At 32.0% G+C, this 72,089-nt stretch overlaps 5 protein-coding genes across 10 annotated transcripts; 2 read left to right on the top strand and 3 right to left on the bottom strand.

Annotated features, from left to right (window-relative positions):
• Nucleotides 1-19,501: 19,501 nt before the first annotated feature.
• On the top strand, nt 19,502-20,593 carry LOC107938351 (zinc finger protein 4). The gene has a single exon (XM_016871477.2). It carries the CDS (start codon nt 19,761-19,763, stop codon nt 20,367-20,369), a length of 609 nt encoding a protein of 202 aa, XP_016726966.2. The 5' UTR covers nt 19,502-19,760; the 3' UTR covers nt 20,370-20,593.
• A 559-nt stretch (nt 20,594-21,152) lies between these two features.
• Nucleotides 21,153-23,762, bottom strand: LOC107938344 (TIP41-like protein). Its single transcript, XM_016871468.2, has 7 exons — nt 23,249-23,762; nt 23,019-23,115; nt 22,667-22,780; nt 22,493-22,552; nt 22,366-22,407; nt 22,026-22,154; nt 21,153-21,445 (listed from the first exon to the last, which is right to left on the bottom strand). Exons 1-7 carry the CDS (start codon nt 23,572-23,574, stop codon nt 21,311-21,313), a joined length of 903 nt encoding a protein of 300 aa, XP_016726957.1. The 5' UTR covers nt 23,575-23,762; the 3' UTR covers nt 21,153-21,310.
• A 506-nt stretch (nt 23,763-24,268) lies between these two features.
• Nucleotides 24,269-26,824, bottom strand: LOC107938357 (cyclin-A3-1). Its single transcript, XM_016871487.2, has 8 exons — nt 26,382-26,824; nt 25,892-26,124; nt 25,726-25,801; nt 25,552-25,628; nt 25,438-25,471; nt 25,209-25,358; nt 24,823-24,957; nt 24,269-24,614 (listed from the first exon to the last, which is right to left on the bottom strand). The coding sequence occupies exons 1-8, from the start codon at nt 26,757-26,759 to the stop codon at nt 24,540-24,542; spliced, it is 1,158 nt and encodes a 385-aa protein (XP_016726976.2). The 5' UTR covers nt 26,760-26,824; the 3' UTR covers nt 24,269-24,539.
• A 3,716-nt stretch (nt 26,825-30,540) lies between these two features.
• On the bottom strand, nt 30,541-35,694 carry LOC107922637 (homeobox protein HAT3.1). 6 transcript variants are annotated; one of them, XM_041082484.1, is made up of 11 exons: nt 35,508-35,694; nt 34,449-34,530; nt 33,108-34,285; nt 32,730-32,895; nt 32,491-32,614; nt 32,262-32,385; nt 31,874-32,193; nt 31,636-31,784; nt 31,233-31,493; nt 31,009-31,098; nt 30,541-30,937 (listed from the first exon to the last, which is right to left on the bottom strand). In XM_041082484.1, the coding sequence occupies exons 3-11, from the start codon at nt 34,229-34,231 to the stop codon at nt 30,818-30,820; spliced, it is 2,478 nt and encodes an 825-aa protein (XP_040938418.1). In that variant the 5' UTR covers nt 34,232-34,285; nt 34,449-34,530; nt 35,508-35,694; the 3' UTR covers nt 30,541-30,817. The 6 variants fall into 6 exon arrangements, with proteins under 6 accessions (XP_040938418.1, XP_040938417.1, XP_040938415.1 ...); XM_041082483.1 differs by having other exon boundaries at nt 31,636-32,193; nt 32,273-32,385; nt 33,108-34,065; nt 34,144-34,285; XM_041082481.1 differs by having other exon boundaries at nt 31,636-32,193; nt 32,273-32,385.
• A 19,545-nt stretch (nt 35,695-55,239) lies between these two features.
• Nucleotides 55,240-57,639, top strand: LOC107938368 (probable indole-3-acetic acid-amido synthetase GH3.1). The gene is made up of 3 exons (XM_016871494.2): nt 55,240-55,731; nt 55,817-55,918; nt 56,018-57,639. Exons 1-3 carry the CDS (start codon nt 55,412-55,414, stop codon nt 57,387-57,389), a joined length of 1,794 nt encoding a protein of 597 aa, XP_016726983.2. The 5' UTR covers nt 55,240-55,411; the 3' UTR covers nt 57,390-57,639.
• The last annotated feature ends 14,450 nt before the right edge of the window (nt 57,640-72,089 follow it).

The following is a 72,089-nucleotide window of genomic DNA, read 5'->3' as shown; positions in this document are numbered from 1 at the left end:
GATAAAAAACTATGGGCAAAGATAGTTTTACTATAATGGCAAAAGAACGAAGAGTACAAAAAATAGAGATAAAGACTAAACCCCGAAAACCCGAAAATAAAGAACCCTCAAAATGTAAACACAAAATTCTCTAAATGTGTTATGAGTTCTAATCTCTAATGGGTGTATATTTCTAAGGTTGTAAAAGAGCTTATTTATAGGCTAAATTCATAGGTCAAATAATAATAAAATAATCTAAACTAATTAGTGTTTGATTGAAACAAGTAAACAGATTTTAACTGAAAGATTATTTCTCAAATTTGACTAAAAATAGGAGTCATATTTAACAGGTTGGATTAAATTATAAAGTCGTTAAAAGTTTAATAAACACATATAATTGGACCCAATATAGGAGAGACCCAAATTCCCCTCATATTACATATAAGGGGCGACAATTCTAGTGTATTTAACTAGAGTGAGCCTCTCCCCTTTTCTAATTAGACTAGAAGACTGATTTTTTTATTAAATAAATATTATTTATGTTTTACTAATTCAACCAAGATTCTTCTATCTCTCTCTCTAAATATATGAATTTAATAAAGTTATTTAAATAATAGTTTTCATAAATTTCACATGACTTTGGGATATTTTTCTTCTGCCAGAAAGTAAAAAGAATTTTTTTATGAGAATAACAATTCTGTTAGTTTCTATTGAAAAGGAATTATTTTCCTACTGAAAGTAATAAATCGTTTATGATTCTATGTTTGATTTGTGTTCTTCGAGCCCACACTCAAAGTAATTCGTAGTACGAGAATAGCAGAGAAAACCATTCAATTAAAAGTCGAGAACATCTAGGATCTGTCTTTCTCATAGCATATTCACTTTTTCAAGAAAAGATTATTACTATAAATATCACAAACTAGTTCAATTTTCAAGTTTTTAATTTTCTGTTATGACAGAAAATCATTTTATTAACCCAAAATTTTCCAACATTTTGGTATATAAAGATTAGTATTTTTTTTTGCTTTATGTTTCTTCAAGATACTTTTGGAACTTTTCTTCCATGCTTTTCGCCTCTTTGTCTAGTCATTAAGTCAAATCTCTTAAGATAGTATTAGCTAGCACAGTATGGGTGCTCATGGTTGCTTCACTTGTTTCACTAACTACATTGATGCTTCAACAGTTGTTTTATTTGGTTACATGTTTAGCTCAAAGTTTCTTGTTGAGCTACAAAGGTAGAAGTAAGAAGTTATAGTTGGGCAATGTACTGATGATGCTAATTAGGTTGATGTTATAATGAGGTTGAAGGGAATGTATTGTAGGTGTAGGATGATTGATGAAGGCCATATAGTGTCTTGAAAATAGAAAAGTTGTGATTAGTAGAGATGTTGTTTTTGATGAAACTGTTATGCTACCTAACTTATCTCTTAAAGACTTTTCCAATAAAGAAAATCAAAAGTAGGTGGAGCATCAGATTAATTTAGAATCTACAACAGAGTCGACTCCTCAAACTAGTACAAAAATTCAGAATAGAGTTGCTTATTCACCACAATTCTCTATCACCAAAACTAGAACTAGAAGGAAAATTAAACCTCCAAAGAAGTATGTCGAGGCTGATCTAGTTGTTTATGCCTTAAATGTGGCTGAAGATATAGATGCAAACTAAGAGCCATCTAATTATTCTAAAGCGGTTAGCTGTGAAGACTCAGAAAAGTGGATGTTTTCTATACAAGAGGAGATCAAATCACTCTACAAAAATAGAACATGAGATCTTGTGAAACTTCCTAAAGGAAAAAAGGTTGTTCATTGTAAATGGGTGTTTAAAAAGAAAAAATGAACTCCAAGAATTGAAGAACCCATATATAAAGTGATAAACCATAAAAGTAACACATTTTAATCCCATACTTAGTATATTTTTGGATGGTTTATCATATAATTTAGTGAATTAGATGCTCCTAATCCCTTAATTTCATGTTTTATACTTAGGAGAGCATAAGGGAACAAAAGGAGCATAAAACGTGCCAAAAACGAACAAAACTGGCTGATTGAAAGATCCAAATGGCCAAGACGAATTCCACACGAGTTGAACACACGCCCGTGTGAGCCACACGGGCTGGCCACACGCCTATGTTACAGCCCGTGTCGATATCGCTCCTTGTTTCCCAAATACGCTGAAAAAGCCAATTTTTAGGGGTTCTAAGCATTCTAAAGTTTATATAAACACACTAGAAGCAGACCTAAAGGGACATACAGAGCAAATAGCAGAAAATACTCGAAGAGACGCCGTCGAAGTCATCTCGGAAATAGGATCTCCTCCAAAATTGAAGATCTCCCTTCAATTTCTTCCAAAGTTTTTGGGTTTTCTTTATGTTTTGTGGTTTTTCTATTTTTGATATGTTTTCCCCCATTAGTATGAACTAAACTCCCTAAATACCTAGGAAGGATGAAACCTACGATGGATCTTTTATTTAATTATCTGAATTACACAATAAATACTTGTTCTTGTTCTTAATTATGTGTTCTTAATCATTACTTTAATATTTTCAGGATATTAATCCAAGTTTGATGTTTTTATTCAGTGGAGCAAAAATCTCTATTTAAGATAAGATCTAGCATAATTAAGCGAAGTTGCATGCAATCTTAGAAATAGAACAACATAAATCTACCCGATTAGAGTCAAATCTAATAGGGGAGACCATAAATCGAGTAATGCAACAATAGGGGTTTTAATTAGAAAGAGATTTTAATTAATCAACCTAGAGTCAATTGTTCTTAGTCTCGAAAGAGATATTAACATGATTTAGGGATTCCTACGGATCAAGACAAGTGAATAAATCGTTTAATTCAGAGTCGGAATAATAAGAGAAGACTAGGTAGATTCTTCCTTGGGTATTGTCGTCATTATTGGCTTATTCGTTTATTTCCTTCACTCTCTGTCGCGTTCATTAGTTAATTAGTTTAGTTAATTTTAGATTAAAATAAATCCCTTTTATTTTAGGCTAAATAATAGAAAGATAATTAATACTAGTACTTTTAGTCCTTATGGATACGATATTTTGGACTACCATAACTATACTACCCTTCGATCAGCATAAAGCAAGGCTTGTTGTAAAGGCTTGTTACAAAGGGTTACAGTCAAATTCCAGGAGTGGACTTCACAGATATCTTCTCCACAGTTGTGAAGCATAGTTCGATTTGAGCTTTGCTTGGTATTGTGGCCATACATGATTTAGACCTTGAGCAGTTGGATGTAAAAACTGCATTTTTGCATGGAAAACTTGATAAAGATATTTATGTGCAACAACCAGAGGGTTTCATAGTCTTAAAAAAAGAGGACTGTGTTTGCTTGTTGAAAAAGTCCCTTTATGGTTTGAAACAGTCACCAAGACAGTGGTACAAGAGGTTTGATTCCTTTATGACTTCTCATGATTTCAAAAGAAGTAGTTTTCACAGTTGTCTTTGCTTTAAGAAAAATAGTGATGGTTTCTTTGTTTATCTACTCCTTTATGTTGATGACATGCTGATAGAAGCAAAAGAAAAAAGAGAGATAAGAAAGGTCAAAGCCCAACTAAGTGAATAATTTGAGATGAAATATTTGAGACCAACAAAGAAGATACTTGGTATGGAGATTCTCAAAGATAGAAATGCAAGTAAATTATATCCAAGTCAGAAGGGGTACATTGAGAAAGTTATTTACAGGTTCAATATACAAAGAGCTAAGCATGTTAGTACTCCTTTAGTAGCCCATTGTAGACTTTCATCAGCTTTGTCTCCACAATCAGATGATAAGATTGAGTACATGTCACATGTTCCATACTATAGAGAAATGGGATCTCTCCTGTATGATATGGTTTGTTCATGTCCAGATTTATCATATGCAGTCAGTGCAGTTAGCAGATACATGGTGAATCCTGGTAAAGAACATTGGAAAGCAGTTTAGTGGATTTTAAAATACTTATGAGGTATTACTGATGTTTGCTTACAGTTTGGAAGAACTAGAGATGGAGTCATTGGGTATCTTCATGTTGATTTTGCTGGAGACCTTGATAGAAGAAAATTTCTCACAGGCTATGTCTTTACAATCGGAGGTTGTGCAATCAGTTGGAAAGCCACTTTGCAAACTACAGTCGCTTTGTCTACCACTGAAACTGAGTACATGGCGATTACTAAGGCTTGTAAAAAAACTATTTAGTTGAAGGGACTCTTTAGTGAACTCAATGAAGACCTTCAAATCAGTACAGTATTTTGTAACAGTCAGAGTGTCATATTCCTTATAAAAGATCAAATGTTTCATGAGAGAACAAAACACATTGATGTTCGGTATCATTTTGTTTGTGATATTATTGCTGGTGGTGATACTATTGTGAGCAACATTAGTACTCATGAAAATCCTCCAAATATGATGACTAAGTCACTTCCTATAACCAAGTTTGAGCATTGCTTAGACTTGGTTGATGTTCATTGTTGAAGTTAAACCCTTAAGGAATTTTATGGAAGGGGTGGAGAACTTATTCGTTAAGAGTTCAGGATGAAAACTTGTTCATTGAGAACTCGTGTCAAGGTGGAGATTATTAGAATTGAGTGACCCGAATCCTTATTTAAATAAAATAAGTGGTAAAATAAAATAAAAGTATAATCCATATAGAACTACACTTCTTATATTTTATTTTAGAATAAGGTTTTTTAAACCTTATTAAACTTCATCAATTTGATATTGATTTAAAATAAGGTGTTTCAATCTTATGACACTCCTATTAGAATATGATTTTACAAGTCTATAAATAGACATAGTCTACTCCACTTGTAATCATTCAAATTTGATATAGTCTTCTCTTCTGCCCGTGATTTTTTTCCCGAAAAGGCTTCCATGTAAAAATCTATGTTTTTTATTTTTATTTATCTTTTCTTTGTGATATATGGTCATTATCGACATTCTATTTTTACACTACTGAAGTAAGTTGTTTTTCTCGCAATATAAACGTTCTTATAGTGTCACTTATCTTCAGTCTAAACTTAGACAATCATCGAGATAATATTTTCTTGTCACAATTTTGCGATGCATGTAAAACACGAAAGAAAGAAACACAAAAGATGTAATAGTGAAATGTAAAATTAAATTTATTTATTTATTCATCGTTTAAATACATAGAAAACTGATAAGTGCTAAAAGTAACATATTTTAACTTCATTCTTAATACATTTTTGGGTGATTATCTGATGTTAATTGTGAATTTTATGCTCTTAATCTTTTAAATTCATGTTTTAATGCTTAATAGAGCATTTGGGAGCAAAAGGAGCGAAAATCAGAGCGTTAGAGCAAGCTGCAAGAGCAACATGGGCTAAACCAATCCACACGACCAAACCACGTGGTTGTGTGACCCACACAGGCATGTGGTAAGACGTATTGATTTTGCAGAATTGTGCATCAAACAGTGGAAAATCACGATTTTTAGGTATTCCGAGCATTCTAAGACATATATATGACTAAAGTAAAAAGATAGGAAGGAGCCGGTAGAGAATACTCAAGAAAATAACTAGAAAAACATTATTGAAGCAGATTTTCGTCAAAATTGAAGATTCCCATTTGATTTCTTATGAAGTTATCATGAGTTTCTTTATTTCTTTCGATTATATTGTGTCTTTGATGTTTTTATTTTCAAGCACAAACCAATTTTCTAAATACCTAGGGGAGATGAACCCTGTGATAGATTTTACCGTTTGATTTTTATTTTATGCAATAAATACTTAGTCTTTTGTTCTCAGTTACATGTGTTTAATTCTTGGTTTGATATTTCTAGATTATTAATTCATATTTGATGTGCTTAAATCAGTGGTTGAATAAACCCTGTTTAAGAGTAGATCTTGTGTAGTTGAATGGAGTTGCATACAATCTTAGAAATAGGGCGACATAAATCTACCAGATTAGAGTCAAATCTAATAGGGGAATTCATAGCACGAGTTAATGCAATAATAAGGGTTTTAATTAGAAAGAAATTTTAATTAATCAACCTAGAGTCAGTTGCTCTTATGCTCAAAAAAGATATTAGTATAATTTAGGGATTTTTACAAATCAAGGTGTTGAGTAAAGAAATTGCGCAATTTAGATTGAAAGTGACAGATGAAATCTAGGTGAATTCTTTCCTGGGTATTGTTTCGCTTATTGGTTGTTACTTGGTTATTTTTGTGATTTATTCTTTGTTGTGTTCGTTAGTTAGTTAATTTTAATTTTAACCAATCACTTGAATTATTCAATTAAATAATAGAAAGACGGTAATTACTAGTACTTTTAGTATTCGTGGGAACGGTATATTTGCTTACTATAGCTATACTATTAATTGATAGGTGCATTTACCTTAGTTAAATTTTTAGTTAGTTTCACAACGTATCAAAAACAATTACATGTTTACTACAATATAGGCACATTTCCCAACAAATATCTATAAAGTTTAAAATATAATAGAGTTTAGGGATTGTAATAATAAGCAAGTATGAACTTAAAATCCTATGGAGGTAGATGTCATTGCCAAACAGCTAAATGAGCTAAGTTTAATGGAGGCTAGTAAATTGGGTTAGTGGAGGTGTTAGGATTTGTGCGCTTAGTGTACTAGTTTCGCCATAATTTATTGCAATTTGAAGTTGTCAATAAAAGTAATTCGCATGATTATTCCTTATTCTATGTATGCTTATCTTCAATGGTTTTGCATCTGTAAGCAAATGGTATAAGTAAATATTGACTCATTGATTACCTAAGTTAAAATAATTAGAAGTTGCATCACAAAACTTGTTTTGGATACAAAATACAACTTTTGTTGATTGTCAATCTAAAAGTATAGTCCATAGCTTATGGAATCATAATAAACAAGTGAATCATGTAATGACTATTATATTATCTAAAGTCCCATAAAGAGATATACTTTCTTGGATATCAAAGTAGGATTAACCCCCAAGTAGAGACAAAGATGTCAGTTTAGACTGACAACATGTTCGACTAGACCTAAGATGAATTAATAATTTTATTTAAAGCTTAATTCACTTGTGACATTCATCTTTTTTTTAACTTAATTCTAAGTAAATGACTACATATATTTAACTTATACATGATGTAGCTTTATTGATACATAATGGAATCATAGCTTGTATAAAGAGTTAAAATTATCTTCTTAAAGGCATTATATGGTTTATGAAATTAGAACATAGTCATAGGTGATTTGAGTAGGAAACGATTTAATCATTCATTTATATAAGTGAACATCATTTATATTATTAAAGATATAATGCAACCTTAAGATAAAAGCGATCAAACTAGGTGAATGGATATAACCTTAAGGGATCACGAAAATCCTATAAGGGTTATACATATGATAATATTATTGGACTAAAGTTTTCAAATATAGCTTCCATAATGGTATATAATTGGGAGTTCAATTGTGGTACTTTTAGTGGTTTGACTCTAATACTAATAATGATATAATTAATTGACGAAAAGTTGAAGGTTAATTATATGTTATTATAACTTATGTTATATATGTCAAATCAACCTCTCCACTAGCTCACTATAACTTTGAATAGAATGCTTGTTAAATTTTGAACAAATGGATACATTTAGATTCAAATAAATAGATTGTTTTGGATTATTATTTAATTGTATTAATAAATGATGTAGTTCAAATTGAAATTAAATTATAATATTATTATTGTTAATTAAGTTCAAAAATATAATTAGATATATACATATTTTTTTCTAATACGATAAAATTATTATGACTTTAACAATATTATAATTAGATTGTGTAAATTATTTAATTAAATAAGTTAATATTAATTTAATTATTAAAATTACTTTGTGATCCTAATACATGTTTGAGTTTGACAGTTGATCCAGATCAAGAGTAGATGTCATAAGACACAAAAGGCCCAAGCATAAGGGATATAAATAGGTGTAGCACACTAGGGTATTTTTAACCTAAGCTATTGCCCTTTGAGTTATGTGGTAAAAAGAAATTTTTATTTATTTATTTGGAAAATCCTAAGTTAACTAATGCTCTTTGAATTACTCTATTTATGAAGGAACATATTGGTTGGCTAGACATTTTAACAATAAAGAAATATTATTTCTATAAATAAATATATTGGTTGGTGAGCCATTTTACCAATAGAGAAATACTTTTAAAGAAAAAATCTTGTTAAAATTTTCTAACAAAATTTAGTTAGCCAAAGGGAAAATTGAAAAAGAGTTTGTTTGTGGTATACTCAGTAATTCTATTTTCATGATTTTAGATTTGGAGCTCACTCTTTAAGCATTCAAGATTTCAAGAATAGAAAAGAAGATTGTTTGGTTGAAATTTTGGATCGTACATAGATCAAATCTTATAGATTAAAATGTCCAAAGACTTTCCTAGTGAAATTTGACACCAACTCTAAATTACTTATGGTATTGATCAAAAAGGGACCTAGGTAATTAGAATATCAAACATCACGATTTGATGCTACTATGTGTGTTTTCTTTAATTCCACTACTACCACTTTCCCTATTTTCCGTAGTCATAAATCCAATGGGAGGTTGGTAAGTTAAGAGCATTCAAGTTAGAGCTTGAAGTGTGTTAAGGGTTTGTTGGTGTAAGGTTTGTATGATCAAACTCGGTGACATTGGCACTGCCAACACCAGTAGTAAGGTTAGCCTTAGTGTTAAGAGTTATCTTTGGCGCTTGTTAGTACAAATCTCCGGTGAGGAAAATCTTGAACACATGAATAGAACTCTAACAAAAAATGAAGAAATAGGACAAGGCTCTCAGGCGTGTATCAAGCCACTATCTTTAATGTTATATTCACCCCCACCTATATTCCATGTGCAAAAGAGTTTCAAGCAAATTAACCTCAAGGATACAATAAAGTCAATGACTATTTGCATTTTGCACTGACGAGAATAGTCCACTAAGCACCAAGAAATTCATAACAAGAAACTCAATTTCTACAAAGAATTTCTTCAATAATTCTTTATAGAACAATCTAATAACATTAGAAAACAAGGAAGGATAAAAAGAACTTCAAAACTTCTTGGTGTGATTTCCAAATGAAATCTCATTCCTATTTATAGAAATTTTTATGTCTCTTCATAGAGACATCTTTCAATAGATGTCTTTTCTAAATAATAAAATCTTTAAAAAGACATACGATTATTCATCTAATATTATAACTATTCAAGTAATATAGTTTGAATAGTTATAATTCTTTTTCAAAAATCAAATGATATAACTCTTGACCAATGACCAAAAGATTTAACTTTTTATTAATTACACTCATTCATTTATAGGTATTGGAACACTATAAATATTTGAAAATGTTCCAACAATCTCCTTCCATTTTCAAAATATTTTAGATTTTGATATTTTTGGAAATCAATTTGCATAAATGAAGGTGCCTTGCGATTGAACCTTCACTTAGTGAAAACATGTTAAAGTTAATCGGAATTGCATGATAGACTAAGCTTTGAACCAGCTATTCCATTTGATTAACTAAACACATCTCACACAATGATTTCAACATCGAGCAATGCATAGTATCTAGGGACATTATTATGGCCATGTGTATGTAACACCCCTCACCCGTATTCAACGCGGAATAGGGTTACAGAGCATTACTGGACTATAAAAACATTTAAACATTCATTTCATATATATTTTTTAATTATGAAGCAATCATCATTCAAATTCAATCACATTGTCCCTAATACAAGCCTATGTGGCCCAAAGCAACCATATGGGGTGGTTCGGGACTAAACCGATAACATTAGAAACTTTTCAAACACTTAGAAAATTTTTGCACAAAATAGGGGACACAGGCTCGTATGGCCCGACACACGGCCAAAGACAAGGCCGTGTCACAGGCCATGTGGACATTCAAAATAGGAGCACATGGCCGTGTCACAGGCCATGTGGACATTCAAAATAGGAGCACATGGCCGTGTCCCAGCCCATGTCTAACCCCGTGTAACTCTCTGACTTAGGTTACACGGCCGAACACGCCCGTGCGGCTAACCCATGTGTCCTAAAAATAGCCATAAACGCCCGTGTACCAAGTTGTGTGCTAGGCCGGGCCAAACCTGTAGGGTATACAAACTTAGGCCACACAGCCAATCACACACCCATGTGCTAGGCAGTGTGGAGCATGCTGACTTGATTTTTAATTTCAATACCAGGGGACACACGGCCATGCACATGACCATGTATCACACATAGTTGACACACACACTCGTGTCTCTACCGGTATGGACAAAAATAGACTATTTACCAAGCCATTTCGCCACCCTGTCTTATTCACACTTACAACAACCCAATTGGCACCAAAACATAGCATATATAGACATTCAATCAACTTATCTTAAACATATTTCATACCATTTCCAACACCAACCATTACAAAACATATCAATACCATAATAAACCATCAAATTCATACCAAACTTCACTTATACCATTCAACTAGATAAACATTTCTAAACATGTATCATTATGCTCAATTTCACAAGCATATTTCTTCTATAATTTCCTATCATTTGACAACCATAACATTTACTATCAATAAACATCATAAAATCAACCTCAAATTCATAACATAAGTCATATACATACATTGATACACATAACCAATCCAACCAAATTAACCCAACTCTCATGGCTATATATACAAACTAAAACATAAGCATTTCCAAGTCATTTCAAATGGCACAACATATTACCAAATATACCAAAATAACTAAAGTCCCTATACATGTCATATACTCAAAACATAAACCCAAAAGGTACCAAAGTGATAGTGGGATAGTGTGACGATTTCTCCGACAATCCCCGAATCTGAGCTAGCTTTCAAATCACTAAAATCATAGTAAAATAAATAAAGTAAGCTTTATAGCTTAGTAATCTCGTATGACAATAATAAGCAAATATCACCATTCATTTATCAATTCAATTTAAATGGCATAATATGCAACAATACAATAATCTCAAGCTAACATGAACTTGATCACATACTTGATCATAAACTTACAACTTCCATTGATTCATTGTTCATATATATTTTCGAACATACCTGTACCGAAACGTATCTATTTCTCACTATTCCACATCTTCAATTTACCCGCTGAACCATTCAGAATAAAAGTTGGATACTCGAAAGTCTCGCACCCTAGGTGCCAATATCATGGCCCGAAGCCAAATCAATGAAGCTCACACCCGAAGTGCTAATATCATGGCTCGAAGCCAAATCAATGAAGCTCGCACCCAAAGTGCTAGTATCATGGCCCGAAGCCAAATCAATGAAGCTCTTAATGACACGTCTTTCTTATCCTCATTTATTCCTAAGGTACAACCGAGATTTCTAATGTCGAATCGTCTTCGAATCATTGTCGAATATGTCCGTAATATCATATTCACATTTTATGCAAAAATTAAAGTATTTAAAATATATTCACGATGAAACTTATTACATACGAACTTACCTCGGATGCTAAAACGACGAAACAAGCCAACTATTCCATAACTTTGTTCTTTCCCCGATCTAAGCCCGTATTTCGCCTTTCTTGATCTAAATATAATCAAAATTAACTTATTTAATCATCTCCCTATTCAATTTAGTCCAAAATTCACTTTAAGGCATTTTTACTCAATTGCCCCTAATGTTTTACATCTTTTACAATTTAGTTCTTATTACATTAAAACACAAATTCATGCAATTTAACCACAACCCATGCTATAAAATTTTCAATTAAGTCCCTATCAACCCATATTTTTTATTTATTTCATATTTTAACCACAAATTTTTTACGTTTCACAATTTAATCCCTAATTTACATTTTCACTAAAAATCACTTAACAGAACTTGTTTATCTATCAACAACCATTCATAATCTATCATTAAACATCAAAATACTCATATATTCATCAATTTCTACATCTAAAATCTTTAAAAAAATTTCAAAATAGTCTCTAGGCTAGCTAGACCTAGCTGCAACGATCTCAAAACGTAGAAATCATTAAAAACGGGACAAAAACCATACCTAATTGAGCATAAATGCCTTGGCCAAATGAAAAAGAGAAGAAATAGCTTCCTTGTTACCGTAAATTCGGTGGAGAAGATGATAATAGGTAATGTATTTGTTTTGTTTTATTTATTTTAAGTTAAAATACTAATTTACTAATATAACCTTAATTAATCACACTAATTTGAAAAATACCAATCTCATAAATTTCCACTACCATATAAATGGACCAATTACCACTTAAGAACCTTAACTTTAAGGTTCTATAGCTTTTTAACACATTTAGATCGAACTCAAGTTTTACACTTTATGCGATTTAATCTTTTTTATCAAATTGACTAATCAAAGCGATAAAATTTCTTAACGAAACTTTCACAAAAACATATTATCATGCTGTAGACATTAAAATAATAATAAAATAATTATTTTGACTTCAGATTTGTGGTCCCAAAACTACTATTCTGATTTGACTAAAAAGGGGGTTGTTATAGTGTATGTGTGCTCTTTTCATAAATGTTGTCAGAGCCAAGCCTTTGAGCTCCTAGAAGCAACCACATTTCCACTCATATAGGTATATACCATCAAGAGTGTTCTCATAATTATAACACTCTAACATATTTATGTTATGGGTCTATTAAGAGTACATTACTCATCCTTCCCCTATCATTATAGGTACCTAGCACTTTAATCTTAGCATGGATTTATTTATAGTGCAAACAATCACATACTAGTGATATACTTTGTCTCACTGAACTCAAGACTTGATGTTATACCAAGCGTTGAGTCGATTTTCCATCCTGGGTGACTCTAACTAATGGGCTTAAGTCTCATCCCTTTTGAGGTCTTGTTAACTATATCTCTAGCAAGACTTTTTGTCCAAGGATTAGCCAAATTTTCGCTTGACCTCACATGATTAATAGTGATCACTCCATTAGAGATTAATTGTCAGACATAGTTATGTCTTAATCTAATGTGTCTAGACTTTCCAATATATACTTGGCTATATGCCTTTTCTAAAGTAGCCTCACTATCACAACGGATAGAAATAGGTGAAATTGGCTTAGGTTATAGAGGTACATCATAAAGTAAATTTCTTAACCATTCTGCTTCTTTAGATACAGTAACTAATGCAATAAATTCTACTGCCATGGTGGAATTAGTAACACATGTTTGTTTCTTGGAACCCCAAGAAATGGCTCATCTACCAAGAATAAATATCCATTCACTAGTAGATGCATGGTCTTCCAAACTTGTAATTCAACTAGCACCCGAATACCCTTCTAAAATTGAAGGATATCCATTGTAACACAATCCATAATTAATAGTTCTTGAAGTATCTAAGTACTCTATTCAAAACTTGCCAATGCAAACTACTTGGTTTACTTGAGTACCTACTCAATTTCCCAACAACATATGTAATATTTGGTATTGTACAAGTCATTATGTATATAAGACAACCAATTAGACTTGCATATTTCAATTAATCAATTTTCCTACCAGCATTAAATTCTAATTTTATTTGAGGATCCATGGGTGTAGATGCTGGTATACAATTGAAAAGATCAAACTCTTTAAGGATCTTTTCAATTTAATGTGATTGTGATAAAGCTATAGTACTTTCCTCTCAGTTTATTTTAATCCCAAGAATAACATCTGCTACACTCATATCCTTCGTAGCAAATTTGTTTGATAAGAATTTCTTTATGTTTTCTATTTGTTCCAAATTCATGCCAAAAATGAGCATGTCATCTACATATAAGCAAATTATGACATATTTTCCATTTTCAAAATTGTTATATATGCACTTATCGGATTCATTTATTTTATGGCCATTAGTTAAAACAACATTGTCAAACTTTTGGTGTCATTGATTTAGTGCTTGTTTAAATCCATATAGAGATTTAACAAGCTTACATACCTTATACTCTTTTCCTAGAATAGCAAATCCTTCTGGTTGTTCCATGTACACTTCCTCTTCCAATTCACCATTTAAAAATGTAGTTTTAATATCCACCTGATGAACAACCAAATTATACATTAAGGTAAGTGATATTAAGAGTCTAATCGTAGCAATTCTTGCTACTAGAGCATAGGTACCAAAGTAATCTCTAAAAGTCATTCTTTGAGGTCAGTTGCTTCCCCTGCTTTTTGTTCCTTGCTTCTGGAAAGCAGATAATTAAGAAGTGAATTAGCTCATCTCAACTTAGGTTCAAGGGAATGAGGGGCAAGTAAATTTATTAAAGTATGAAATTGACGCCTTTTAACTGGTATTCCTCGACTCAATCCAAACCAAAAGGGGAAGTCGGTTAACTCAGAGAAACCGGCTAATACATTGTTTTTGTGTACAACTTTTTGCTACCAGCCTTACTTTAAATTTATCAATGGTTCTATCGACCTTCATTTTCCTTTTAAAAATTCATTTACAACCTATTGGTTTGGAACCTAATGGAAGATCAACTAAGATCCAAGTTTGATTTCCCATTATTGAATCCATCTCATCATTTATTGCTTCTTTCCAAAAAGTAGAGTCTTGAGATTTCATTACCTCTTCAAATGTAATAGGACCAGATTTTGTATTATAACAATAAGGTATCTTATTGCATATACTTTCACATTTTCCTTCTACAAGGAACATAATGAAATCTGGTCCAAAATCTTTAACCTTTTTAATCATTTTACTTCTTCTTAATTCTTGACAAGATTTATCATTATTATCAATTTGTTCCAATGAAATCTCATTCTCATTTGAAGAATGAATCAATTGTTGTGGTTGTAATTGTCTTGAAATAGAATTAAATCTATTTTCATCAAAAATAGCATCTCTTAATTCAATAATAGCATTAATTGAAATTGAATCATTTGGTTCAATTACCATAAACCTATATGCCTTACTATTATGTGCATATCCTATAAATATGTATTCAATTCCTCTTTCACCTAACTTTTTACGTTTTAGTGTTGTAACTTTAACAATAGTTCTACAGCCCCAAACCTTCAAATAATTACAGTTTGGTTACATTTTCTTCCATTCTTCATAGGGGGTTATTTTAGTTTCCTTATTAGGAACTTTATTCAATATATGACAAACCATTAGAACAACTTCTCCCCAAAACCTTGTCCAAGACTTGAATATGATAACAATTTACCATTTCAATCAAGAATCTATTTTTTCTTTCAACTATACCATTTTGTTCTGGTGTGTAGGGGCTAAAACTTAATGGACAACCCTAGTGGATTCAAAATAACTTGAATTATAGTATTCCCCACCTCTGTCCGATCTTAAGCACTTGATGAATGATTCACACTGAATTTCAACTTCAAATTTATAAGTTTTAAATTTATCAAGCGCTTTATCTTTTGAATGCAATAAATATATGCAGCAATATCTAGAACAATCATCAATCAAAGTAACAAAATATTTTTCCACCTAATGTAGGAGTATTATGCATGTCACATAAACCACTATGTATCAAATAAAACAACTTTGTTTTCCTTTTAACCTTAGGAAAAGGGTTTCTTGTAATTTTAGTCAACATACATGTATTACATTTTTCAATATTATTAATAATAAAAAAGAATTAAATCTAACTTATGCATGTCATTCAATTTTCTATAATTCAAATGACCTAATCTATAATGCCATAAAGAAGATTCAACCATATAAACAGAGAGAGTATTTTTATTCTTATTAATAATATTGAGTTCTATAATGTCATAAAGAAGATTCAACCATATAAGCAAAAAGAGTATTTTTATTCTTATTAATAATATTAAGTTTGAACTTGATTTCATACATATATCATTTCCCTACAAAAATCTCTCCCTTAGATAGAATAAACTTATCTACCTCAAAAATAAGTTTGAAGCCAAACTTATTTAACAGACTTCCAAATACTAAATTCTTCTAACTTTTGGTACACAATATACATCATTCAAGATTAAAACCTTTCTAGAAGTGAATTGTAGTTCAACAAGTCCTTTGCCTTTGATTGTCGCGGTGGAAGAATTTCCCATATACAAGACATTGCCATTTACACATTGTGTGGAATTTGTGAATAGGCTTTTTCCTTTGCACGCATGTTTGGTTGCTCCAACATCAATCCACCATGCATTATCATCTTATGTCATATTAATTTCAGATATCATTACAATGAACTTTTCGTTATTATTAGCCTTAGAAGATGATTTCTTTTTTAAAAATCGACATTCATTCTTGAAATGTCCTGCCTTACCACAATGATAACATGAGCCCTTTTGTTTCTTTTTGAACTTAGTTACTCTATTAGTCTGTTTGAACTTTCTCTTGAATGGCTAAGTAGTCTGTACTTCCTCCGTAACATGCACTTTGGCATTTTCAGAATCTAAGTTCTGATCTTTCTTTTGATATTCTTCTTCAATATGAAGATGATTTACCAAAGCCTCAAAAGATATTTCCTCTTTCTTATGTTATAGACTTCTTTTAAAATCTTTCTAAGATGGAAGAAGTTTGTCTATATGGAGGAAACAACAATCATTTCATATATTTTCATATCATATTGCTTAAATTGATTCAACATTTTTTCAATATCATGAAATTGTTCCATAACAGAACGGCCATTAATCATTTGATAATTATTGAAACAACTAACAAGGAATTTCTTACTTGTAGCATCTTCGGTCATGTATCTTATTTCCAATTTGTCCCATAATTCCTTAGCGGTGACCTCGTTCTAGTAGGTGTCGAACAAACCATCAGATAAGCCATTCAATATGTAACCTATGCACATGTAATCAACATTTTCCCATTTCTACCTTTTTTGGGTTGCAGCAACAAATTCGTTTTCATTCTCTTCTGGTCTTGAAGTATCCAAAACATAGGTAATCTTCAAAGTTGATAATAAGAAGTGCATTTTTTCCTGCCATCATCAGAAATTGTCACCATCAAACCGATCAAGTTTGACAAAGTTGGAAGCCAACTCCTTTAGTGTTCCACCTTCATGTGTTGTAGTAGTCATCATGAAATATAACCTTAAAATTATTAGTACAAGTTTTCGGTGAGGAAAATCTCAAACACACGAATGAAACTCAAATAGAAAATGAAAAAATAGGACAAGGCCCTAAGGCGTGTATCAAGTCATTATATTTAAGGTTAAATTTGCCCTCACCTATATTCGGTGTGAAAAAAAGTTTCAAGCAAATTAACCTCAAGGATATAATGAAGCCAATGACTATTGGCCTTTTGCACTGACGAGAATAGTCCACTAAGCACTAAGAAATTCATAACAAGAAGCTCAATTTTTACAAAGAATTTCTACAGTAATTGTTTATAAAACAATCTAATAATATTAAAAAATGATGAAGGATAGAAAGAACTTTAGAACTTCTTAATCTGATTTCCAAATGAAATCTCATTCCTACTTACAGAAATCTTCATGTCTCTTCATAAAGACCTCTTTCAATAGGTGTCTTTTCTAAATAATAACATTTTAAAAAAGACATATAGTTTGAATAGTTATAATTCTTTTTCAAAAATCAAGTGATATAACTATTGACCAATAACCAAAAGATTCAATTTTTGATTAATTACACCTATTCATTTATAGTTATTGGAACACTATAAATACTTGAAAATGTTCCAATAATGCTAAGAGGGTTAATTTCAACGCGAGATCCATAGCTCTTTAATTATTTTCCATAGATGACATCAAATGTTAATGTCTTCTTTAAAGATGGTTAGGTTGGAGGTTGCAATTGAGCTAAAAATGTTTAGACTACAGAACAAAGAATAAGCTATGAGGGTGTTGAAGCTTGTTCTTCAAGACGGTCTTTGATGCTTATGTCAGAGTAGTGAATATAATGAAAGCTAAGAGAAAGTTTTTGCAAAATAATGATAAGGTTAAAGAGAGGATCTCTCTAAAGATAAACATACTTCAGTATTTGTTCTAAAGCCTTCAATTGCCCTAAGGTTGCCGATTGTGTAGAAGTGTGTAAGGGCCAAGTTATCCCTCACATGTGATTGAGTAGAACAGATATCCTTCATTCGACAAGATTGTGCATCCAACCCTTTTATTAATTCTGTCTCTTATGATAGATACTTCTGTTGGGGATTACTACCCACTTGTTGCTCAAGGATTGCGAGCCAAGTAGATGTTCATAGGGCTTGGTTTACTTGGACTGTTAATTTTTTTAAAACTTAAAAACAATTTTCTTAAGTCGGTTTATTATATATGGGTAATATGCATACATACACTCTTTAACAAATCAAATGATATATCAAATCTAAAAAGTGATATCATTTACTTATATAAATAATAATAATAATTAGAAGTGGGTGTCAAGTGTGAATACACTTAGTCCAAAGAAACATAGGTGACTACTCCATAGGTGTAAATTGGAAAGGAAAAAGACAAGGAAGTGAAATCTCCAACATGAAGACACCCGCATAGATATTGTTGTCCAACAAAAACAACATATTAAAATTGGGTTAAGATATATAGCTACCAATACCATCCTATCCTATCTCCTGTTGCTTATAATAATTAGCTTTACCACCATTATAATTATTGCCCATTCTCTGGGTCCCTTCCCCCCCATCAACCAAACGGGGTTATTACAATCCAAACTAAACCTACCAATCCCATCACTCCATCTACATTTCTTATTCTAATATTATATTCAACAAAGCTTCTCAATCACTCGTCACTTTGCCCATCACCACTACAGAGGAACTACTACTCCATCTTTTCTTAGTGCTTTCCTCCCATCTTTTTCTCATGTTAATTATATTATGGGTGGATGGAAGGTCTTTTTTTATTACAGTACTATTGCCAACAGTTATAATAACAAATATCATACGTTTCTTTAAATACCATCCACATTATATTTAACTAACATACTATTTCCCTATTTTATTTATTATAAAAATATATATTTATTCACGTATTTTAAATATAACCATAATTAGATTTATCAAAAACAAAACTTAACTGATATCATATAAATACTCAATTTAAAATTTAAATATCATTAATTTAATTAATTGTTTACAATATTGATTAAGCGAAAAAAAGGTAATTATTGGAATAGTAATTGAAACAGCTAAAGGAAAAGGTTAGTGAAATGAGAGCTGAGAATCACCTGCTTGAGCAGTTTCATTTTAGTATGTAAATTCATGCTTAATTGCTTCAATCTCTGATAATTAATCACTAAAGCAAAGCTATGATTAAATGGGAAATTTCTTTGTTATGCTTCCTGAGTGGTCCATATACATAAAAGCTGGGGTTGTGGGAACTCTTTTAAGATTATGATAAGTTTTGACCATAAATGCAACTCTTGTTTGGATTTCAATTTTCTTACTCCAAAAGGAATCATATAACTAAAGTTGTTCCCATTTCGACAAAGAAAGAAGCAATAAAGGAGCTGAAAGATGAAAGTGGGGAATCCTAAGCCTTGACAAGGGGCAACAGTAAGTATGACATAAGCAGTACCCCTATGAAATAAACCTAATCATGTTCATATATATTTTTATATCTTGCTTGTGTCGTGTCTTAAAATTACTAAATTCGGGTGGAATTCATGTAATAACATGTGATGAATAAAAAAACAGGGGCAGACATCAAACCCTCTTACTGTCCCACCATTTATTTCTTCTCAAAGTTTGATCCAACGCTTCCACTTATACCAAAAACTAAAAAAAAAAAGAAAACCTTTGTAAATCCTTTCAACACTTGCTTTAACGTCCCTTTTTTTTCTGAATTACACAGAAAATATGATTTTCCAAAGAGAAGAGGAAGCAGCTGAACCTGAAACTATATGTATCAAACAACAAAGCGAGCTAAGATTTGATGGAGATAGCAATGAAGCAGTTGAAGAAGGGAAAGCAGGAGAGTGGTTGAACCTGAGCTTGGGTGGGAATTCAGTATCAACAGCAGGAGATTCTGACACTCAATCAACACCAGTTTCAACCAGGGTTTTCTCATGTAACTTCTGCATGAGGAAGTTTTACAGTTCACAAGCCTTGGGTGGCCACCAAAACGCCCACAAGAGGGAGAGGGGTGCGGCCAGGAGATACCACTCCCAGAGGATGACGTCGTCGTCTATGATGGCTTTGCCAATGATTAGTAATAGTAGTAGTAATCATATGGTTCGGTCACTTGGTGTTCGACCTCATTCCCTAGTGCATAAACCCAGCAGAGATGGAGCTGCAAGTGTAGCAAGGTTTACCGAAACTTACACAGGTTTTGGAGTGTCAGGGATGCAGTTTACAGTGGATGATGCAATGGATTTTATGTGGCCAGGAAGCTTCCGATTGGATCCTCAGTCACCAAAACCACCATCCTCCGACCCAACAAAGCTTGACTTGAATCTTCGACTCTAATCAATGATTGGAGATTTGTTCATACATCAAAGCACAGATACTAACTCGCCTGACGACTTTAGAGACTCAGTGCTACGTTTCTGTTTCTGCCTTAAAAATAACTAGAAGAAACGCCAAGAATGTCCTTTCACTGTGCATTGGTATTTTAGTTATTAGTCTCTTTATTCCTTTTTTTTTCTTCAAAATGAAAGAATCAAGACCATCCCTAGATATTGCTTTTGGGTTTCTTCGTTTTGGTTCTTAATTTCTAGTTTCTCCATGAATCCTTTCTAACTCTTTGAAATCTAGTTGTAGTTTCGAAGAAGTCCATCAATTCCTAAACTAAAAATAGTGGCATTTGTTTGTCACAAATGATCATTTATTCCGAGATATACACACTATTCCACACATTGAACGTATCGTGTTGGGCTGGTTTAAAGTTATCATTTCATATTTAATACACTGTTTACATGTTTACTAAACAGATTGTACTTATTTAATATTTTTCTAAATTTACCCGTTCAAAACTCGTACCCATCTTTCACATGTTTATGCAAACGAGATCATTGAGTAATCTTTGTGGGACTGCAAGGAAATTTGCCCTATAACAAAGGGTACAATTTGGTTAAATATTTTTACAGATTGCTATAGTTTTAGGGTGACTGCAACCACTAGAGATTGCATGGATCAAAGACATTACATATTCACCTAAACCACACCTTCTAGTTTATCAACTTTGCTTGATTTCTTTCCACTCTTGGCAATTGTCACGGTTAATCCTGGAAAAGATGAAACTATAACACCTTAAAACAAATAGTAGATAGAGATTCTTATTCTTGCTTACACTCAAAATCACATCATAAATTTTTGCTTGTTAATGGTACATCAAGTGCATGAACATGATTTTTTTTTGCTTATGAATCCACCTAAATGGATCAAATTCGCAATGTCTACATATCCAACTAACGAATCTGTCGCGCGAGGCAATTTCCATTGCCAGGGACTACAAGCTTTTGGGTCTGATGCATGATGACAGGTAGCCTTTGGCTGATGCTGCTTGGATCACTATATGAAGCAGAATCAGTAGGATATCCTTTCTGCGCCACAGTTAGAAAAGCATCAAGAAGCAAAACATCAATGTCATAAGATTAAGCAGAAAAAGATTCTTTTGTTCATAATATATGTATATAAGATTCAATGTGCTAATTTTATTGCATCCCTTGATAGACATACATCAAAGCTGACACTAATGTTACCTAATAATCTATCAAGTCAGTGTTGTGGCTGTCAAGGCTATATTGCCAAACATTAATATTGTGCTTAGGAACAACGTTCAACTTGAGTTAGATTTAAGGAGATACTTGCCCACCCCCAACAACACCAAAAGAAGGAAAAATAGCCACTTCAAATAGCACATTTTTAAAGTTAACATACCATGACAGAAATTCATCAAATGAATTCTCATCTGGCACTGGTTTGGAGAAACAATGAAAAACTACACAAAGTTTGCAGCAACACAAATTTAGCTTGTGGCTTGCCACTTGAACTTAAAAGGCAGAAAACAAGTTTCCCAGGTAACATTCCCAAGTACATATATGCAAATGAATACATGTTAGTGTAGGCAAGGACACACAAATAACGGAGAGAAAGTAAGTGCCTGAATGGTTATATACTTACAGCAGACAAAGCTTGAAACGTTCCTTCCCTCCAACATCTTTCTCTAAGAATGACAGGATTTGCACTCTCGTCAAAAACACAATGCATGCGAGTGTCCCTTAATCTCATTAGCACTCCGTCAACTCGCAGCTGTTAGAGAAACAGAGTAAATGGCTGAAAGTGGAAACATATTGAAGCAGCTTATATATTAAGGGGTTTTCAGGCAACCACATGAACCAAGCTCAGCATTTCTTAGAGGAGAAAGAGGAAAAAAGGGGGGCAGCAGGTGATTGAAAAAAACATGATTGCTAGGAAAATGTCAATAGCATAGATTAAGAGCAGTGCTAGTCTCCCAACTTACCCAAAATCGCAAGAGTAGAAACCAAGAACTTGGCATGACTCTCTGGGAAAAGAAAACCGATAATGTAATTAGTTGTCTTCCATTCTAACATTTTATGGATTACAATCCTTTCAAAAATCAAAATTACCACTTTCACAGTTAGAAGTGACACTCCACTATCAGCCAATTCATCTTCATATAAAACTACCTGCAAAAAAAAAACATGGTTATTTCTGTAATTTCAAACATGGGAGTATCAAGAAGAGCACATAAAATTCATTGCGTCATCTTTCATACTATGTTTATAATCTAAGAAGCTGACCTCATCATAGAACAAAATAGGTTCCCTTAATGTGAGTGCTGCCATATCAAGCTGCTCTTTGCAATCTTCCCAATGGAGGCCCGAGTCCCCCTCAGAAATTCCCCCACTTCCATGCTGATCACAACGTACAATACCAACAAAAATAGCATCATCATCATTTAAAAAAACAATTCAAATTAGCTATAGGAAACAAAGATACACCATTTCTGAAAATTCCTAATTGCTAAATTCCCAAACAACAAAACTGTCAAAAGTATGTCACAGTCATTTTACAATTCCATAAAAAAAATGAAAGAAACCCTAATTCAAGAAACGGTTTAAAAGTAAGTCGCATTTGAAAAAGAGCTCAGACCTTGTCTGAATCCAGCTCCAGCTCAACCGTTTCACTTCCACAATAAGGCGTTGTAAACGTATAGTCGTAGTCCAATATCACCTGCTGGAAGGGTTTACTGCAAAATCCAAGTAATCAATTTTGCTTCACTTTTAGTTTTTCACTTAAAAGAAATAAAAAGTAAAAAATCGAAAAACACGATTACAAATTAAATTAAAGAAGAGGAAAATGAAAGAACATGAGATTTAGACCTTCTGAATTTCCATTTAGCAGCGGCAGGAACTTCAACGGGAGGCAAACCTTCCTGTTTCCAAGCGGCCAAAGCATCGAATGTATTGAAATGAATTTTGGTGCCGCTGCCGAGGTGTTTAAGGACCAAACAACTTTCACCGAAAATCATTTCCGGAAAGTGAGAGGTATGGAGCTTTTGCTCCCATTGTTGGAGAGCGGAGGAATTGAGAATAGAGCGCTTACGGGACTCGATCTCCCATCCATGGATACGTAAACCGCGCCTTCCATCTTTCAAAAGCTCGGCTCCCGCCGATTTTAGGTCTTTCTCGTCTACTTCCACTTCCATCTTCGCCGATTATACCAAACTTCAGGCCTTGTTTTTCCCTCTTTTGTCTTGCAACCGAAGCTGTTCTCGTCCTGATCTTCGTCGTTTCCTCAACGTTGGTTATTCTCCCATGTCGGATCCGTTTTAGGCTCTAGGTCCAATAAGATTTTCAGAACCCTAATCGGTCCCTCCCGGCATTTCAAACTTAAAGCCCAACTCATAAGCCATTTAAGGATAAAAATTAACATGTATTTTTTTTGTAAAAAAAATTTATACAATATTAGGAATAGGAAGTGTTAAAGAAATGTTTGACGAATGTGTTAATCACGTCAAGCCTTTAATAAAATATTGGCATGATTTTTTTATTAGTATAACAACTATTAATATTTAAATTTTTTGTCCACTTAATTTTAATTCTAAATATTTAAAAAATAAAAAATATATAATTATTATAAAAAATCATTTTTTATTAAAAAATCTAAAATTTTATAAAAATACATAAAATTCAAAAAAATTATTTAAAAAAAATTAAAAAATAATCTGAACGCATAAAAAGAATATTAATATGACAAAAACCAACATGAACGTATAAAAAGAAAAGTAATATGATACTAAAATCTAAGTTTATCACCACATGTTTATAGTTTCTCATTTCTCATTATATAGAAAATGGTACTTCTTACTACCATTTTTAAGAACAAAAAAATGCAACAAATTGGCAACCTCTTGAGTAATCATATATAGACATGTACATTGAATTTTCACGCAGATATACATTAAACCCAAAAAGAAAAACAATCCGGGTCTATGGTAATCATATATGTATTGGCTATGTAATTAACATCATTATTTACAAAATTAATAGTAGTTGCTTTGTAGAAACTATGAACACTGAACAAGTAAAAGGACCACCCCCTTTCAACCAGCAGTTGAACAACGATTTCATCCTCCAGGTGGTCAAGACAACATTCAGGGACCCCCTAACATCATTCATCAACAGCCTCCTTAAAATACCTTCCAGGGACTTCTGATGGCGAACACAACATGGCCACGCCCTTGAACTGTTTCAAATTTCTCATCAGAATATATTTGCACAACTAGTAGTGTCATGTCTTAGAAGATACGGCGTCATGATCTGAATCCTTGATGTAATATAAAAACTTGCAGCATCATTCAGCCGATTAAAGAAACTAACAACTATGGCTAGTTGGATGCTGATCCTATTATGATCTGAAGATGCAACATTGAACTTAAAAACTAGATAATCACCTTATGTTGCATATACTTCTCTGTCACAGCTCTCAAACAGTTCCCTCTTCGATTCAGATGCAAAGCATGGATGGAAAGCACGCATTCCTTTAATTCAATTGGTCTATAACACGAGTAACGTTGCAGTGACTTGCTCTGAGAAACAAGTAAAAGAATATGTTCATGGAAACACTTGGGGTTAAACATTAAACTTCTTCACACAATGAACCTCAATCTAACTGAAACCAGTCACCGTAAAACACAAAATTACCACAAGCTTTGTGGCATTTTTTTTATGATACCACCTAAGCAGTGCCAATTAATTGCCAAAATATGAAATAAGACACTAACTCTCATATATGCTGTCTGAAGACACTCAAATGTCACAAAATATAAAGATTGATTACCCAAGGATGCGTGTTTGGTTGGATAATGAATCTAGAAAGAAAAATAGCTGCTGAAGCAACTATTGACGGTAAGAACTGTAAACATCCATAGTCCAGCAAGCTTAGCTCTGCAAGATAACAACTCAAAAATTCCAACTGCAATTCTTGATACTGTGGAGCATAGAAAGAAGGCAGAGTCAGTAAGAATATAATATAACAGCAAGGACAAATATAATTGTTGGGTTCTTACTTTGCATTTTTCCTCCGCAGCTCTCATAAAAATTCTACAAGCACAACAAGCACATACCATTTACTTCACTAGATATATTAAGATAATCGAAAGGATTTTGAGCAACATCCTTGCCTGAGGAAATTCCTAGTAGTGGGAGTACCAATTTCGAAATCCAACAATTTAAGTATTTCTTTCTCCATCTCAACCACCTGCAAAGTTATTGAGATTTCATAGGTGTAAAAGAAGTCGAGAAACAACGGGAAAAAGAGAGGAAAGACCAAAAATAAAGATAAGATTTAAATATACCTCTTCCTTAGTGTAAGAATTATCTGTGATGTAGCAAAAATCATCTATATGGGGAGGAGTGATCTCTTCATACTTACTGTGTCATCAACGGATCATCAATTCAATAAGAAAATGAAATGAATTATCTAAAAAAAAAAGAAAAAAAGAGCTGGGGTAACGTGTTTACGAGGCAATAAGCATGCATGAAACACCAAGAAGTTGCAACTTGTTCCTACTGACAGGATGAGAAGACAGGAATCTGTCAATGTATGACACTGTAAGATGAAGGGTGTCGGAAACAAGTTTGTATTCTTCAGTTACTTCCACCAACCATGCCATCAGCATTTCTCGCATATTCACTGTAATACCATTCTGCACCTTCTCCATGTAATCGGGCAATGGCCTCCTTTTCTCCTCAATCTGCATCAATTTCATCATTAACCATTATTACTTATCAATTATCATGCGTATGAAACAGAGTCCCTGCTTCGTTTTTTTTTTTCTTTTGAGCCAAAATCAAAACTCCAAACCCCAGATTTCCTTAATTAGATTTAAATGCGAAAAAAGAAAAATAAAAGTGACTATTTCTCAAACCAACTTTAATACCTAATTAACGTTGAAGCAAAGTGAATATATAGAAATTAGAATATAGGGGAAATTTTATTATTTATAAATACCTCCAAAGAGTGGAGATGTCCATATATAGAAGACGAGAAGGAGCATTTCTTCAGATCGCCAAAGCTTTCATCAATCACATCACTAGGTTCTTGTTTCTTCTTCTTCTCTTTCGGTTCACGCGTCAGTCTCTTCTCGCTACTTGGGCATTTCTCGATCTTGGATCCGCAGTTCGGGTTCTGACCCGATCCAATATTGGGCGAGCTGGCGAGTTCACCGAGTACGACCCGTTTCTTGGCCAAGGAAGGTTGCAGAGGAAGAGAGTTAGTGAGGGAAGTTCGCTTCCTAGATGGAGATGAAGAGCGCGTTGATGGCACGCGGTTCTCTTGATCAACTTCCATTTTTGGTGATGACTCTGAAAGGATTGTTGCAGAATTCATAAAAATTCTTGTTTCCCTTTTATTATTTATATCTTTATCATTATTTTATAAATAAGAAGATGGGTATTGTACGGACAGCGCTGTTGTTTATTTTGAAATGATTTTCCCGCCCTTTCATGACGGTTTCTTGATTTGAGTCACAACCATTCAAAACGACGCCGATTTACTCAACAATCCAATTGACAAACTGATAGTATAATACTCACAAATTTAATACACGCTTCCAACTTAAGGGTAATTTACTCGTTAAGTCACTCTAAATATAGGTGGTTTTCATTTTAATCATTCAAAAAAATTATTAATTTAATTAATTAAATTCAATCAATCCTCCATTTTCTTCCTATAGAGAGCTAAGTGGGAAAAGCATAATGGATAAGAGACAGCTTCATTTGAAGAGGCAATTGTCAGTGATATAAGATAATGGTTGTGTTTATGATTATTTATGTGTGTGTGTTTTGTTATTCTGCTATATTAGGGTTAACTATTTGGGTTTATATACAAAACTAGTACATATTTTGTTATTTTATGTAATAATTATTAAATAAGTTTAAGAGATTATTTTGTTATAATATACAAAATAATCAAACATATCATGGTTATTAGTTAATTTCATAAATATTATTATTTAAATTTAGTATATGATTGAATTTCATTAATTCAGTTTATTAAGAAATATTATTTTGTTATAAATAACATTCATAAAATATTATTACTATTTTAATATAAACTTATATATAGGTGAGCAAATTTATCATCTAATTTGTTAATCTATAATGTTTAAGAGGTTTATTTTTTTTTTTTTTTTTTTTTTTTTTTTTTTTTTTTTTTTTATTTTATTGTCGAAGATTCGATAGATATTGTTGTATTAGGAAATGATTAATCAATTCATTATTAAAAAGTTAGATAATATAAAAACAATATGATAAAATTAATGTGATTATCTTTTTTTTTTTTATTGTAATTAATCTTTCTTTGTATTTTTTATTGTAATTCCAAGTAACAGATTATTATCGTGACAAATAATAACTTATAAGGGGTAACACATAAAAATTATTTCTTTAATTATAACTCTAAATTACTATGGTATATATATATACACACATATATATTAGATTTCTTACATGCTACCAAGATAGATAATATTTAAGACATTTTTATTTTTATTCAACATCATAGTGTTGATTGAATTTCAAGTAACAATGTTAATATTGTAAATTGATTTTAAATATGGTTGTATTTTATATATTATATATTAAAGAATTTATATATTTTTTATTTTTAAGAAAAAAATATTAATTTGATTGTATATCAATTTGAAAAACTTTTTAAACAAAAATATTTGTATTTCCTATTTTTTTATTAAATGTTTAAGTTTCATTCAAAATTTAATTTATTAACTTGACTAAGTTTATAAAATAATTGGTATTAATTAATATAAATATATATTAACGTGATTTTAAGTTTATAATTTTAAGATATAAAATTAATATATATTGATTCTTTATATATATATAAGAGATATTTCTTTAAAAAAAGCTTCTTTAAATAAGTTAAACTTATAAAATAATTTTATATTTTAATTTAAGAAAATTAATATATTATTTATAATTATGTAAATAAAGTAAGTTATTTGAAGACTTAAAAAGGAACTAAACATTATATAATTTAAATAAAATAAAATATAAATAATTAAATTTAAACATAAAAATATTCAAAATGATTAAATGTAAATCATTCAATATTACCATTTGCCTGAATGGGAACTACCAAAAAACTCAAAATTTCCTAAATCGTTTCCCAACCTTTCTATGGTATACATTTTAGATATGATATATCTTTATTTGTATGAAAACCATGTAGTAATTGGAATGTGACTATAATATTGGGTAACACTCTGGTAAAATGAATGATTAGTGAGGATATTATTTGGCATGTATAGGATGATTAGTGCATGTATGTTAGGAGATATGGTTTCGATTGTGTTTGAAGTCTTAGGATGCAGTCCTTTTGTACGCTATGGATTCATTTCTTCAGTTTTTTTTGTGTTTGTGGTTGGAATTTTATGTATCCGATCTCATGTTGTTAGGTTTGCTAATGGCAATATAAATCGAGATCTAGAAAATAAAATTAATTATGAACAAACTACCATAAGTGGAATAAAATGCATTAAGGGTGGGTTAATAATTAAAGAAACATGATGTGAACAAAGTGTTAAAAGACACTTGACTAATGAAAAAAATTAAATGAAAGCTTAACATTTGTTAACTTGCATAAATTGAAATCAGGAAACCACTACAACTAAGTGGCCAAATAAGGGAGATAATGAATTATTCAAATAAAAATGGTGTAATTATAATACTATAATTGAAATCTCACTTTAAGAGCAAGAATATCATAATTGGAACCACCCTAATAATGTATTAGAAATAAATGACATGAAGTGGCTTGAGTGCTAATGATCTTCTAATAAGATATGTGACTGGTATTCCTTAACAACTCTTGAATAAAATTTGTAAATGACTCAAGCTATTAATAATTAAGGCATGCTAGGATAATCCATGAGTACTTACTTAACTCTCGAGCTTACCACGTTAGTTGTTTAAATTTGTAGATGAAATTCTTTTCGAAATTATTGAATTTGTGACTTGGAGGCATTTCATGACAACTTTAAGTTTTAAAGAAGGTTAAACCATGGTATTGTACTAGAATTCATTAGTTATCGCATGTATAGGACGTCGACCTTTTAGAGAATTGTAATTATAGTGTTTTATGATTCTAGATGAAGAATGTATTCAAATTGTTGAATTGTATTTTAAACTTTGGTTCTCAACTACATTGAATTCATTTTTGGAATAAATGTAAATGACATTTGAATGTATTTTAAATGATTTGAAATCTAATGGTACTCTATGATGTTGATTGGGGAAGTTATTAAGTGTTTTTAAACTATTTTTGATCCTAGGAAACACAGGTTCTGGTACCTAATTTATAGGTATCAGAACATGGCTTGATAGTAGCAAAATGCTACAATTTCAGGCTTAGGTAGTAGGTACCCATGCCTTGCGTATCGATACCAATACCTAGTCATTGAATAGACTCTCCTGCATTAATTTGGTCGTTTTAAGTTCCTCAATGCTTGTACTTGATCTTGAATAGACCCGATCACCCACAAAAAGATTCTAAATGATTTTAAGATAACCTTAAAGCCTTCAAAGGTTATTTTTATCTTATTTATGTGATTCTATTAAATTATTTTAAAATTTGAACTATGACAAATCCCCTAACTTTCCAAAATTTAAAGGTTGCAATTTAAGCTATTGAGCTACATATATTTGTTTTACGAATTGAATATATCCCTAGATGTATTTAAGTGACCCAAAATAACATTGAATTATATCCAAATCTTTCCAAATGTGGTCAATTTGTTTTACAGAACAAATATATGCCATAAAAAAGCTATCTTTGTAAAGCCTGATTTTGTCTACATAGTTTACCAAATGTTTCTAAATGGTTTTAAAATGATTATAAAGACTTCAAAATGTTTTTATCTAAATTTTATAATTTCTTTAAATTGTTTTAAATTTTGATTTCTTAAATAGTTCTTAAGATTTTTTTAATATATGTGTTCCTATGACATTTCTCACTCGTACCGAACATTGAAATGGGTGAAGAGTTTTACAAAAACATGAAAAAAGATAGGGCAATACTCCCACAACAAAAATATACAAACTAAGAATACACAAATTTATATAATACAAATTATTAATTATCAAAATGTATAAAAAAACAAAATACTTTGAATATAATAATTACATTACAGAATATACAAACACAACCTGAACACACAATGACTTGCAATGTCTAGCTAAGTGCCAGGTTAAAATTTTCTAATAGGGCAATGAAAAATACAAAATTCATTTTTTTCAACTAACAAATTCCTTGTCTGTTGCCTGCCTCTATGCCTTAATTTAAAGCTTACCCAAGAAAGAATTCGAATCTAAATCGGATGCCCGAATCCATCCATTGACCATTTCGAGTTCTCCTGTACATCTTCACCTTCAATTCTTCGTTTCAAGAGCTGAGGGAATTTCATTTTCTGAAACTTTTTCGATTGCACTTTCGTGAATAGATGATGAATTATTGAAGCTCCAGCGAGCGTTGTCAAACCATTTGCTGACCTGCAGCAGAAACTTGTGATAAGGAACCAATGATAAAATAACAGAGAAATGTATGGTCATTGACAAGAGACCTGGTGGAAAGTTATATCTAGCTCTTTAGCCAAACTCTCTTTCGTGGATCGATCGGGATACTGGTTTTCCTTGAAAGACTCGTTAAGTCTCTGCAATTTTTTTTTTAAAAAAAGACCACCAAGTTAATCAGTTTTAAAAAGAAAATATAAGCTGGATGTGTTTCAAAAAGAAAAGTTTTGACCCTGTCATGAGTAATCAAAGTCATATAACGTACTATACTAACCTGCTTTACAGCTTCCCCTAGTCTTCTATATGTTGAACCAGATTTTTTACCACTTGAACCAGATACAGTTACGCCTCCCTCTTCAGCAAGTGATAAATCTGTATCATTAAAATTGGTCTCTTCACTCCTACTTGCACAAGCATTTCCATTTGACAACGTTGGTGTCGCTCTTATAGTACATTTCATCCTTTTTCTCGATGTAGTGGCATCGTTCCAATCTTCATCATCACTGGAACCTGAAGGAATGTTGCCATACATCTCCTATATACTCAAAATAAAGAAAACCACATAATGTAGGAAAAGACTGAACTGATGACGGTGACACCATCATGCACAAAGTTAAATGATTATTATAGCAATGGGTCATGGCAGATTTTCTTATTTAACTTTAAATGACACTCACATCATATAACCTTTTGTAGTCCAACCTTTCGTTGTTTCGTTTCTTAGAAACAGCAGCACCATCTTGTTCAGAAGTTGATTCCAGTATTGATAACAGCTCGTCCTTCAAAGACTCCTTTCCCCCACATTTAGATTTTCGTCTCTTGGAAACTGTGGAAGCACTATTAGACATGGGGTCTTCATCTTTTTGGGAAGCAATGTCATCTTCTAACATATAACCAAGATCCTCAGAATCAAACCTAAAATCAGAACTTGAGCTTTCCCGGCTTGTCTCAGTATCATGATTTGATCCATTAGGATCATAATCAGCATCATCACCCACTGCGTCATCAGATGGAAACTCCCCCAAATTCGGATCAACATTAGCTGGAACTTCCCATTCTTCAAATGTAAAAGTGAAATCGGATTCATCAGAACTCGACTCATCTCCCTCACCTTTCTCACCAGTTTCTGAACCATCAGGATTATAGTCATTATCATTAGAATCATCTGAACGTAGTCTGAAGTTAGGATCTTGATTTTCTCCATCTTCAGATACCAATGCCTCAGGAAAGACCTTCTGTTGCAGGAATAAGCATGGTAAGCCAAGAAAAAAAAGGATAAAAAACTAGAAAAAAGAAAGGAAACCTGTTATTGACCTCCCAATTGTCAGTAAGAGAGAAACTTGTTCCTTGAAATTCATTAAGCAGTTGAATACAATCAACTTTGCAATCGCATCCAGGGCATAACCAACCCTCATCATCGGGAGGAACTGTATCAACGAGGTAAGGGGTGAAAAAAGAAAAGCGTTAATGATAAAATAAGTTCAAACCCCGGATATCAATTTATTACTCAAGCAAGCAATGGAAAGTATTACTGTCTTCTTTTAACAAAGGCGGTTGCAAGCAATATTGATGGAATCCACGATCACAAGCACCATCACACAGAATGATATCATTGTTAGGAGACAGGTCTTTGGACCCACATTTTGCACAGAATATCTACAATTAAAGGATCTCATGTCTAAGAATTTCTAATTCTAAAACACAAATAAATCAATAAGACAAATGGGAACTAATATATGAACAATTCTATTATTAACTACGATTCTCCTACATCCTCACTGTCGATTTGTCCTTCAGAATCAAATAAAGATTCAGGAAGCCTTCCTTCAGCACATAATGAATCAATGCGTTTAAATAGATCTTTGATTTTCAATTTGCGTCGAAGAATTTCGGATGTAGCACGCTGAAGCTCCTTCTCTGGTTTTAACTTTTCTAGGCTGAAGGTTACACAAACAATCCAAAGAAACAAACATATACGTTAGCTATCCATGGGGAAATGGGCAATCAGACTTCTACGATGACATGTAAAGAATCAATTTCAATTCCAAAAGGTGACATACATTATCATGACAATTAGTTCATAAATAAAAAAGAGATGCAAGATGATGATGATAATAATAATAATAATAATAAAGTAAAATAAACACACCTTTGGCCCTTCCAGCCTTCTGCAGAATATACAGCAATCAGGCTGCGCTCATAGCTTATTCGATTCAATAAATATCTAAGATGTCCCCTGATTCTTGAATATTCATCAACAACTTCTCTTTTTTCCCTCCTTTTCTTTTTCCTCCTTTGTCCCTGCTCGCTAGAAGCAACATCAACCAAATTATTGCTCAGCTGACCGGGTTTAGATTTCTCTTGTGAAATTGATGGCAAAGTCCTGTCATTATTTGTCGAAGATCTTAGCATATATTTCTTCTTTATCGTTTTCAATGTTTTTCCATCCTTGCTTTGGCTAAAATTCTTGGACGTTGTTTCATGTTGTTCTGCACAAGAATTTTTGGCCATGTCTTCAATTTTACCACTCTGAATAACATTGTGCGCACCTTGAGAAGGTGATTGTAAAAGCTTGTCACAGTTACTCTTGTTTGTATCTTCAGGATTCAATTGCAAAGCTTGATTAAAAACATTCGTGGATATTGCAGTAGTGCTTTGCTCTTTACTATTTGGTAAACTTTCCAATTCAAGCTGTTGTCCTTGCTCTGGTGGCTTACTAGGTTCCCTACGTATGTTATCCTTTTTAGAACCTGCTGGTGACAGCCCCAAACCTTCAGTAATAGCATTCTTGGACAAACCTTTAGAAAATGGTTTCGAATGTTTAGCGGGAAGGCCACAAACCCAACTACGGGATTCTTCAAGTTTAATTTTAACAATTTCAGAACCTGGCTGATGCTTCTTTTCTGATGTTTCCTTGTGTACATATCCAGAATGACGCTCATGTGTCTTTCCTGGTACAGTTTCTTGAGCGCTAAAACTTTGATCGGTATGATTATGCTCACTAACACCTTTAGGAAGCAGTCTCAAAGGTTGCGGGCAAGAACCGTTAGCCACATATTCAGAAGAAGATTTGTGAATGCTGGAGCAAGACACACCAGTAGCAATTTCTGTTGAATCATTTCGTGTTATAGCATGGCCACATTGATTATTATTTTCAAAAAGTTCAGTAAGTAAATATTCACTACCAATTTCATGGCCCTGCTCTGATGTATTTTCTTCAGGGAAAACATGGTTCCCCTTTTTAGTCTTTGCTTGTGATGGAGAGACACCCATATGTTCAACCTTGATCAGATCATTATGAGCCTAGCAATGCCACATTCCTGCACCCTATTACCACAATAAGTTTAGGATTTGTTATTTTAAAAAACCAAGTAAACTAATAAGTTTGAGAGAGGATGATAGAATTCAAAGATCCGAACATATAATATAATTCCCCCCCAAAACTGTATACATTTGCCTGGAATTGACAATAAAAAAGAACAAGACTTACCAATCACAATTATAGGAATGTTTTGTGTTGCATTCCATGAGTGGCAGCAAACTATCTATAATCTAGCTTGGCTAATGAAACTCTGAAAGGTAGAAATACTACATGGTTCAACATTAAATAACCAACCAAAATAAGTAAAAGATAAGCACGTTCTACTTCATTACAAACCAAATCATCGCATTTACATCTAGCTATTATATAAGGTAATATAGTAATCAAATTTCTTTATTGGCATGGACAATGTCGACGAAATGAAAGCATAATAAGAAACCAAAAATAGGTAGTATAAGTAATGGAAAAACCAAAATTTACTTGGAAACAGTGTCAATAAATCAACATATATCATATAAAGATGTATAAAAGACTACTATAAAGTATAAACAAATTGCTAGGAGCAGACTCCAAAAAAGAGGTAACATAAAACGACTACCTCATTGATTCACTCTCGTTATCATCGACGAGGTTATTTGTAAACCCTAGCTCAATTGTCGTTTATTAGGAAGCATCATTCAGAAAACAAAGAATATGCATTTTCAAATGTATGTCTCTTTACTTAACTCTCATTTAGCCTATACCTGATATTGCTTTAACTAAACTTTTTTCTTCTTCTTTTTAACTAAACAGATTACTAATATTTTCAGCATTTAACAAATTTAATCTTCAAAATCCGGTAACATGTTGCAAATCAAACTTAAATAGTTAATCATGCACCAAACACGAAACTTACGTAAAATAAAGCAAAAAATCAACAGACATGTAGTAACCTAAGCTAAACCTATCAGCTTCGTAAAGAAAAATGAGCGACCTTTTGAAAACTTTTTAGCCTTGTTTTTTTTTAATCTTAACCTCAGTTTTCTCAGCAACCAAACCAATATAGACAGAAAAAAAATGTTAACTAAGATGACAAATTGAATTGCTTGTTGAACAAGTGAACGCAACAGAAAGCATAAGATTCGAAATAAATAGTGCTCAAACTTCGTCAGGCATTATTCTTTTTTATTAGTTTTTGTTTGCGTCAAAAAAGAATAGAAAGAGAGGAAGGTGTTAAAAGGAACTAACCTTGAATTATTGGTGCAATTTGCAAACATTCAAAGAGAGAGAGAGAAGGAGAGTTCTTGGAGCAAAGAGAGGAAAAAGAGGGGGGAAGCGTTCGTGTAATAATGGAAAGGGCCTTTAAATCTGGGCCACCATCAACCGGAATGAGCGTGAGAGAGACAAACAAGGGGGATTGTATTCAGTTGGTATACTTCCTTTCGCGATTCTAGCGTCACACTGTTCCTTCTTCTCCAGTTTTTATGGGCTAGGTTGCTTTTTGGGCTTTAACGCTCCTCCTCTTTCAATTTTTTTCTTTTTTTAAACTTTAGAAACGATAGTTGTCATGGTGCATTTTAAAAGATTAAAAGTATTTTTTACCAAAAAAAAAGTAATTAGATTAGGAAATATGATGTTTGATGTGTGAAAAAATTATGGAAAAATATACCTTTAAAAAGATTATAAAATGGTAAAATTGTATTGTCCAAATTTTTTTTGAAATCGATTTTTTATTTAAAAACGAAAATGGGAGTCACCATCAACCATTTTTATGATGTGTGATCGGATCATCTCGTAATTTAATCATTTTAATAAAAGATTTGATTTATTAAAACAATGTTTTTCGGTTTACAAAATCTAAAAAATGGGTTCGGGAGTCAATTACGCACGAGGAATGATTAGCACCCTCGTTACGCCCAAAATTGGTACCTAATTGATTACTTGATGTCTGAGTATCGAGAATTGAAAATTTGAAGAGAATTTAAAATATGATCCCTTTTTGTATTAAGACATTACTTAATTAAACTAGTTTTCGCGAAAATAACTTATTTTATGTTAATCGAGAAAAAAAAAGGATCATATCCCGTAAGTTAGGACACAATGCCTTAAATCCTCGGAAACAATAATAAATGTCATTTGTTCATTACTTAAATCTCGTCTTTTATTTTTTGAAATAGATATTCAACTATTTCGGTTTTAGAAATAAGTCATATTTCGTAAATTAAGAACACGACCCTTTTAATTTTAAAAATAATGAACATTACCTCGATTTTGATTAGTTCCTATTTGTTGGGTAAAAACGAAATGATATTTAACACGATAGGTCATTAATTTATGTAATTAATGTGATAGAATCCTTAGCAAAAATAAATTTGCTGTACAAGTTGAAATAATAAAATATAAGCATTAAGATGATAGTAGTGATAGCAATAATAATGTACCATGCACAATATAACCATAATAATAATGGTAATAGCATTGATCAATGACGATGGGATAATAATAATAATACCAATTTAGATAATAAAATAAGTAAGGTAACTCGAAATAAAAAAGAAATGATGCATAATAAAAAATAAATATAAATAGCGTGAAAATACCGAAAGCGATAAAAGAAATAATAAAATAATAAGAATAAATATAAAAAAGCAAATAATAGTGGCAATAATAGTAAAGGGATAAAATGCATAAATAAAAAGGAAATATAAAATATAATTTTAAATATACAAAAAAGGTAAAGAAATAATAAATAAATAAATATAAAGAAAATAGTTTATAAAAGACTGAAAAATAAAGGATAAATTCGTAATTTAAATGAAATTAAAAGGATAGATCGGGATAAAATAAAAATAAGGACTAAATTGTAACGGAAGAAAAATAACAGGGGCTAAATGGGAATATATCCCAAACTCAGGACACGTGTCATTCCCCAGAAGGTCAGCTTGAGTCAAGGGACCAATTTGTAAGTAAATTAAAATTATAGGGAAGAAATAAAATAATTAAAAGAGAATAGGACCAAATTGAAACATGCCATAAAAGCAAAAGGACCAAAGGCGCAAATAGACCCTTCCTCCAAAAACACGGGATCCTAAGAGGATCAGGGCCGGGTCATCGGGTTGGCCCCAAAACGACATCGTTTTAGGTGTATGTTTCCCAAAAAAGCCTAAGGACCAAAATGAAAATGAAATAAAATTAAGTGCCAAAATTAAAAAAAAAAAGAACATGACTAAATTGAAGCAGGCTGCAAAAGCGGAAGGACCGGGGTCACAAATAAACCCTGGTCTCGAAAACATGTAGATCCTAAGGTGGGTTGGGTCAGTTTTCAGGTCACGTCACAAAATGACGCTGTTTTGGGGCTGGACGAAACGACATTGTATCCTGGTCACTATATATGCAAAAATTTTCTTAAAAAATTCATTTTCAACCTTAGTTTTTTTTTTTTTAAATTAAGTTTCTTTTATTTTTTCTCTTGCCCCTTTCAATCTGGCCCTAGCGCCAGTGAGTCTCCGCCGTAGCCACTGGCCATTGACGACAGAGACCGCCCCCTCTAATGGCCAAAGATCGCAAAAAAAAACCATTCGGTTTCCAATCATTCTCGACGAGGATTTAGGCGCACCCCTTAGGGTTTGGTAGCCCTTTAGGCCAGAAAAGGCTCCGGCAACAGCAAAAAAAGGTAGGAACGTTTTGTATTTTCTTATATATATATATGTATATAATACTTGTAAAACCCAATTTTTGCCCGGTCCAAATACCCAATTATAGCCCATACACACATAAAAGCAAAAATAATTAAAACCAAAAAGAAACCAATCCCAAAATTAAACAAGCCCAAATTGTAGTGGCCCAACTCCCTAGCTGGCCCAAATGGCCTAAGCCCATAACATAAAATTCCAGTAACACTAAGAGTTCTGAAAGCAGTTGGCGCTGTAGCCCCATGATCAGCTTCCCACTCACGTCGGCACGCCCATACACGACCTCTATCTCGGCAATCCATGCCCCACGATCGTGCACTCCTCCACGACATCACAACACCTGCAATTAGAGCAAAGAAATAGGAAGAAAATGTATGGGTTTTGGCTATAAAAGCCTTCAATTTTTCATTGTAAAGGGGGGTTCCCTTTCTACGAATACAATAGTGGAAATATATATGAAATCAAATACAAGCAGAGACCAAAAGCAATAATATTTGTTAAAGGAGAGAGAGGGAGACTCACCGGAGCCACGTCGTGCTCGTGTCGACGAAGGGAGACTCACCGGAGTCACGGTGGCGGTTGGGTGAACCATTGGTGGCCTTTTCGGCTGGAAGACAAAAGGGATAGTAAGGGAGAAGAAGGAATTTCATAAAACATTTTTGGGTTTCTTTATTTAAAAAATAAAGGTTAAAACGTTTTTTGACAAAAAAAAAAGGGGTTTTAATGGTTAATAAAAGGAAATGGCATTGGGGGAAGGAACAGACAGCTCTTTTGACTTGGGTCATGCGCATGATTTCTCTAAATGGATAATTTGCGCGTTTAGTCCCCTTCCCTTGCACTATTGTCTAATTAAGCCATGTTTGGTTTTTTTATTTCTTTTAAATTATCCCTGGGACTTGCGCATATTTTCATTTTAATCCGCGCTGAAACGACACGTTTGGGGGTCTAGTTTATTTTCAGTTTTAGTCCCAAGCGTTTATACGCGTTTTGTTTTGGTCCACGATTCTATTTCAATGGTTTACTTTATTTATAAAATATCTCTTTTATTTTAATTTTATTTTAAATGAGTTTTTCCGTAATTCACTTTTTCTTAAAAAAGGTTCATTTAACATTTTTTTATTTTCTTTATTTATTTGTATATATGTATTTTAAATAATTTTGACAATTCCACTTCTTCTTTTGAAAAACATTATTTTTTTATTTTATTTTTTATTTTTTATTTGTATGTTATTACATTGAAATGTTCTCATATCTATGTTATTAGTCATATAATTTATGATTAACTCTATTCTATGTACATTGTTGCTTTCATATTATTTTATGTAAATATTTTCTAAATTTATTGTATATATTTTCTTTAAAATTATTCGTATATAGCTTGGCTTTCTTTGAGGATCTTGTTTTTTATTGCATATTTTATTTATGTTAATTACTTTGGTCTTTGTATATACGTTATTTTCATTTATTATTTTCATATAAATATATCATTCGTTTAGTCAATTTGTTTCATTTGAAATTATGTTACATATTATTCGTTTCAATATTTTTTTTAAATAATCACTAATATATTATCCGTTTTTTTATACATATAAACTATTTTGAATTCTAATATATGTTATTCCTTTGTATATTGTTCGTATGATTTTTAAATTGTTTTGTGTTATATTGGTTTCATGTAGTTTTGTGTATCACGTGTTATTTCTTTCGTTTTCAATTCGAATCCACTTATTATCGTTTCATGCTTAGAATTATGATTTAGTTTCTTATTATTGCATCATGTTTTTTACAAAATCTGCATTTTCGCTCAACATTGATTGTTTTATTACCCTTAAAGTAAACCAAGCGAATATATTTGAGCCGGTTTTATAATTACTTATTCGAAAACTCTTCAAAATAAGGCAATGTTTCCTGTTTGGAAATTCGAGAAATCGTGCCCTAACGTGTTGGGTTTTGTTTTTCTGTTTTTCCAAATAACGAAGTACCCTTTTAAGAGTTCGTTGCGTGTTTTGGAAATTATGAGGTGATCTTAGTCTTTGGAGGCTTAAAGTATCGTATCCTAAAGTACTGGATGTGGTATTTTATTTCTTTGGAGCAAGTGAACCTTAAAATCCAATTCGAATTGTTCATACATTTTTAAAGGAATCGTATTTTAAATTTTTTCTAAATTTTCAACGATAGGACATTCAATAATCAATTGGTACCAATTTTGGGCGTTACGGGGGTGCTAACCCTTCCTCGTGCGTTACCGACTCCCGAACCCTTTTTCTCAATTTTCGTAGACCGAAATTTATTATTTTAATAAATCAAATATTTTATTAAAATGATCAACCTCAAGGTGATCCGATTACACCTCAAAAAAGTCGGTGGCGACCCCCAACTTTTCATTTTCAAAAGTCGATCCCCATTTTCCAAAATAAACATGGTTTCGACAGCTTGGCGACTCCACTGGGGAACTAATACGAAAGTCAAGCCGTAAAATTGATTATTTTCTGTCCGTTTGTTGAAAATTTAAAATTTAAATTTTAATATACGATCCTATTATTGCATTTCATGGGTTTTATGGTTTTTGGTCATTTTATTCGTGTTTTACATTTTGAGTTTTATTTTATTTTATTTATGTAGCCTTTCGCATCATCATGCATGACCGTTGTGGTCGCACCTTTTTAAGTGGGAGTGAGAAACTATGCCTCCGTGAGGTTTTCACCTCCGTATGGGCTAGTGGACTGCTTCCGGGATACATCTGTACCTATGTCTTCGTGAGGTTTTCACCTCCGCATGGCCATAGGGAAATGTATTCCCCTGAATCGAACTCAATCCACATGAGCCTATAATGGGTGAGGGTTAAGGAATCAGCTGGTTCAGGTACCCTGTCTTTAGAACTCAACCTCATATAGCGAGCCTTAAGAGCCCACCCTAGGAAGAGCCACTCTAAGCCCTAGTGGTTACCCAAGTAGGTGCTTTATTTGCTACTTATTTCTTCTGTACTAACGTATTTTGTCTGTTTTGTTTATGACTGTATTGCATTACATCATCATAGAAAGGAGGTGTTGATTCATATTTGATTACTAAATAGAACAGTTTGTCATAAGAAAACGAATTTCTTGATAAAGTGAATTATAATACGGTTGTCTGAATATGGTCCAAGTAAACACAACGGAAGAAAGCTGATAGTTCACGAAGAAAAACAAGACTTTACATGAGGATTCAAGTCAATAAAGATTATTTGAAAGACGTCACGTCTCAACTTTCTTAAAGGATCTAACGAACATTGTGGGGTTAAATGAGTATTAAGTCGCGGCCCGAATCAAGCAAAATGAGCTAGTGGGGGCAACTATTGGAAGCTTGTGAAATTTGGCTTTTACAAAGAAAAGAAATCGGTGTCTTCGCCTGGAACATGAGGGCAAGGCCACATATGTAATCCGCTTTATGTAAAGAAATTTGTTTTCTAGAAAAGTTGTTCTAATGGAATTTAATTCATAATCAACGCCTCTCTTTCTTTTTGCATTCATCTCATGCATTTGCATTGCATTTCATCACATGCACGAGATTTTCATAAAAAAGACCCTAATTAGGTAAAATTATTTCAATTAACTTGGGAATCGACAAAAGTCAAATGACTAAGCATCTTTATATTACACGACAATGAGCAAAGAGTTGCAATGCCTTGAACAAGTCAAAAGCCTGAAAGAAATATCGGGAAATCTGAATGATATATACGAAGAGGAAACTGAGGAATAAAAGTCTCCAAACTTTTACATACTTGGAAGCGTTTTGAACAATGGGACTATGGAAGAGATCCCCGTATTTTTAGAGCTAATCTAGAGTAATATTCAAAACACACTTATTGTTTTAAGCCTCGAAGCAATAAGAATCCTTTTGTGAAATAGGCTCGTGTTCAAAATCTTTATTTCAATCAAAATACATCTTTTTTGAGTAAATGCTCTTTCATTCTTGATATATTCTTTTCTTCTTTGGACTGTCTTTTCAATATGTTTCATTCATGATTACAAATAATCATCCTTAGAATTATTTATTCTTTGGAAGTATGCCTTTGTACTTACAATAGGTCCCTAGATATCAACGACAGGAGCAACGCTGTAACTGACTCCCTTTTGGAGTGAGATATGTGTTTAAGCGGATCTCAAGACTTTGAAAGATGATAGAGATTGTAGTCTATCTCCTGATTTGTTAAGGATGGTTGAACATGATAAAAACAGATCCTACTCTACAAGGGGTTAGTGGACATTATGAGCAAGAGGTAAAGATTAGTGCCTGCATTACCACGAAGGCAAAGCGAATCGCCATTGGGTGTACTCCATGAATTCAAAGATGTTTTCGCATAATCATGTCAAGATATACCTGGGATACTAAGACCTGAGGATGGAAAATATCTATACGGTGTTAGACGGACACATGTTAATAGTTTCATGGTAGCCACGCTAATCATGATGTTTGGGTACTGTTGATCCACCATGGAAGGGGATTGCATAAGCTATTTAGTGAGACAAGATTCATGTGCCTTATTCATTTCTTCATAGATTTGCTATATGTGGGGCATGGATGTTATCAGATGATTCTGGTCTAATACTCTTCGATTTATCTTGGTGGTCTTCGATGACTTCATGAAGAGGGTGAGGGTCGCTTCATATGCCAATATTACAAGATCGGTAGTCGTCAAATTTTAAAAAAAGTGCCGACAAGTAATGTCAGAAAAGATCACGTCTAATACAACTGTACAATGTCAAAAGTTTACGGTTTGTTCAAAGATCAGATGTAATATCCTAATACAACAAATGCGGCCAAAAAGAAAAAACAAAAAAGGGAAGGCAAAAAATAAAAAAAAAACAACAAAAAGAGATTGTAGAAGGTGACTGAGACTTGTAAGGATTGGCATAAAGAAGTTACCATTTACCCTCTATGCTTATTGAATGTTAACCAGGATCTTCGCTGGGGCAACATATTGCTCATTGGTTTATGGGATAAAAATAGTTTTGAAAACAAGATTCCTTTTCTCCGAGCCTTGTCAGAATTAAAATGAGATGAGGCAGAATGAATTCGATCCCAATATGTTCAGTCAAATTTAAAAGATGTCCACCATAGTCAGATGATGCGGGCTTATGACAAAGGGGTTTATCCTAGAGAATTCCACGAGGGGAACTTGATATTGAAGAAGATCTTTCCTATACAGAAGGGTTTTAAAGGAAGAAATATGCCCAATTGAGAAGGACCTTATGTAGTAAAGAAGGCCTGTTCTGGAGGAGCATTGATATTGACCGAAATGGATGGCAATAACATGCCTAATCCGATGAACTCAGATTCAATCACAGTTAAAAGTTTCAAAAAAAAAGAGAAAAATAAAAAAAGAAAAGAAAAAGAACCTGGAGAGGCCAAGGCGAAAACCCGCAAAGGGCACCTTGAGACCAAAAGGGATTTGAGCTGAAAACCTAAAAAGGGCGGCTCAAATTTGGATCGAAGTGGGGCATACAGTAGTCTTGCTATGCCTGAATTAACAATGAAGAAATATGCTACGTCTTGGGGCATTAACAAAGTACTCCAGATCCCTTAAGCACAGATTAAGCTCAAAATGGTCCTTAAGAAGTTGGTACAGAGAAGCTCAAGCTGCGATATCTGGGGCACCTAGTTTTCCATTTCATCCATTTTAAATTTGTTATCTTTGATTACTTTATTTTTCTTACGTCCCAATAAGTTTCCTTCTTAATTGCATTTACTATCCTTGGTTAACTTATTTGCTTCGAGCTATGTTTCTAGTTCGTTGTTATGATTTTTTAAGCATTTTTACATTGAAATAATGTTTAGTGGACTAATAATACTTTCATAAAAGGTGTTTTCACATATTACTCTGGAAGTTTCTAAATAATACAGGAACCTGAAACGGGACTATTGTTTAAAACGTACCAAGCTTAAGGGCTGGAAATATTTCAACCCAAATTAAAATTATCTCTTTAGGTTTCCTATCAAAGACATTGGTTGACCAAAAAGAAAATTAAATTGGTGTCGTAATCCCAGCAAAGAACGAGTAATGGTATTTTTCTCAAGAAAAAGAAAATGGTATTCTGTATTCATACAGGTATCAGGCATATACATCTGTTCATTACACCCAGGGAATAGTGTAGTTGATCAAATTGATTGAAGATGATGCAAATCCTATACCTCTGAATTGCAACAGGATGGAGAAGAAATCAAATGATTATTCCCTTGGAGTTGTACTGGGAGGTACAAACCTTATGTCCCAGAAGGTACAGTGAAAGAGACTTTGAAACTACAATGGGGAAAGCCAGTTGAGCAAAATGGGTTGTTTTTATGGGTTTTTGTTGGAAATGTTAGTCGAACAGGAAGGCAGCATAATACCACAGTGATAAAACTCTGATAGATAACGAGTGATGACACTTTAATATTTTAAAAATGAATCATTCTCATGACATTTCTGCATTTATACAATAGCACATCTAGTTAGGAGCATTTGATTTTATTTCGATCATAGCATCCTAATTATTTAACATAAGCATCACATTTAGATAGGAGCATTTGATTCATTTCAATCATTGCATCCTAATTATTTGGTATAGGCATAGATACATGAAACTGATTTTACAGATCATGTTCCTTAGAGGACAGTGCAGTGGAATCGTGAACATACCTGATCTTATCTTCACTAAGCAGGAGTGAAGCAGATTAAATTTTGGCGAGTCTTATCTTCACTGAGCAGGAGTGGAGCAGATTTCAGCCTCCAGCCTTATCTTCACTGAGCAGGAGTGGAGCAGGCTAAACATACCCGATCTTATCTTTACTGAGCAAGAGTGAAGCAGATCAAATTTTGGCGAGTCTTATCTTCACTGAGCAGGAGTGGAGTAGATTTCAACCACCAGCCTTATCTTCACTGAGCAAGAGTGGAGCAGGCTAAACATACCAGATCTTATCTTCACTGAGCAGGAGTGAAGCAGATCAAATTTTGGCAAGTCTTATCTTCATGTATCGGCAATGGAGCAGATTTCAGCTATCAGCCTTATCTTCACTGAGCAGGAGTGGAGCAGGCTAAATACCAGATCTTATCTTCATGTATCGGCTATGGAGCAGATCAGAAAAGGCGAGTCTTATCTCTATGTATCGGCTATGGAGCAGATTTTAGCCACAAGTCTTATCTTCCTGAAGTTGTAGGAAGCAGACTGAAAATTACAAATCTTATCTCCATGTATCGGCTATGAAGCAGATTTTAGCCACCGGTCTTATCTTTTTGAGGTAGCAAGAGAGCAGGTTGAAGATACGAGCCTTAACCCCCTAAGCAGTAGTGGAGCAGACTGAAGATAGCGAATCTTATTTCCCTGAAGTTGCAGTGGAACAGATTGAAGCTAAACGAACAGATCATAGCAAACTTTATTTCCCTGAAGTTGCAGTGGAACAGGTCGAAGTGATAAGTCTTATCTCACTGAAGATGCAGCGGAGCAGGCTCAAAATAAAAAATTTTATCTTTCTGAAGTCGCAATGGAGTAGACTTAGGATGTAGAGTGGATTAAAAGTACAATTTAGATACCCCTGAAGATGCAGTGGGTTGGAATGGGGTTACCTGAAGAAGATAGGCATAGAGAGATCGAGATGTGGTAAGACCGGGAAAAATTAGCCTTTTTGTGGTCTTTGCTTCATTCTCGTTACACGAAAACGAGCAAAGAGGGGGCAGCTGTAAAACCCAATTTTTGCCCGGTCCAAATACCCAATTATAGCCCATTCACACATAAAAGCAAAAATAATTAAAACCAAAAAGAAACCAATCCCAAAATTAAACAAGCCCAAATTGTAGTGGCCCAACTCCCTAGCTGGCCCAAATGGCCTAAGCCCATAACATAAAATTCCAGTAACACTAAGAGTTCTGAAAGCAGTTGGCGCTGTAGCCCCCATGATCAGCTTCCCACGCACGTCGGCACGCCCATACACGACCTCTATCTCGGCAATCCATGCCCCACGATCGTGCACTCCTCCACGACATCACAACACCTGCAATTAGAGCAAAGAAATAGGAAGAAAATGTATGGTTTTTGGCTATAAAAGCCTTCAATTTTTCATTGTAAAGGGGGGTTCTCTTTCTACGAATACAATAGTGGAAATATATATGAAATCAAATACAAGCAGAGACCAAAAGCAATAATATTTGTTAAAGGAGAGAGAGGGAGACTCACCGGAGCCACGTCGTGCTCGTGTCGACGAAGGGAGACTCACCGGAGTCACGGCGGCGGTTGGGTGAACCATTGGTGGCCTTTTCGGCTGGAAGACAAAAGGGATAGTAAGGGAGAAGAAGGAATTTCATAAAACATTTTTGGGTTTCTTTATTTAAAAAATAAAGGTTAAAACGTTTTTTGACAAAAAAAAGGGTTTTAATGGTTAATAAAAGGAAATGGCATTGGGGGAAGGAACAGACAGCTCTTTTGACTTGGTTCATGCGCATGATTTCTCTAAATGGATAATTTGCGCGTTTAGTCCCCTTCCCTTGCACTACTGTCTAATTAAGCTATGTTTGGTTTTTTATTTCTTTTAAATTATCCCTGGGACTTGCGCATATTTTCATTTTAATCCGCGCTGAAACGACATGTTTGGGGGTCTAGTTTATTTTCAGTTTTAGTCCCAAGCGTTTATACGCGTTTTGTTTTGGTCCACGATTCTATTTCAATGGTTTACTTTATTTATAAAATATCCCTTTTATTTTAATTTTACTTTAAATGAGTTTTTCCATAATTCACTTTTTCTTAAAAAGGTTCATTTAACATTTTTTTATTTTCTTTATTTATTTGTATATATGTATTTTAAATAATTTTGACAATTCCACTTCTTCTTTTGAAAAACATTATTTTTTATTTTTTTATTTTTTATTTGTATGTTATTACATTGAAATGTTCTCATATCTATGTTATTAGTCATATAATTTATGATTAACTCTATTCTATGTACATTGTTGCTTTCATATTATTTTATGTAAATATTTTCTAAATTTATTGTATATATTTTCTTTAAAATTATTCGTATATAGCTTGGCTTTCTTTTGAGGATCTTGTTTTTTATTGCATATTTTATTTATGTTAATTACTTTGGTCTTTGTATATACGTTATTTTCATTTATTATTTTCATATAAATATATCATTCGTTTAGTCAATTTGTTTCATTTGAAATTATGTTACATATTATTCGTTTCAATATATTTTTTAAAATAATCACTAATATATTATCCGTTTTTTATACATATAAACTCTTTTGAATTCTAATATATGTTATTCCTTTGTATATTGTTCGTATGGTTTTTAAATTATTTTGTGTTATATTGGTTTCATGTAGTTCTGTGTATCACGTGTTATTTCTTTCGTTTTCAATTCGAATTCACTTATTATCGTTTCATGCTTAGAATTATGATTTAGTTTCTTATTATTGCATCATGTTTTCTACAAAATCTGCATTTTCGCTCAACATCGATTTTTTTATTACCCTTAAAGTAAACCAAGCGAATATATTTTGAGCCGGTTTCATAATTGCTTATTCGAAAACTCTTCAAAATAAGGCAATGTTTCCTGTTTGGAAATTCGAGAAATCGTGCCCTAACGTGTTGGGTTTCGTTTTTCCGTTTTTCCAAATAATGGAGTACCCTTTTAAGAGTTCGTTGCGTGTTTTGGAAATTATAAGGTGATCTTAGTCTTTGGAGCTTAAAGTACCGTGTCCTAACGTACTGGATGTGGTATTTTATTTCTTTGGAGCAAGTGAACCTTAAAATCCAATTCGAATTGTTCATACATTTTTAAAGGAATCGTATTTTAAATTTTTTCTAAATTTTCAACGATAGGACATTCAATAATCAATTGGTACCAATTTTGGGCGTTACGGGGGTGCTAACCCTTCCTCGTGCGTAACCGACTCCCGAACCCTTTTTCTCAATTTTCGTAGACCTAAATTTATTATTTTAATAAATCAAATATTTTATTAAAATGATCAACCTCAAGGTGATCCGATTACACCTCAAAAAAAGTCGGTGGCGACTCCCAACTTTTTCGTTTTCAAAAGTCGATCCCCATTTTCCAAAATAAACATGGTTTCGACAATACTCAAAATAAATAAATATGCAAAAATATACCTTTAGAAAAAAAATTGTTGTAGTTTTTTTTTTTTTTTGTGTTCTCTCCAAAGATACATGTTTCTTTTTATGGTTTTTATAGTCGAACGTTACATCAGATTGTTGTTTTTTACTATTCATTTCTACTGCTTCTACTTTTTTTTGCAACTATTCTTTGCGTGTTTGTCTCTAACCTTGTGTTTCCCCTTTTTTGCAAGTGGCGGTGGAGTCAACAGTGGGTAGAGGCACTCCCGAGGCGTCAGACCTCGGGCGACGAAACCGCTGGCGAGGTGGAGGCGACAGCGCGCAAAAATCCTAGGGTTTCTTTCCTTTTGAAGACATTTAGATTTATGTGCCACTGGGCCTTTAGTTTTTTTATTTATTTGGGCTTGTAATTTGTAAATTGGGTCCGGGAGAAATTAGACCATTACCTGGCGAAATTTGGCCATTACATGTATCATTAGGGATTTTAATATCTTAGGTTTAAATATAACCTCTTGTAATTTTACTTTAGTTTAAATTATTTTTTAGAAATTTTATATAAAAAGATAAAAAAAATATTGTCATAAGAATATTTGTTAATTTTTAAATAGAAATATTTTTTTATTTAATTTTCAACTGAATTAGTGTTTAGTTGACTTGAACCAACAATTCCATCATATATTTAATAAAGATAAATAATAATTTAAATATATGATAATATTTAATTGTGTTTATGAAATTAAAAGAATTTAACGAGAGCATATAAAAAATAAAATAAAAGGTAGAGTAGGAATTGTGAGTATTGAACGTTTGACATGGTAACCAAATTGAGTAAAAAAATAATGTTAGTTGAACATGATTGTTGTTGGGTTTGGTTTGGAGGATTATGAATGCATGTTAATTTTGATAGAAGGGTGTAGGCAAGCTTTGGTTTACGAAGGAACTGATATAATGTGGTCTTGTAGTGGTAGGATCGGCCATAAGAAAACCCACCAACACAAATAGTTATGTTAGCACCGGAAGAAAGTGAAAATGGACAAAGCTTGGATCAAAATTGTAGGCAGGTAACAAGAGATCGGAAGAGATCAAAGATAGCCAAACCAAATAAGGAGAAGACTATGGATCTTGGCTGTTGATCCTTAAAAGCCAAAAGGTGACTGAGGTTGGCAAAGTTAGCATTAACAAGAAAAAAGGTCCAAAAAAGAAGTTACAAGTGGGAGAAGGTGGTAGATACTCCCAAGAATATCGTCCCTACCAATGTGAGAATAAGTCCAAACTTTCTGAGAAGGTAGGATTCAAGCAGGGAAAAATCAGAATTTTTGTTTAGGGGTTAAGATAAGATTATAAAATTTGAAGGGATAAAATTAAATTTTTTGTATTAAAAATACTTAAATTAAATTATTAATTTTTTAAAATAAAAAAGTATACTTAAATTAAATTATTAATTTTTTAAAATAAAAAATATATTTTTTTCATTTAATCAAAAGTTAAAAAAAATTAAATTAAATCTTTTTATTTTAAGGAGAGGGCTAAAAAACAATTTTGTCATTAAAGCAAAGAAGGCCAAGGGGAGCCAAGGCCCTTGTCCCTTTGGTTACTCCCCTGAGACCAAGGAAAGTTGAAGGATTAAGGCATATAGGATTTGCTAAGGGCCTCACAAGAGATATTGAGAAAGTTAATATATACAAACTTAGTACTTTAAAAAAAATTGGATATGTATCTAAATTTAGAAAAGTTAAATTGGTATTTCTTTTAAGTATCTGATTAATACAGTTAAAATACGATAACGCGACATTGATAACTAATAACATAGTAATACGTGATAAATAAATAAAAAAATATATTATTTATGAACAAAATTATAAATTTTTTTATTTTTGATAATGAATATTAGAAAGTTATTTTCTTTCCTTTACAATGCCTCCAAATGTTGAAACAAGCAGCAAGAAAATCATGGAAAGTGTTATCATATATGATAATTAGTGTATATTTATTGTGTATGGCATTTTAATTTTAATTTTAAATAAATACACACGACATAAACGTAAATTTGTTAAGATATAAAATATAAATATGATAAATATTTTCGAAACCATTTTAAGTTTGAAAAACGGGAATCGACTTTGAAACAAAATATGGAGTCGCCACCAATCCTTTTTGCTTAGGTGTGATCGGATCACCTAATAGAACGTTTTGATTTAAAATATTAATTTTGGCCTATGAAAGTCAAGAAAACGGGTTCGGGATTTGGTTACGTATGAGGAAGGACTCGCAACGCCCAAAATTGATACCTAATCGATTAATTAATGTCCTAATGTCGAAAATTTGAAATGATTTTAAAAACACAATCACATTTAAAAGTGTTTGAATATACTCGAATTGGATGCTAAGATTCTCTTGTTCTGAAGGAATAAAATATCACATCTAGTACGTTAGGATACGACAGTTCAAACCCTTGAAATCAAGATCATCTCATGATTTCCAAAATTCATGCATTGAAATTTTAAAAGGATATTCGGTTATTTGGTCAAACGGTAAATCGAAACCGAGCACGTTAGGGCACGATTTCTCAAATTTTCAAACACGAAATATTGTCTTATTTTCGAAAACTTTTGAATAATAATATCCAGTGCAAGAGGTGTATTTTTTACTTTTGAAACCATGATATGCGAATACAATTGCCACGTAAACAAGATCGAATGCACTAATAAAACAATTTGTGATGGTCACCTAATATACATTACTTACAAACTAACATGATAATCAAAGACAAATGAATTAAAAGACATATATAATAAATTTAAAATAAAGTAAATCAAAATAAAGCGTAAAAACAATTTGAAAATGATAATAAATGAATTCAAAATAATAATGTGAGAAAAGAATCTGAAAATCAATAATATACAAAATAATTTTTTTAAAATATATATGTGTGTGTGACAAGTAATGTATATACATATATAAAAAAGCGAAATAAATCACATGAAGAAAAGTTCAAAATAAACAATAAGTACATTTAAAATAAATAATTTGTATAAGAGTTGGAAATAGATATTATGTAAAAATCTGAAATAAATAAAATAGAAATTTGTAAAAAATGAAAATAAAATGAATAAATAAATACAAAAAGGGAAAAGATATAATAATAATAATAATAATATAAATTGATTAGTTTGGTAATAGGATAGGAATAAAGTATAAAATAATAATGGAATACTAATAAGCGTGATAATATATTAATGATAAAAATAGAAATGATATGTTAATAATGATAATAAAAGAAATGAAAATAACACTATATTAATAATAATAATAATAATAATAATAGGTTAATAATAATAGTAATAAAAAGGTGAAAATAATAATAAAATAATAAAAATACTATTACGTTACTACTAATAATAATAAAAAAGAAATCAGTGATAGTATATAGAATAATAGTAAAAGTAGTAAAAATAATAATAATAATAATATTATTATTATTATTAAAAATAACACTCTCCCCCTCCCTTCTAAAACACCGGTCTGGATTTGCTCTGGTCATTGGACCTCCACGCGCCGTCGTCGGCGCCACCGTACACGGTGGCCGGACCTTAAAAAAAAACTTTTTTTTGGCAATTTGAAAATGAGTAAGCTTCTTCCCCTTTATTTTTACTTTCGTATGTAAAAAAAAAAAGAAGCAAAATAAAATTGAAAGATAAAATAAAATAAACAAAGAACTTAAAACTAAAATAGACGAAAAAACACCTCTTTCGCTTTGATTTTTGATTAATCTCATTTTTTCTCCAAAAACCAGCACCCCTTTTACAATAGTTTTGAATGGCTTTTATAGCCAAATTTTACAACTGATTCCTCTTTCTTTTTGCAGGCAAGTGGGGTGATTTAGTGGTCGGTTTAGTGGGGTGTTAGAGTTAGTGGGGTGGTTTAGCGGGGTGGTATTTGGGTTGTAAATGAGCTTTGTATCTTGGGTTGTTGTTTATTGGGCCTCGGGCTAAAATTGGGCCCCACAAATATATATATTTTTATATTTTCATGTTTGTTTTACTGTGTATATTTGAGAGTTGTGGTTGTCTCTTTCAAAATGTTATCTCCAAGATTTGATCTTATATTCTCTCTTTAAAAATACAATATACTTTACCCTTGCATAAAATCACTTGTTGATAAACATGTATTATTTTTATTATTTATATGATGTGATTTCATATTTAATCAAGTTAATATTTCTTTTTTTTTGTCTGTGGTGCATTATTGTCTCATGAAGTCAACAATAATATTTAGGTGACAAATTTTGGAATTACCTTAGCTACATTGTATTTTTTAATAAATTCAGTAGTAGTAGATTGAGTCTTAATTCGATTGGTATAAGTATTATTGTCAATACATGAGGAGGTGGGTTCAAGTGTGCTAAAGTGCTTTATTCTCCTATTTATGAATTATAGAGGGATTATGAGTAATTCTAAACACTGTGACAAAAAGAACAAATATAATCAAAGATTGCTCACCCAATTAAAAAGAATGTGTTTATGACCCATTTATAAACAAAAAACCATATGGCATTATACTTATGCCATTGATAATTAACTTTTTATTAATGTTATAAACCGTCAACATAGTTTAGTTGTATTGTGGTAGTTTGATTTGAAAGTTTACCAAGGCAACATCCCATATAGCTTGGATTAAAAGTTTCCATTCCCCTATAACTTATAAACAAGTATTATAAGGATGTCTCATAGGGTGTCAGTTAGGCTTAATTAGCTTAATGAAATTAGAGATCGAATCATTAAACTCCTGTTCAATCATTAATTGATTTGATAATTTCTTATATTTAATTGATGATACAAGTGTTAACAAGGGACGGAACAAAGATTGTCGATTCATTTAAACAAATGGAGAGCCAAAGTAAGGAGGTGAGTGAAGAAGAGGATAAGGTAACAAAGGAAGCTGAGTGCTAGGGAGTGCTTAAGGTTGCTGAAAGGTAAGAGGGTCGATCACTCCTTCACCGTTCTACAGAGTATTTATAGATAAGGAGGTCTCATGTTCAGTGAGGCCACGTTACTAGTAAATCTGGGACATAATGATCGTATGATCAACCAAGTGGCAAGGTCATTTACATATGGATTGTCCTCATGTATGGTACTGTTCTAACATTCCCTTAACTGAGGTACTACGAGGTTGTTACACCTAGTGGTTCTTTGGTGGTTTCCTCTTTGGAGGTGAGAGCGTAGTCGCTAAAAATGGGTGACTTGGAGGATGAGATTGACCAACCGAGTGGCAGAGGATTGTTCCAACACTTAGGTGGAGAATACGTCAAGTGTTGTAGGTCAGGAGGTAAGTGGATTCGAGTGTATTTAAGCGCATATTTTCTTCAGTTTAAAAGTTAATGAGGGATCATGGGCTGAAGTCATGGTAGTTGGTATCGTACCATTATGATCCTAAACTGGTGCCAAGAAGTCTATGTTCTATTTCTGACAGGATTTCGGTATATTGGCCAATTTCAATCGAATCTGATGGGTACCGATGCATACTTGCATGTATCGAATGGTACAAAACTTTGATATTTTAAATTATTTTTTTAACCTTAACTATTTTAATTTTTCTCTAATTACATTTAAAATTAAAATACATTTATTAAATTAAGTTACTAAATTTAATTAATAAATTTAAAATTTATGTTTACCTATCAATATGTTTATATGGATAATTGAAAAATGTTACATATATGATATATATTTTTTGAGTAATATAATATATACCTTATTAATAAGTTAAAAATTAGGCTATAAATGTCTATGTGAAAAATATTTTAAAACATCAGTAAACCACAAGGGGTTTATTCCGAGACCACCATGGTAATTGGGTAGTTGATTTTTTTAAAAATATTAGGTCCTACTCTGTTATTAATGCTAAGCTTTGGGGTGCACTTGAGGATCTTCAAGCAATTTGGAATTTAGGTTAGAAACAGGTGGTTCATGAGATGGATAGTGTTGCAGCCATCCAATTGATTCAAACCATTTCAACTGAGCACCATCGTTCAACAATACTACGAGCTATTAAGAGATTACTTCAACTATCTTAGACAGTTCAGATTACACATATTCTTAGAGAGGCCATTAAGGTAGTTGATGGATTGGTGTTAATGGAGTCTTCAAGGCCTTTAGGTAGGTATATTTTTGTCAACCACCAGATGAAATTCTACAATTGTTGCATTACGATAAGTTTGGTATGACTTGAACAATCTTAATTTAATTATAGTTTTATCATTCTTTTTTACAAAAAAGAAAAATTTATAAACCCCAAAACGGTGTATCAAAACATACTAATATCAAAACATATCTATCTAAAAATAAAAATAATACATTCATTCATACAATTTCAACCACCGGATAATTTGTTAGGTTTAAAACAATGCAGAGGAAACGAGCCACATGTGGTTCTCATTCTATTTATTTGGGTAAAAGAGGGAAGTTAATAATGCTATTTCCTGTTGCTCATCCATAATTGTTCAAATAATTTAAACCCAAATTACAAATTATTTTATCATGCATTTATTTAATGAAAGCCGGCACATACCTAGACGAGCTTTAAAGGGAAAAAGGAAATAATACTATAATTATTGATAATTCAGCTGCTATTTCAAAATTTAATGCTATACGTTAGTGTAGTAGTAATCTATAATTTAGAAAATATATATATATTTTTAAAATGAACATTAATTTGAAATGGAATGATCAAATATCAAGAAAATAATCTGTTAATTATTATTATTTTTTAAAAAACCGATATTTCTCGAGGATATTTTTCTTTAAGATGGGATTGTTCTGAGAATGAAAAAAGAAAATTAATGTAATAATAGTAATAAAGTCTAGGCTTCTGTCTCACGTGCCGGATGGCCATCGTTATCTGTCTGAGGGTCAAAAATAATACCCGAAAGCAGCCGTGTGGTTGTGTGCAAAGTGTAGTGCCGTAAACTCCATTTTCAGCTCTGTGGTCCGCTGACATGGCGGTTACCTTAACCCCACATGTCCCCGACATTTCCTGCCATGTCTATGTGTGGCTGTGATGGCCCCCATCTTGTCCCCATCCAACCCTACTTTTCACTAACGACCACACCCCACAAAAACAAAAAATAAAATCCTTTTTCCCCTTTTTCTCTTCATTCCATTAATAATAAATAATAAATTACACAACTTATACGTCGAAGCTCCCAACTTTTTTTGTTTCATTCACAAGTTCTAGTGTTCTCCTATTTAAACCCCCCCCCTGGTTCTTCCCAACCTCGTCTCAGACTAGTTCATTATTCATAGTGTCCTCTCCCTCCACCCTCCCTCTTTTTCTTTCTCTCTATCATTTTGAAGCTTTACTTAACCCATTAAAAATGGCGGTTGATTCTCCTCTCTCATCTCAGCTGGGTCCACCAGTATGCGAGAGAGATGCCAAAGCTTTGCACTTCATAGAGGAAACCACTAGCCATGCCGATTCAGTTCAAGACAGAGTCCTGACCGAAATCTTAACCCGAAACTCCCAGACTGAGTACCTTACAAGGTTCAAACTCAACGGTGCAACAGACCGTGAAACGTTCAAGTCCAAACTTCCGATCATTACATACGAGGACCTTCAGCCTGAAATCCACCGTATTGCTAATGGTGACCGCTCTGCCATTTTGTCTGCCCACCCCATCTCCGAATTTCTCACCAGGTTCCTATCTTCTTCTTTTTTCCCCCTATTTTCATTGAAAATGAGGTCGATATGCTGACGTTTAAAGACTTGAAAAACTATGCAGCTCCGGGACTTCAGCTGGGGAGAGAAAATTGATGCCAACAATTAAGGAAGAGCTAGATCGTCGCCGGTTGCTCTACAGTTTACTCATGCCAGTAATGAATCTGTAAGCATTTAAAAAATCATAATCTATAGACTATATTTATTTCCTTTTTACATTAAAGTATAAAGTCTAATTGGGTTTCGCTTTTTATGTATGTAACAGTTATGTGCCGGGATTGGAGAGAGGCAAGGGACTTTACTTCCTGTTCGTGAAGTCTGAAACTAGGACCCCAGGTGGTCTCTTGGCTCGCCCTGTGTTGACCAGTTACTACAAGAGTGACCATTTCAAGACACGACCCTATGACCCTTATAATGTTTACACCAGCCCCAACGAAGCCATCCTATGTCCCGACTCTTTCCAAAGCATGTACGCCCAGATGCTTTGCGGTCTCCTCCAACGCCAACAAGTCCTTCGAGTGGGCGCAGTGTTCGCCTCAGGTTTACTCCGCGCAATCAGGTTCCTTCAGCTGAATTGGCCTCAACTCACCCAGGATATCGAAACAGGTGCCTTGAACCCTAAACTCACCGACCCTTCACTAAGGGAATACATGGATAAGATCCTAAAACCCAACCCTGAACTCGCCGAGTATGTTCGCCATGAATGTTCGAAAGACAACTGGGAAGGAATCATTGCTAGAATTTGGCAAAACACCAAGTACCTCGACGTTATAGTTACTGGTGCTATGGCACAGTATATTCCAACGCTGGATTATTACAGTGGTGGGTTACCTTTAGCTTGCACTATGTACGCTTCGTCCGAATGTTATTTTGGTTTGAACCTTAACCCCATGTGTAAACCATCACAAGTTTCTTATACCATCATGCCGAACATGGCATACTTCGAGTTCTTACCCCACGATCCTAACTCATTTGGTTTCCCTCGTGATTCACCTCCTAAACTCGTTGACCTTGTTGATGTGGAAGTTGGGAAAGAATACGAGCTTGTAATCACAACTTATGCAGGGTTGTACAGGTACCGAGTCGGTGACATCCTCCGAGTCACTGGATTCCACAACTCAGCCCCGCAATTCCATTTCGTGAGGAGGAAGAACGTGTTGCTCAGCATTGACTCGGACAAAACCGATGAGGCGGAGTTACAAAAGGCAGTTGAAAATGCTTCCCGACTCTTGCGTGAGTTCAACACCAGCGTCGTTGAATACACGAGTTACGCGGACACAAGGACAATCCCCGGTCACTACGTGATATACTGGGAATTGTTAGGGAAAGACTCAACTAACTCGCCTACTGATGAGGTCCTGAAACAATGCTGCTTAGCAATGGAGGAGTCTCTCAACTCAGTGTACCGACAGGGCCGAGTTGCGGATAACTCAATAGGTCCACTGGAAATCCGTGTGGTAAAAAACGGCACATTCGAAGAGTTAATGGATTACGCCATATCAAGAGGGGCATCCATCAACCAATACAAGGTTCCAAGGTGTGTTAACTTCACTCCAATCATGGAGTTGCTCGATTATAGGGTGGTATCTTCGCATTTTAGCCCAGCGTCGCCACATTGGACCCCAGAAAGAAGATGATTTTATTCACTGATTGGTTGGTGGTTTTAAGTTTTAACTTAATATAATTAGTAGGTTCACTTAGTTTTCGTCTTTATAGATAGTTTTTTGTTAGAGGTAAAAAGTGTAAGTTGGATAAGGACGTTGCAGAGGTGAGGTTTGCATACTTGATGCCAAGGATGTAAGCTGAAACTGATGTCTGTCAGGCTGTCCCACTGAAATGTTTCTTTCATGTAATGGGAATTTAACAGATGAGGTTTTTGTTTTGTGACATTGCAGATATTTATTGCTTTAAATATCCTTTGTCTTTGTCTTTTGTTTTCAACATTTGTTCTTTGTCTAAAGTAGTTGCCAGTATTACTGTTTTCTACCCCAAAATGCAGGAAGAAGAAGCTTTTCAGCACTACATAGGCTTATTATGACTAATAAAAATCTAGGTGAACGATTTTCACATCAAGACTCCCTTTGTAATTCAAAAACAGTGTATCAGCGGAACCTCAAGATGTAATTCGATCGGATTTGTTAGCTTAAAATCCTCTTAAAAAGTTTGATACTTGTTTTGGAAGGAAAGTGGCTCATAGTTATTATTGATGCAGACATTTCCGACATACCACCTTTTTTGATAGTTGGCTTTGCTTGGCCATTTTTTCCGGAGAACGATCTGATTTGTCTCTTCTTGTTATGCTTCGTGTGGAACAGCAAAACCCAAGTAAATTTTAACATTGATTTTTTCAGGTTCTACCAAGTGTTGCTATTGAATGGTTAATACTGTAGGTCCATTTAAAACAGCATTAGAATAATTCAAATCTAGAAGGGACAGGTGTTGATAAATTAATTGGAAAAGTAATCTGATCAGACTTGCAAAGGATATAGAGGGCCTACTGCTTCAAATCTAATGGACAGTTAGTGAGTTTCAACAATTAGTGAATGATGATATGTTTCCTGGGTTAAAATGGTGCTTCACTACACTCATTACGTTTGGCGGTGGGAGCAGTGCAAAAACAAGACAAAACCCATTATCAGTTGGAACTCTAAAGTAACGCTAAACAGTACACAATGGGGGGCCAAAGGGTCCATAGCCTGCCACCCTACTCACTCATAAACGTATAATTAGTCTTAATCAAAATTTATCATACAAAGTGACTAGCCATTTTGAGGGTGTCGAGATTGCTTGGCAACGGGGGTTTCTTAAGGTCATATCAAAATCAAACAGTCAAGCTGCGATTGCGTTAATTGGTGACAGTTATGGGACTGCAGGATCTTTTAAGTTGGTGCATACTGTCAGAGAACTTTGTTGCAGGAACTGGGAGGTAAGATTTCAATACACAGCTCGTGGAAAGAAAACTGTGACAGATTACATTGCAAGGTCTGCTAGCCGGGAGAACAACCTGCGAATCTACACTAGTTCTATCCCAAAGGTAGAAATTTTTTTATTAGCTGATATTGCCTTGCTTTCACTTAGCCTTTTACTTCCTCTTTTCTTTCCCTAACAAAAACATCTACGTACAAATATAATTTAATTTGTATATAAAAGAATATTTCAATAATTTCATAATTAAGTTTAATGTTGGATTAATTTATGACAATTTAGTAAAACTATAAACAGGTGATTCCTTAAAGTTTAATCCAAATAAGCAACTGATTAGGGCTTTTGTTGACTCTTTTAATGCCTAGAAATCACATATTTATTTGGTTAAATTTTAATATTAGTCCCTATACTTTGTCAAAATTATGAATTTAGTTGATGTACTTTTATTTTATTAGTTTTAGTCCTTATACTTATTTTTTTTATTTTAAAATTTCATTACTCACTAAACTATTATTGTTAATTCATTAAGTTATGTTTTTTCCAAAATTAACTTATTATCTCTAAGTAATATTCACTAAAAATTTAATTAATGGATCAACGATGATTATTTGTGTTAAAATTAAAATTTCAAAAGTCAAATTTTACTGTTGTATTTTAACAAAATTGTTAATATAGTAATTATACTTTTAATTTATTTATTTTAATACATGTATTTTCATTCTGTAGTATTTTGTTACTCTACCTGAAGGTATTAAAATGTGTCAGAATTTGAGACGTGATTCAATGGATGGGAGAAAGGTTCCCTTCTCATGTTTTTAGGTTTTAAAAAATGAAAAAAAAATAGAATTAATTGGTTCTTTGAAATTGAATTTTTTACGGGAAAAGACTTACATGGCCAGCCACTCCCTGCCGCCTTTCGTTCATTCACAAACAACAGCAGCTCACTTTGCTTGAATACCTTCATGAGTCTCTCTCAAAAGCATCTCTTCTTCATTGAAAATCCCCCCATGGCCAACAATAGTAAGGCCAACTCGAGAACGTGCATTTGGTTTCCTTGTCTACGCAAGGAAACTCAAAAAGAATCATGATTTCCTCAAACAAATGGACAAAGTTGACGTTCCCGTCAATCCCCACTCCCACAAATCTCTTCTCAAAGCCTGCAGCAAAACGGCTTCTTTATCAGACGGCAAATTGGTTCTTCAACGTTTAGGGAACCCATCAAGGTTTCTAGAGAATTTTGTTTTGAAAATATATTGAGCCTATGAGAGCTTTTGGGACACGGAGAAAGTGTTCGATGAAATGCCAGAGAAAGATGTGGCGTCTTGGGGGTACATCAATTAAGTGATCCTTGAATAATTAACATGTAATTATAGGAGTCTAGCTAACTACTCACTAAGCATTATATTACCGTAGGCCATAAATAAGGTTAATTACGCTAATTTGCTAACTAATCACAAACGAGGACTAAATTGTGAAACATGCAAAACTATAAAACTAACAAATTCGATAACAGACAGCAATTGGTTATTTTCCATGTTGTTGGCTAACTTTTGAATTAGGGATCTAAATCGCTAATACTCCTAAATTGGCTTGATTTTACCTATCTGCCTCAACTTTACCAAATTAGACAAATTAATTCGGTTTAACTCTTGACCTCACTAACCCGAGACCATCGAACTGGTACCCAATAAGATCTCTTCTCGATCTCACTTATCTAAATTTCCCTTAGGGTCGTCAATCCTAAGTTTTTAAGTCTATTCGATTTAGTCTATTTTTTACGATTTAGTCCATATACCAATACCTAACTAGACAACACTTCCATCAACCAACCACCTAAGTTTTAGCTATTTCTTATCAAAATCAAACAAGCAATACCTAAAATACCAGCAAACATGCATCAAAAGTAATAACAATAAAGATTTTTAAGTAAATGATGGAAATTTCTTAACGAATACTTAAAGAAAATAGAAATAACAACAATGGAGATGAAGAAAAACTTAATCAGATTTTTAATGATGAAACTAAAAGAAAACTGAGTTATAGTAATACTAAGGGTTAAACTAAAATATAAGGAGTTTAAGGTACTAAACAAGCAAATAAATCCTAGTACAGTGATAACTAATTTAACTAACTCTCATTAACACTAAGAAAAACCAAAAAAAGCTCTTGTAACACCCTATACTCGGCCCAGTCGTCGGACTCGAGCTATAGGATGCTACAATAGTAAACCAAAATATTCACAAGTGATTTATTTTATAATACTCAATAATTAATAAATACAAGTTAATTCGATGTTAAATATGCATTACAATCAAACTGAGCCTTAACCAAGCTTACAAAAGTATGGAACTAAATCGGGACCTGTAACACTCATAGCTCGTTTTCGTCGTTAGAATCGGGTTACTACACATATTAGGACTTCTTATAACAATTGACATTCAAATATCAAATAAATTCCAGTAATACAGATATGTTTGAAAAGAAATAAAACATACATGTACGGCCTTTAAATCGAATCTTCGAGACCCTAAAAATAGTTTACAAATAATCGGGGACCAAATAGAAACAAATTAGGACATTTCAGGCCAAACTGAAACTTTTTCACCTACAAGGTTCACATGGCCATATGGCTCTCCCACACGCCCGTGTGGCCATCTTACACGCCTATGTACTCAGCTGTGTGCCTATTTATGTAACTCACTGACTTAGGTCACACGCCCGTATCTTAGCTCATGTGCCAAACTATGTGAACCCTGCACCTAACATGCCCAAACACACGCCTATGTGGGCTACCCATGTGTGACACGCGACTGTGTGGTAGCCTGTGCCCTAGGTCGTGTGCACCATTAATTGACCCTAAACTTGCCCTTTCCATATCCAAATGCTTGTGTACCTAAACATACCTAAAGTACATGCATACAAACCTTCAAAGTACACTCAAATATACTCAAAACATGGCAAAGCAATTAGCCCTAATGCCAAACAAATGTGTCATCAATGACACCACATCTCAAACACTTAGACAATTCATTACTTTAAATTGACATACAAGTCATAAATGCGCATTCAAGGTCTTGCTTCGACAACCAAAATGCCTTACTCATTTCATACTTAAACCATACAACTTTCCAACTCATTTAACACACTTGCATATGTTACTACATGACTCGTGTTACCAAACATGTACTTACATTAGACCACAAAACTCCAAGCAACCAAGTTATACAACAATTTACACATAATCAGTCACAAACATATTCAATAGCCCTATTACATGCCATATAAGCCAAGTTGTTTCAAAATCTACCAAAGGGTCCTTGAGATAGTGTGATGTTGTAGGTTGATCCGATTTCTCGCCCTAAAATGAAATCTACAAAACACAGAACAAAACACAGGTAAGCTTAATGAAAGCTTACTAAGTTCACCAAATTAATGATAAATCTTACCAACAAACTTAACAGTTCAATTATAAGAAATAACAATGTAATTCCTGTCAAATACAGTTCACAACATGTGGTTATTATACCGTACCATAACTGAAATTCTTCTCATTTCAGTAATGTATGATCTCATTTCAATAAGAATAGAATCTCGCTCGTTTAAGCTAGTTACAAAGTCTTGACCAGTTCACGATGTTACTCACATAAGCGACAAGAATCCGCAACATATGCAGGATCTCGGTCATCAGAATGATCCGTTTCATTAGCACAGAGTATTCAGTCAATTCACCTGTTCATCATGCTACTCACATAAACTGTTAAGAATTCGCAACATGTGCAGGATCACAGCCATCAAAACTGTCTATGTCATCATAATAGAGTAGCCATTCATTTCACCAGTTCACGATGCTCCTCACACAAGCTATTGAGAATCCGCAACATATGCAGGATCTCAACCATTGTGATGGTGTGTATCATCAGAGCAAAATATTCATTTAGTATTCACCGGCTCAAAGCCTGATAACTCGTCACTTGATCATTTCTTAGATATTTTCAATCAATCAATTATTAAGCATATTATGAATTTAATTATATAACAAATCATGTATAAAAAGAATCATTATATTATAGAAATAATAGTACGAACTTACCGATTGATTTGCAATAACTGTCAAAGTATAGGGACTATTTAGCAACTTCTCTATGCTTCGATTTTCAATCCATTCTTAGTCTAAAATATTAATTTCATTCAATTAACAGAATCCAACAATAAAATTAACTCTTTTTATGAATTTAAGTCCTTTTTGACATTTTTACATAATTGTCTCAAACATTTTACTTTTATGCAATTTAGTCCTTAAGCCCCAACATGCAAATTAACCATTTTACCTAAAACCCAGTACAGCTGAAACATTAAGGGTCTCCTAACAGCCCCTGTTTACAATTATTTCACCTCAAGTACAAGCAATTTTATCATTCTAACAATTTAGTCCTTAAACTTTAAAATCATCAAAATTTACTTTACAAAAAATCCAATCTAAGAAAAAGGTTTCATAATCTATCATAAACATTCAAGAAATTAATCAACTCATTAATGGAAAATTTTATAACGTTTAACAATTTTACAAACTAGTCCTCGGGATAGCTAGATTAAGCTAACACAAGTTCAAAAACATAAAAATTACTAAAAACGAACAAGATTTACCTACCAAATTAATAAACCCTGGCTTGGTCGAATGAACTCTCTCTCTTTCCATGGTATCTTGGTTTTGGAAGTGTGAAAAATGGAGAAGATGTACTAGAATTTCTATTTAATTTTATTTAAATTCCTTTTATAATTTAATTACTATTATGCCCTTTTAATTTCCATTCAAATATCACCAATTATAAACCCAGTATCGTCCACTAAGTGTAATGGTGGTTTATTTACCATCCAAACCCCTTTAATTTACCTTTTAAACTAATAAATCAATTTTTTTCTATATTTACAATTTAGTCCTTTTTACTTAATTAATCATCCAAACATTAAAATTTCCTAACCAAATTTTAATACGACACTAATGACCTTATAAATATTAACTAATAAATATTTATGGTGGCTTGACACAATGGAGTTGTGGCCCCAGAACCACCATTTCCAATCATACTGGAAACAGATTAGTTAGTAAATCTTTATTTAATTAGGATTTAATTGCAATTTATCACAATATAAAATAATTCCACATCATTTCTATTATTAGGCCATTTAAGAAAGGTCAAATTACACAATTGGCCCTTCAATTATATTAAATTTCAATTAAACAAACTTATTTACAATTTAACCTTTAACTAATTAGAACTAAATGAAAAAATAACCCAAATTTTAATGGATGGTAATCATACCACCACCGCTTTGACTTTTTGAATTTGGTTTAATCATCATTTTGGTCCTTTTAGTATTTTAAATCTATAGCAACTAACTTTCACCTCTTTTACAATTTAATCCTTTTACCTTATTTAGGCAATTAATCGTAAAAATTATCGAAACAAACTTCAATTCACCTATAATAAGACTCTATAAATATTTAATAAAAATATTTACGGCCTTAAATTACAGAAACAGGGTCCTAAAACCTCATTTTCAATAACCATTTAACTTTTGAACCAAACATCTTATACTAACTTTTAATTCAATCATTAAATTTTACCAATTCTAAATTCAATATAAAAATTATTATTAACTCATATAATTTAAATACTAATTATCACAACAATCTCGTTATATGAATTGGCCATGTAATTTTGGTTCAATTCACCTTTTTTTTTAAACCTAGAACTACAGGAAGGGAAAATTTTTCCTAAGTCCCTATCCCCTAATCATTTGACTTTTCCTTTAAACAACTATCCCATTTGTCACTCATCCAATGGATCATGTGTCAAATATTGACACATCCTAACACCATCAAGGTAAAGTACCAAAATCCTAGATAGAAAGAAATACATGTATCAAAATAAACAAATTAAAAGTATGCTTACCACATTGATCATTTTGTTAAAGTATAAGGATAAAAATGTCATTATTCATTTGAAAAAATATAGTGACTTTGTAACACCCCTTAACCCTTATCTATCCCCGGAACAGAATTACGGGGCATTACCAGTCAATTTAGTTCAATCACTTTAAATCACGTTCAAACTTACTCAAAACATGTCAAATTAGACATTTTACGTGCTTATATGATGAATCTTTTTAATTATTTCACATACATTATCAAATAGTTCAAATTCTTACCAAATAAGCCAGTTCCTACCATATACTATTACTAAATCTAAATTTACTTGTTTCATCCTTACATTGACAATCCAAAATGACACACATAGACATTTTAGGTACATGCCATTACTAATAATTAATATACTTCATCACGTTGAGTTCGGGATCGGCCTAGGATGATGATTCAACGGTTTGACTTTAACTTATCCTGCGCACGGAAATAAACCGTTCGCTGAGTTTGAACTCAGTGGTATTTCTATAATCCGAACACTTAATAATATGAAAATATAACATTTACTTAAAAATCATATAACAATCACAATTATATAATTGTTCAATTCATAGATAAAACCCTTTATAACTCAATCAATTCTTTCATCTACTAACTCGTATAATTTTCCACAATATGTTCACAATTCACTTGAACAATAATATTATTCACTTATATCCCATTTAGAGTTACATAATTCATGTGTTTCAATCATGTTTCAGTTCACTGTTCAATATCAATAAATAATATTCAACAATTCACATTTCAATCAGTAATTTTGTTTTATTCCAAGCTCAATATCAGTCAATATTTTTCAATATCAATCAGTTTATCAATATCATTCATTAAAATCAATTTTTCAGTAGCAATCAATTATTCAGTAACAATCAATTATTCAATAACAGTTAGTCGTTCAGTACCTTTATTCACCCTTATTAACATGACTCGGACATTAATGGATACACGAATCCAACCAACACATTAGTACGACATTCAGTACCTCATTGGATTAAACCGATGTAACAGTAGCAGTACGACACACAAGGTGCCTCATCACTCAAAGTCAAAGTAACAGTACGACACTTATAGTGCCTCATTGACTCAAGGTCGAAGCATCCCTGAACACTTCCAATCCTATGGCATGCCAATTATATTCGACTAATCCGATACTGTTAATAGGGTATTCAATTCACTTTCAATTTTTCCAATCAATTTACATTTTAATTAATCACATAAATTCACAATTCAATACAATTCAATTCACTTTTTAGTAACAAATATTCCAAATTCTACATTAATCACATATTCATATTTATTTCATTTATTTCATCACATTCCCAATCAATTTAATTTTCAATATAACATACATTCAATATTCAAATTCCACATCAATCATATATATATATCCATATAAATTCAATAAATTTATCACATACCAAATCAATCCATTTCAATTGTAAAACACAATACAAATAATTCTCACCTAAATTACTTACCATAATATTTAATCAAAATACAACAATTAATAATTAAATTCACTTTTCAATTTCAACCAATATTCACTCCAATTCAAATAATCATCTCGATGCACTTAACATAAATATTAAATAATAATTTCAACAATTAAATATTAAGTTCGGATTGTAGAAATACAAACCGTAATTTTCGAATTAACCCTCGTTGACTTTATCTTTTCCTTTTTTAACCGAGATTTTCTAACACAACATTAACTATTTAAATTCCAAGCGTTAAAATCCCTATTTCTCCCTTTTCTTTCTTTCCCTTTTTCCTTTCTTTCTTTCTCCCCTGTTTTTTCGTTTCTATTCTCTGATTCTTTTTTTGTTTTGTTTCATTTCTTATATATTTATATATATATACTAATTAATAATAAAAATAATATTTATAATAAATATCTTTTTATTAACAAATATTTATATTACATTTGTCACCTTTTAATTAGTTTGTCATATAAAAATCTTATATAATAATTATTAATATCTTTTACTTAATAACAATAAATAAATAATAAATATCTATTTTAATAAACAATACATGTATTACAATTATATTATACATATTATTACACATGTATTTTATCTCCACTCTACATTTGTCATAATTCAATTTATTTGATAATAATAATAATAATAATAATAATAATAATAATAACAATAATTTAATAAATATCTATTTAATACACAAATACATATATTACAAATGTACACTTATAAATATTTTTACATTTGTATGTTATCATTACCATCCAGTTGTCTTTCTTTTATTTATTTATCATACAAAAATCTTATAATATATTAATATAAATTATAATTTATTTTAATAACAAGTATAAATACTACAATTGTACACATATATTTTTGTATATTTGTACAATATCAATACCATACAATTGTCATACTTTCAATTTATTTACTAATAAAAATCTCCTAATATAATATTATTTAATTAGTAATTATCTTTTACTTAATTTTTAAGTAAATAAATAAATGTAATACAAATGTATATATTCAAATTATTACAAATGTCACTATCTAATTTGTTCATTACACAAAAAATTTCACAATTTAATTATTTTATCTAATAAATATCTTTTACTAATTAAATAAAATATCACAAATATATATATATTTCTATTAATACACTTATATTAAATCACTACCATACATTTGTCTTTATTTAACTTATTTCATAATATAATAATAATAATAATAATAATAATAATAATAATAATAATAATCTAAATTAAATCATAAAAAAAAATCTTTAGATTTTTACATTGCTTTGCCACCTCATTTATGCTAAATGGCCTAATTGTCATTTTAGTCCTTTTTACTTTCTTTTAATCTATAATTAGACTTTTACCCTTTATTTAATTTAATCCTTATACCTAATTAACCTTTATTCACCTATCCACAATCTAATTAACCTCACAATTAACTTCGTAAATATTTTTAATAAATATTTATGAATCCATTTTTCAGAAACGGAGACTCAAAAATACACTTTTCTAATAACCGTAAAATTCAGGTCGTTACAGACTTTGACTGATTCAATTAGATAATATGAATTAAATCTACAATTGTACATAGTACAAGACTAGTGATTAAGTTTAACTGCTACTGTTTAGGTAGGAGTAAAATTTCAAAATCTGAAAAAGTACAGAAACTAAAATTGATGAAATTAAAATATAAAGGCTAAATCCAATCTATTCATTTCAGGAATGTTAAATATTAGTGACGGAAGGAACCAAAAATAATTGGAAAGGTGAGTAGAGGTGGTCTTCAAAAGATTGACTCCTAAGTCCTAACCCAATCGAGTCACCAAAGAGGCCCATTATAAAACTCGACGTTGAAATATGACGAAATCCAAGAATAAAAATAAGAAATAAGTTGAAAAAAGTTGCATTGGTGGATAGGTAGAATGGGATATGGGAGAGTTATTGATTAAAGCCCAAAGGTTTATTCTTGTTTGGTAGGCTTGACTTAAACCCACACCAAACTTATCATTTGGTTTGGAATCCGCCTATATAGTAATTTCATTTTCAATCCACTTGCAAATTTGACTAAAATGGGGCAACCTTTCTTGTCATTCTCCAGTCCCCACTCTTTTCGTTTCTTTGCTATATAGTCAATAATTTAAAGTTATAAGAAAAGTATGTATGAAATGCACGTGAATCCAATAGTTTATTATTTTGAGCATAAGAAGTCAACATAGTTTGGCGCATGATTAAAGAAAAAGAGTATCGCGACGAAGGGACAAGGTAGAATGAGAGATCATTCATTCAGCACATGCTCTCTCTCTTTTCATCTTTTGTATAATTTCCATTTATTTTTTAATATTCAGAACTAGGAATGGTAATATCAACAAAACTGGGGGACAATGAAAATTAGTTAATTATATAATTAAATCAAATATACAGAATATTTGTTTTATATGAATAATTAAATTAAATCAAATGAGTTAGGTTTAACATGTCAGGAAAATTTGTATAAAATTAGGTATATGTTGGTAGGAAAAAAGCAAAGAAATTCAAATTTCAAATTTAAATATTAACTAGCCAGATTTTAATAATTACTTCATTCATTCTTTATCCAATAAAACTTTGAATTCAAATTTTATCCCAATTTATTATTTTTATTGAATATAAATATTTTCTTTTACTATCCAAATTATGGGTAAGTTTCGAGGGATAAATTAATATTTAATTTTAATTTTTTTTATTAATTCGATAGTTTTTGAGTTATTTTATTTGATGATATAGCATTCTCATATTGTATAATATCATCATCCAAAAATTATAATATTTTTCTAATAAAAAATTTAGGTCATGATTTGTTACAATTTTAAAGTGTCATGTGATCACGTGGATTAAAAATGAGAAAAGTTATCAAATTTAAAGACTTAACATAAAATAAATAAATAAATAAATAATCAAATTAAGAAAAATTGTGAAAATGTATGTTATAAAAAGGGTATAAAAACACTTTAATTTTACATTGGCATAACTAGATCCTTCCTCTAATATTTTAATAATCTAACTATTATTTTTCATGCTTCATTTATGTAGATTTTACATGTCAAATTTGACATAAATTAAAAATTTTTAACTATTTATTTTATATAAAAATTAACTGTTAAATATATATTAATATAGACAATATTTTAGATTAATATGATATAAATATCAAACCAATTTAAATCTACAAGTTATTAAAATGTTCTTATTTTTAATAATAAATTAACCTGTTTGATTTTTCTTCATTTTTTAAAAATTAGTTTCATCTTTGTTTTGTTGTGTCTTTGTTATTTTAAGCTTAATGCTTAAAATGCTTGATAAAATGGGAGAGTGGATTGAGATATTTTTGCATGGATGATGGGACTCATTCGGACAAGATTTTTCTCAGAAAAACAAAACACCATTAACACTTGTTTTATGATTGACAAACATCATTCAGACATGTGAGACTATAATTGAGAAATGATAATTAATGATGAGTATAATTTATTAAATAAGTCCTCAAGGCGGATTTTGAAATTTATTTAGGCGTATAGACCAATTTTAAAAATAACAAAGGAAATAGTTTGATTTTGAGGAAAAACGTGCTTAGTTGAGCTAACTTTTCATACACGTGTTAGGAAAATTCGTCTAATTGGTTGGGTTTTTTCTTTAAATTGTAATTTTTGACTTTTTCAGTATAATTAATTTCTTTAGTCAGTTGACTAAATGCTAATGGTTTTGTCATTAAATCTCATATTTGATTCATCTCCCACTTATATTTATATATTTTTTATTTCATATTGTTTTAACCTTCTTCTTTTTTAATAAATGTTTTTAATATATTAGCTTCATTAATTAAATAATTAAATAATAATAATTTTATCCTTGAGACTCAAGTTCAATTTCCATTTTCTAAACACATTTGTAATTTTTATTTCATACTATTTCAAGTTTTTTTATTTTTAATTAATAAATATATTATTTTCAATTTTTTATATTTTAATTCATTTTTTAAATTAATAACTCTTTTATTCATTAAATTAAATAATTATTACAAATATGATTATTTTTAGTAAATTAGTAAATATTTTTGTATGTATATTTAAAATATTTCACATATAAACATAATGATATTTCAAATAATTAATTGAAATATTTCACATATAAAAATAATTGAAATATCATACTCGTAATGTTAATGAAAAACAATGATATTTGAAATATTTTACATATAAAAATAATTATTATATTTGAAATAATTATTTCATCTTATAATTTTAGAAATCACCATACCCACAATATACGTGGAGAAGCTAAATATTTGACATATAAATATTATATATAAAGAAAAATATATAAAAAAATAGTTGATGTTTATATTATATATAAAATTTATTAATTTCAAATATTTTTAACATAATGATACATGTAAAGTATATATTTTTATTATATAATTACATATTTATTATTTGATTTTATGAATAAAAGAGTTATTAATTAAAACGATGAATTAAAATATAACAATTGAAAACAATATATTTATTAATTAAAAAAAACTTAAAACAATATGAAATAAAAATTACAAATGTGTTTAAAAAAGAGGAATTAAAATTGGGTCTCAAGGATGAAATAATTATTATTTAATCATTTAACTAATGAGGCTAAAAAAGTGAAGCTTAAAACAACATGAAATAAAAAATATAAATGTGAGTGAGAAAGGAATCAAACCTAAGACTCAAAGACAAAACCACCAACATTTATCCATCCGACCAAAGAAATTAATTGAATTAAAAAATGTCAAAAATTACAACTTAAAGGAAAGCTCGTCCAACTAGGCGAGCCTTCCTGGCACGTGTACCGAAAGCTCACCGAGATGGACGAGCTTTCCCTCAAAATCAACATATTTCCCTAAATAATTTTAAAACCGGCCTAAAGGCCTAAATAAATTTCAAAATCAACTTATAAGCCTTATTTAGCCATTAGTTTGAAAAAGAAAATCAAAGAAAATGATGTATTAAATTTTGGAGTGGAAATTATTGGAAGGATTTTATTTAAATATCATTTCGGTTTAAAGAGGACTATATTTAGACCGTAAAATGGATAAAGACACTTGTAGCTAATAAAAAATCATACTTTTAAAATATTAAATAAATAATTTTTGTAAGCAACAAATAAATTCCTTTTTTTTTCACTAGAAAACTATTTCACTATTTTATGGTAGAATAGAGTTACATGATTGTCAAATCCAATTACTGACAATCGAAACGACCACATTTAGCTTAAAGAAAGAGGCTACAAAAGGCCCAATCAAAACAATGGCTAAATTAACGATATATGCTATTATTTTTATTTAGTCTTTTAGGCCTTTTTTTTAAATTTAAGGAAATAGACTGTTTTTGGAATTGAGCATGTTCCATTTCTCTCTCTTAAGGTTAGGCTTTTTTTAATTTTGTTAAGTTTAGGGTTTTTGTTAAGGTTAATAGTTTTTAAGGGTTTAAGGTTAGGGTTTAAAGGTGAAACCGCGAAAGTTTATAAGTAGATTTAAAGGGTCAGGGATATGATAACGCGCCTCAGAACACATACATTTCATATGTCATTGTGGGATATGACAATTACCTCATAAACCCGTCCTAAAGAAATCAGGTTTTGGGGTGACAGTGCTTAATATGGTCACGGGTTGAAGTCTAGGTGAAGGTCTCAGTCAACGGTCGTGATGCGGTCACGTGTTCGAGTATAATTGAGGGCCAGTTGACAGTTGTTATACAGTCACGAATTCAAGCTTTTTGGATACCTGTAAATGGTACCATATATACACCATACATAAGATTGAGGTCATAATCATAAGGAAAACAAAAGGATTTTCGATGTAATCAATGTATTTTTTTTCTATTTCCAAGTAGCCAGTATCTTTAACCTTTCATTTTTATTTAAGCG

This window comes from Gossypium hirsutum, chromosome A12 (genome assembly GCF_007990345.1).
Source record: "Gossypium hirsutum isolate 1008001.06 chromosome A12, Gossypium_hirsutum_v2.1, whole genome shotgun sequence".
Lineage (NCBI taxonomy): Eukaryota > Viridiplantae > Streptophyta > Magnoliopsida > Malvales > Malvaceae > Gossypium > Gossypium hirsutum.
The sequence above is the reverse complement of the archived record's forward strand: the minus strand, read 5'-3'. Positions and strand labels throughout refer to the sequence as shown.

Coding starts and splice junctions, on each gene's coding strand:
- LOC107938351 (XM_016871477.2), top strand. CDS start 19,761: ATGATTTTCCAAAGAGAAGAGGAAGCAGCTGAACCTGAAACTATATGT.
- LOC107938344 (XM_016871468.2), bottom strand. CDS start 23,574: ATGGAAGTGGAAGTAGACGAGAAAGACCTAAAATCGGCGGGAGCCGAG. Junction 23,116..23,248: donor GCTAAATGGAAATTCAGAAG/GTCTAAATCTCA, acceptor TGGATTTTGCAG/TAAACCCTTCCAGCAGGTGA. Junction 22,408..22,492: donor CACTTCTAACTGTGAAAGTG/GTAATTTTGATT, acceptor TTCTTTTCCCAG/AGAGTCATGCCAAGTTCTTG.
- LOC107938357 (XM_016871487.2), bottom strand. CDS start 26,759: ATGAATTCTGCAACAATCCTTTCAGAGTCATCACCAAAAATGGAAGTT. Junction 26,125..26,381: donor GACATCTCCACTCTTTGGAG/GTATTTATAAAT, acceptor AAATTGATGCAG/ATTGAGGAGAAAAGGAGGCC. Junction 24,615..24,822: donor AGAAGTATATGCAACATAAG/GTGATTATCTAG, acceptor AATTTGAAACAG/TTCAAGGGCGTGGCCATGTT.
- LOC107922637 (XM_041082481.1), bottom strand. CDS start 34,231: ATGGGTGTCTCTCCATCACAAGCAAAGACTAAAAAGGGGAACCATGTT. Junction 32,194..32,272: donor CTCTTACTGACAATTGGGAG/GTCAATAACAGG, acceptor TTCCTGCAACAG/AAGGTCTTTCCTGAGGCATT. Junction 31,494..31,635: donor ACTACAAAAGGTTATATGAT/GTGAGTGTCATT, acceptor TTGAGTATATAG/GAGATGTATGGCAACATTCC.
- LOC107938368 (XM_016871494.2), top strand. CDS start 55,412: ATGGCGGTTGATTCTCCTCTCTCATCTCAGCTGGGTCCACCAGTATGC. Junction 55,732..55,816: donor ATCTCCGAATTTCTCACCAG/GTTCCTATCTTC, acceptor AAAACTATGCAG/CTCCGGGACTTCAGCTGGGG. Junction 55,919..56,017: donor CTCATGCCAGTAATGAATCT/GTAAGCATTTAA, acceptor TGTATGTAACAG/TTATGTGCCGGGATTGGAGA.